The sequence below is a fragment of the Marmota monax genome, unplaced genomic scaffold (genome assembly GCF_021218885.2).
Source record: "Marmota monax isolate L192 unplaced genomic scaffold, Marmota_monax_Labrador192_F-V1.1 WCK01_AAM20220418_F8-fsc00320, whole genome shotgun sequence".
Classification (NCBI taxonomy): domain Eukaryota; kingdom Metazoa; phylum Chordata; class Mammalia; order Rodentia; family Sciuridae; genus Marmota; species Marmota monax.
In genome coordinates, this window is record NW_026694783.1 from 921,772 (window position 1) to 983,366 (window position 61,595).

The 61,595-nt window shown below is 41.8% G+C and overlaps 1 protein-coding gene across 4 annotated transcripts; it reads right to left on the bottom strand.

Moving 5' to 3' along the window:
- Window positions 1-6,142: 6,142 nt before the first annotated feature.
- On the bottom strand, window positions 6,143-58,522 carry Chd1l (chromodomain helicase DNA binding protein 1 like). 4 transcript variants are annotated; one of them, XM_046425805.2, is made up of 24 exons: window positions 58,375-58,480; window positions 56,253-56,421; window positions 55,336-55,448; window positions 52,181-52,287; window positions 51,563-51,677; window positions 50,726-50,757; window positions 42,955-43,036; window positions 40,501-40,663; window positions 37,734-37,889; window positions 37,077-37,169; window positions 35,708-35,804; window positions 33,722-33,795; window positions 32,368-32,478; window positions 28,970-29,084; window positions 28,027-28,180; window positions 24,500-24,680; window positions 18,118-18,266; window positions 17,209-17,372; window positions 16,057-16,262; window positions 14,895-14,993; window positions 12,008-12,078; window positions 9,646-9,760; window positions 8,893-9,001; window positions 6,143-8,032 (listed from the first exon to the last, which is right to left on the bottom strand). In XM_046425805.2, the coding sequence occupies exons 3-24, from the start codon at window positions 55,357-55,359 to the stop codon at window positions 7,954-7,956; spliced, it is 2,496 nt and encodes an 831-aa protein (XP_046281761.1). In that variant the 5' UTR covers window positions 55,360-55,448; window positions 56,253-56,421; window positions 58,375-58,480; the 3' UTR covers window positions 6,143-7,953. The 4 variants fall into 4 exon arrangements, 3 of the variants coding, with proteins under 3 accessions (XP_046281761.1, XP_046281760.1, XP_046281759.1); XM_046425804.2 differs by lacking the exon at window positions 56,253-56,421 and having other exon boundaries at window positions 24,515-24,680; window positions 58,375-58,521; XM_046425803.2 differs by lacking the exon at window positions 56,253-56,421 and having other exon boundaries at window positions 58,375-58,521.
- Window positions 58,523-61,595: the final 3,073 nt, after the last annotated feature.

The following is a 61,595-nucleotide window of genomic DNA, read 5'->3' on the forward strand; positions in this document are numbered from 1 at the left end:
AGTGAGGGTCAAGCTATTCTTGAGCAATTGCATGAGGAAAAATCTGAAGGATCATGTAGTGAAGTGGCAGAGAGTATTAAAAGTAACAGTAGTGAGAAGGCAAAAGAGCCTGAAGATAAAAATAGGAGAAGGCTCTACCCAGACTTGACCGAATTAAAAACGCCTGAGAACACAAACGACTCAGAGAGTTCTGAGGACCTTGATATATTGTTACAACAACTACATAAGATAAAAATGAAAAAGAAGAAAAAGGAGACACAGGGCACACAGGCCTACTGTAAGAAGGGGAAGGGAGTTAACATCGGTCAACAAAACTCTGAGGAGGAGGAGGTAGAATATCTAGAAGAAGATATGGTGCCGATTGCCCCACCTCCGTATGTGGGGGGGAGCCAAGGTTCCGGGAGATCTTTTCATGCACAAGTTTGGAGGACAGTTAATACAGATATGGGACTTGCATACCCTGTATTTCAGGACAATAACAGGGGAAGATATCATGAGCCTTTAGACTTTAAGATAATTAAAACCTTGGCAGAATCTGTCCGCACTTATGGCATAGATGCCGCTTTCACTCTCACTCAGGTGGAGGGACTTACTAGATTTTGCATGACTCCCTCAGATTGGGCTAGTCTAGTCCGCGCTTGTGTTTCCCCAGGGAAATATTAGGAGTCCAAAGTTGGCTGTTTAATGTTTCTGGCAGTACCCAAGACTCGGAGCGAGGTAGGAGGCTTAAAATTTCTGCAAATAATTCACAATTGTCTAATGCTACATTACCCTCCGCAGCAGTCTGTCTCCAATCTCTGTTCCTGTTTCTTTTGGCTAATGTTACATTACAGGGGATGCTTAATTGTTCTAATATTACCTGTTATTTGTCTGAGTGTTGGAATGGCTCCTGGACTATGGCAATGGTTATGAAATTTCCAACCTTTGTCCCGATCCCGGTTACTGCAGATCCAGAGTCTTTTCCTATTGTTGAACTGATTAGAGCCCGTAGAGATTTTGGAATTACGGCAGCTATAGTGACAGCTGTGGCGGTGTCTGCTGCTGCAGCAGTTACAGCTGGAGTAGCCATGGCCAGCCAGGTACAAACTGCTGCCACTATTAATCAGGTTATTCAACAAACATCCACCATACTTGAATCTCAAAGTAGAATTAATCAACACATTTTATCTGGGATTCTGGCTGCTAATCAAAGGATAGATCTGCTTCAAGCTCAAGTTGAGGAATTGTCTGACCTAGTACATTTGGGTTGTGTTGATCAACGTGCACATTTATGTATAAACTCTGTCAGATTTTATGATTCCAGAAATGCCTCCCACATCATCGGGGAGTATCCATCCGGAACCTGGTCCATGGAAGCAGAAAACATGATCCAGTCTCAACTAACCCAGATAGCTGTCTTGAACAGTACCCGTGTCGATCCCGTGACTTTGGGTCAATTCACCGATTGGATATCTTCTGCTTTTTCCTTCTTCAAAGAGTGGGTGGGAGTGGGCATTTTTGGTGCAATGTGTTGCTTCAGTGTTGTACTTTGTTTGTGGCTTCTCTGTCGCCTTAAAACTCGCCATGCACAAGAAAAGGCTATGATCATACAAGCTCTTGCAGCTTTAGAAAATGGCAACTCGCCTCAAGTCTGGCTTGCGCATCTTAAGCAGTAAACCTTTGTCATGGTCGTTACACCCCAAGTTATTATAACATTGCACTGGGATCGACATGACTTTCCTTGTTATTCTCTTAGTGTTGGAAAGCCCTTGCACTCTGCCGGTCTTACTGCCATTGCACGCAGATGGGTTTCCACACTAGTGCTTTTCTATCGCCTTGAAGTTCGTGCCTTTCTTTCAGGGTGCTGTCAACTTGTTTGTCATTATAAACAGCCACAGTTCAGCCTCAGCTATCCCCCTTCGTCCACCATCGTCACGATACAGGATGCGAGGCAAGGCACTGCACTTGAGTGATCCTTGATGTGGACCTCAAGGAGAGCATGTCCTATTGCATGCGGGTTCGACGCGTCCACGCCCCGCCCCACGAAAAAAGGCGTCGGCTGATATGGCCTCAGATCTGGGGAAGGGCCCTCCTTAGGACTGAGCCATACTATGCAGCCACTTCTGCACAGTGGGATAGGACCTCTACTCTCGCCTGTATTGTTTTAAGAAAACAGAAAAGGGGGAACTGTGGTGAGCCGCTTCTGCCGTTTCTGCAGATTATGGTCGCCATTACAAGATGACGCTGGCTCCGCTGTGGTCTGTGACAAACAACTCCTTATCTGGGAAAGTTGGCACATGATTTTTCACCACCCTGTGAGAAAGCTCCACGCGGCAGCTTTGCATTGGGGCTTGGGATGCTTTATTAAGCCTGGGAGGGGCATCCAAGAGAGTGAAGAAGAAATATCAAGGGCCTGAATAAACTGTTGAAAGAAGATTCTCGAGTTGCGTCTTCCTTGCGGGCAAGGGGTCGCGACAAATTGGGAAGGGGTATATATTCCCCAAAGATAAACATAAAATAACCCTTTTTACTCTAAACTTTTTAAATTTGGATTCATCAGGGCTTAGTGCTGCGGAAAGGCATGTGTCCAAAAAATGTACATAAGCCCAAGGTACTTTGGAAGGATATTCTAACAGGACAATGGAAAGGTCCTGACCCAGTGATTGTCTGGAGTTGGGGGTCTGTTTGTGTGTTTCCACAGGGAGAACAGCAGCCGATTTGGATTCCAGAAAGATTAACTAAAGCGATTTCTACAGACCAAAAAGATGATGATTTGGCTCAAATCCATAACAGCTGATATCCAAAACTCCAGTTTGGCTATCCTTACATCTGTGACAGAACCAGGATGCTTTTTTCAATATCTATTTTATTATTGCCCTTTCCCACATCATGAAGTTCTATTTTGTTTTTTGAGCTCATACAGACCTAGGTTAATGTTTTGCTGATCAGTTCTATTTTTTGACTATAGAGTTTTTAAACATTGCAATGGAGATTTCACCTGTAAAAAGTTATAAGGCCTTTACTATTATGTTATGTGTTGTGTGCACACTTGTGTTTTATGTTGTATGTTTGTATGTACGTATGTCCATATATCATATATGAGTGCTCATGAAAAAATGGATCCAAATATTTTTTTTATTCACGTGATTTAAATGGTTTAATTTAAATTGGGTAAACAACTGTTGAGGATTGTTTTAATATGTGAACAAAAAAGGAGGTTAACAGATCTGTTTGTTTACTTTCACCTTTCCTTTTCATTATATTTAATAATTCTCTTCAAGGTAATGTAAATTGTTAAGAAAATTGTTTTCTTTTAGTGCCTTCTGGAATGTTACATAATTTTTTCTTTATCCATTATTGCCAGAATTCCTATCTTCATCCCAGTGCCGGTGAAGACAAAAATAAAACCAAAATCTACAGCTTCTGCAATAGCCATCACTGAACTGCTTGCACCTGCATGCATTGTGAACTATCTGTTGGTGCAGCGACTTGTGGTAGTGTTGGGGTATTTTTGCTGATGGTGTCATCGGTGGTAAGAGCCATTAATGGTACAATTTTTTTTTTGCTGATGGTGTCATCGGTGGTACAATTTTTCCAAAAGGAGCCGTCAATTGGCTTGGTGTATCTTCCTCCCTTCTGCTTGTCATGGTCGTTCAGCTAAAATTTGGAGGCCAACAGAGGTGAGGCAAAGAACCGCACCCCCCCGCTGGTACAAAGACCTATCCACAGGTGTGGCTATATACTGGACAGGTAGTCAGTGACAGGTAAGATCCAATTGCAATGGTACCAACCTAAGACAGGAGGCTGACGCCTTGAGGTCAGCTCATCCGGTAATGGGTAAGGACCATATGTACTATTGGACAACCTAAGGCAGGCATGGTCTCTAACCACATGCTTGTTGTTTAAACAGAGAGGGGGAGATGTTGAGAGCCACAGCCGAAGGGGCCCAAGCAAACTCCAGCTGCCAGCAAACTTCCAGCTGCCAGCTGATTGGCTCACAGCAGCCCCAGCAAACTTCTAGCTGCCAACTGATTGGCTCCTCTGCGGTGATGCTCATTGGGCTGTTTCCCCACCCTTTCAGACCACGGAGCTGCTCATTGGGGGACTTTTTTTGGCTCTGCCCACGCAACCCAGCCAATCAGCCTCAAGAGTAGGAGGAGTGGGGGAAGTTGAGAGGCTTGAGGGAAGCCGGTGGTGGCAGTTGGGCTCTGAAGGTTTTTCCTGAGGAGCTGTGTGGTTTGGGTGTGTGTGTTCTAAAAATAAAGTTAGTTTCTTTTGACAAGTGGCTCCTGAATTGTGCCCAGCCAGACTGCAGCACTGGATGATCCTGGTTGGCAGTCACCCCCAACCCCCACCTCCCAAGACTTAGTAGCCTTCTTAGTAAGCAGACTCCACCTGAAAATGTGTCTTGGGTGTTGGTTTGACAAGGCTGGCTTTGATTCTAGCCGGGAACCATTGTGTAGTTTCTGTAGCTTTTCAGCTGTGATCAGTAAATTAGGGCATGGTATAGAGAGTGGATAGCACCACTGCCCCTATGGGCCATGCAAGAGTGGAAACACACTAGCAATTCAGGCAAGTGTGATGTGGACAACAGTGGATGTGGGGTCTTCACTGTGGGGCTATTCTTATAATGGGAATGGTGGCTCCTATTAGGTGACAAGTTTCCTCAGGCATTGTTGAAGCTAGCTCTGCAACAAGCAGGGGACCTTGACATTAAAGGCACCAGTAGTAGTGAGGGGCCTGAGGCCCAGATGCTGCATGGGAAGAGGCAGCAGAAGGAACCTGGGCACCTCCTCTGTGGCATTCACACCCAATTTTGACAGAACTTGGTCAGATAGGATGCAGGGGTGGCTGGCAGTGGGAATTGCATAGGTGGGGTGACAACAGCAACTGTGGTGTTCTTCTCTACTGCTACATGGTAGTGCCTGCCTGGGAACGGGACCCTGGCCAGAGCTAAGCAGTTCCCCTAGCCATGAAGCTTGGGCACAGGGTAACAGGAATAGCCAGAGTTACTGGCTCAGCACCTTCTGTGGGCAGGACTGCAGTAACAGGAGAAGGGGCAGTGTGAGCCACGTGTGAACCTGCCTTTAGCACCAACACAACTCTGTAGTCTTAGACAGCAAGTCCCTGATCTGATTCCGGGCGGGATTCCTGACCCCTACAACAGTTCAAATCCAGACAGCCGCTCATTTCTGCTACAGCATCATGGTTGACTACTGGGAGATATCTAATATCCTTTCCCACAGCAAGCCTACTTCAGGGTGCTTATTTAAGTGGCTATATGCCTGTGAGGACTATGAAATTTCCAGTCTGGGATAGCCAGCATCCCTACTGAGAGTTTTCTGAGGCTATATCCATGTGTATCTTGGCCCAATTAACCAGGAGACAGCCTGGGGATTCTAGGATGGTTAATTCTGGGCGTCAACGTGACTGAATTGAAGGATGCCTGGAGAAGTGGTAAAACATACTTCTGGGTGTGTCTGTGAGGGTGTTCAGAGAGAGGACTGGCATATGGATTGGCAGAGTGAGTGAGGAAGACCCACCCTGACTGTGGACAGCACCATCCAACAGGCTGGGGCCCTGGATGGAACATAAAGTAGAAGAGGGAAACTTGTTTTCCAAGGTTCCTTTTCTTCTGCTGCTTCCCTTCGACAATTTACTGCAGGTTTTCCTGTCTTTGGACTCAAACTTACATCAACAACCCTCAAGGAGTTGGGCTGGGGGCTGCACCATCAGTACCTCTCGTTCTGAGGCTCCCAGCTCTTTGCACTGAGCTGCTGACGACTTCCATGCTCTCCACAGCTTCCAGATGGCCACTGTGGAACTTTTTAGCCCTTGTGTCACATAAGCCAATCTAATGAGCCTCCTTTTACCAACAGATGTTCTAGGGGTTCTGTTTTCCTGGAGAACCCTAACGTAGGGTCTATCCTTAGTAAAATCCCCATGGTGGGAGCATGGTATATAGTGTAAGGTGACAAGCACCCCCGCCCCTTCCCCCCAAGCCAACAAAAAAACAACTGTGCCCATGGAAAGATCACCTATACGCTCTGGGTACTGAGTTCCCTGTTTCTCTACTTCTCTCACATGTTCAGAAACTACCCAAGTAGTGTTAGTGGATAAACTGTCAAGTGAAACAAGCCAGGTATAGAATACGAATATCAAATGGTTTTCACTCATTTGTTGAAGCTAAAAATTCTGATTACATAGAAGTAGATAGAATGACAGAGGTTGCTTGAGGCTAGGAAGGGTAGAAAAATGGGGGCTTTGGAGAGGGTGATAATGGGTACCAAAATACCATGGGTGGAGAGGGGAGTAGTTCCAATGTTCTATGGCATAGTGAAAACAGTCTATAACAATTATACGTAACAAAATAACTAGAGGAAACTCTGAAGGATCCCAGCACACAGAAATAATATTTGAGGAGACGGAAAGGCTAATTAATTACTTCAACTTGACTATCATACATCATGACCAATTATATGAGATACATGTGTCAAATTAGAATACTGTATTCCTAGTAAGTACAAATAATATTGTCAACTAAAAAAATAACCTATGTGTTAAGTATTGGTGGAAAGAAAAGTGGATAGGAGGCAGTTAAATGCAATGAAAAAATTGGGGAGAAAAGAATAAGGAATCATGAATTTGGAGTCTAACTCATCTTTGGCACAGATGCTAAGCTGCGGAAGGATGAAGGTATAGGTAGGGAGTTGAACAGAATCATGAAGTACTGGAAGTACTACCTTTCTTAGATCATGACCCTGGCTCTGTGAGGTTTTCCTGCATCAAAGGCCCCTGTCTGAGACCTCTGACAAGGACTCTGCAGCATTCAGGGTGTTGACAGCCTCAACGAGGCAGAAATTAGGCTGGCTGAGGACAGCTGCCCAAGACAAAGACTTCACATACAAAAGTGGGAAAAGTCAGACTTAGGTTTATCCCTATGACTCCTTCCCCAGTGGTTTTCGGGCCCCGACCTTCTCCAACACCACTAGTCATTTTATGCCTGCTTTGTGCCATTTTCACAATTCTCTCATGTGTTGAAGCTGAAATGGATTTAATGGGTAGGGGAAAGGAGATTCACTGTTTTTTCTGAGGTTGCATTTGACAGGCCTCTAGGCCAAAGTGTTCTTTTCAGACTGAGATACTAAGCAGTGCAAAAAGAAGGGCAGGAGAAGCTTCACTTGTCTGGATCAAGACTCTCTTCTCAGCTCTATTCCTGAGGCTGTCTCTTGAGGGCATGAATTACCTGAAGGTGTTTCCTTCTCCCAGACACCCTGTTCTATTTCCTTTGTATCTCCTTAATCCAGACAGTCTTTCCTTCTGTAAAGAAAACATCTGGTGAAGGAGAAAGAAACCTAGATATAGAGGAAAAGAATAAAATGGCAAAGAGACCAGAATATTTATCATTATGCAAACAGTTACACAAACTGAGATCAAATAACTTTCCCAAATAAGTTGTGCATCCTCTATTACAGGTACCATATCAGAGTAACACATCTAGGAGAACAAATTTAGAATTAGAAAAAGCACTATCCCAAAGCTCCCCAAATCCCCCCCCCCCTTTTTTTTGGTATTGACATTGAACCGAGGGATGCTTAACCACATCCTCAGTCCTTTTTGAGATAGTGTTTTGCTAGTTGCTGAGGCTGGCCTTGAACTTGCAATCCTCCTACATTAGCCTCCTGAGTCACTGGAATTATAGGTGTGCACTATGATGCCTGGCCCAATTCTTTTCTAAGATACTCATGACAGTCAGTCTGGACCAATATCTTTTTTTTTTTTAATATTTATTTTTTAGTTGTAGTTGGATACAATATCTTTAATTTATTTATTTATTTTTACGTGGTGCTGAGGATGGAACCCAGGGCCTTGACCGTGCTAGGCGAGCCTCTACCACTGAGCCACAACTCCAGCCCCTGGGCCAATATCTTGATAGCTGGCTGCTAACTACTGGATCTGGTGCAGGGCCTACTGTTAAGGCACCTGCTGTGCTGAGGAGGAAAGTGGGGACTGTGAATGAAGAACAGCAGTCTTGCTTCTAGGGAAGTAATATCTGATAAGGGTGGTCAAGGAAGATGTATTTCATCACTTTATATTCAACTTGTCAGAACTACTAGTTTAATAATTAGTGAAATAACCATTCTAAAAGTAATATGTCCTAATTTCTTTTCTCTATATCATAAGTACTTCCAATATTGTTGGCACTAATTATTGCTACTATTAATCTATTGTAGTAAAACTCTTATGCTACTGCTTAAATTGTGCAAGCACATAAAACCTTCTCTATTTAAAGTTTTTGTAAGGAGTTGTGACTGAAGGATTCAGTAAGAATCTAAGTACAAAGATGGATTTTCTGTATAATTATAGCCATTGGGGGGTCAGCTTGGCAGCTTCTGATTTTGGATAGAGTAAAATAGTTCAAAGAATGCTAATGGAGATCTTGAGAAATAAATATTAGTTATTGACTTAACAGAATGAATTTCATATAGCCTCTTCAGACTATATCAAAAAGTTCCCAAAATAAACAGTTCACTTATTTGTTAACTGTTTAGAGAACAGAATAAGTTCTTAGAATCAGGCCTTGGTCCACAGACCTGAAAGATTTCTAGAAAAGTAGTAAGAAAAAATTTAGTATGTAATCAAAAGACAATAATTGCTCAATTGATTCTCCCCTTCATATATTTTTAAATCTATCTCTTGGCATCCAAAAGTGTTCATATGTCTATCTCATGGGTGTGTGCTCTGGATATATACATAAGTCAGAAACTGCTTCTGAGTGTCTGTCCCACTGAGGAGGGCAGAATGAAGAACATGGCAGGAGAGGACTTGGCTGTGGATTAAATAGCAATACCAGAAAACAACATATTTCCCTCCTGAATCGGGGAACATATTATCAGGACCACAAAAGGATACATGTAAGTTGGGATGCCTCTTGCAGCCAGATGTTTCCGAATAAGTCGCTCAGTACCATACCAGTTAAAATCCCTGGTGGCATGACCGATGCGTGGAAGATGAACACTTGCTATTAATAAAAAAAAAAAGATCATGATGTCTTTACTCATCAAAAATGGGTTGATGGGTATACGATATACAGAGAAGAAAATAACCATTGACTGTCCACCCAAAATACACAAATACAGTGTGAAAAATATGCTGGCGAGGGGATTATAATAGGGAAAAATTAAGTTGTTCTGCTGAACATAAAGATCCACAGGCTCTTGAAAATAAGCAGGCATAATGGAAGTAGAATATGATTAATGGTGAAATCAAAGATTCCCCAATAATCCATGAAATTCAACAAACACCAAGACACACTAGGTTTAGAAACAAAATTAAATTTCTTTGGCAGAGAGTCACGGCATACTGTGAGTCTCTAAGGGGAAGTATAATAAACGGCTTTTCCCAATTGCGTATGACCAAATTTCTTCATCTCTAATCTTCTGCTTCCCCACTGTAAAATCATGATAAAAACGAGATAACAAATACAAAACCAACCTGGAAAGGAAAACGGGTCACACACAGACAAGATGAAGTGGTCATCACTCTGTGCTCTACCTTTGCCATGCAAACCGAGTGTGGTCTGGACATTCCTCATCTCCCCCTCAAAACAACACCACATGTCTGGAAAAAGAAGGTCCTCTCCTGATCTCAGATGGAAGAGCTTACCTTTCTTTTTCTTTGCTGCTAAAAATATCTTCTTGAGGCCCTCTTCTAGGGCAGCCATCTTAATGCCAGACAGGACATTGGAGCGATCACGGTGCTGAGCCACTACCAAGGCTAACTAGAAAGAACAACCATTAGATGGATGACATGAGACAGTTCCACTGTCAACTCAGTGACCTGCCCATGGAGGGGACATAGCCTTTTATGGACCACTTAGGCTTTGGCTCCATCCCCCCCAGCCCTTTTTTTGGTTACAGAGATTGAACCCAGGGGTGCTTAACCACTAAGCTGCATCCCCAGTCTTTTTTTTTATTTTTCATTTTGAGACAGGGTCTTGTTAAGTTGTTTAGGGCCTCACTAAATTGCTGAGGTTAGCTTTGAACTTGTGATCCTCCTGCCTCGGCCTCCTGAGCTGCTGGGATTACAGGCGTGCGTCACTGCACCAGGTGGCTCCATCTCTTTTGTATGCTCTGCTTGCACAGCAATGTGTGATTATGTACCCAGCATAACTTGTTTTTGTGGTAACGGGAATTTCTTCCTCTTTTCATGATATGTTAAAAACTAGAATCTAAAACTTATACTTTCTAAATGTTCTCATAGGTAAAGAAAAATTAGATAGGATTTTAGAGGTTCCCACGATCCAGTCCTCTGACACTAGAGTTAGGCTGCCTGCTTGTCCCGGGAACTATTTCTGTCTAGACAATCTCTATGAAAACAGATGCCAAAGATCTCCCACCTCCTCCTTGCTGGGAGCAATTAGCCAAGTAGGTATGACAATTTCCTTGCCAGCGTACCCCATGTTGCAGTGACATTGAATGTAGGTGACCTTGCTCAAGGACCAAGGTGGATTAGGGCGTTCCCGGTTTAGGTTCCAGGTTTAAGGTTTAAGATTATTCCTGCTGGGAATAGGGCGTATCCTGCTGCCTGAGTTCCCCTTGAGTTCTCACGGGATTCAGACAGTATTCTTTGGGAGATAGAAGCCCAGTGGAGGTGGATTTGGGCAGAGAACGTGGATTTCCCCAGAACGTGATTGTAGACGGCTGGTGTGAGTTCGGGAATAAAGAGTTGTTGTTTGAATCTACAAGCTGTGTGGTGGCTCGTGATTTTGTGCCCAGCCAGACTGCGGCACTCCTAATGGGGGGAAGCTGGAGAGTTCAGGGAGCTTCTGGAGCCAATGTCAGTCACGACAGTCACGTCCCAGACACAACGTTCCACACTGTGAACAGTTTCCTGAGTAACTATATTCTGAAATTCTCATGCATGGACATTATGTTGTCCACCCTCTGCCTTTTTTTCTTATTTTAGAAATTCCTGAATGAACCAATAAACTGGAAACCACTTTGTTGCTAGTCACACACACCACCAATATGAAGAGAATGAACCTCTTTCAGCCTGGTTTCTAAATTTCTTAAGTGTAAGTTTTGGTTCAGAATTTGGATGTGGACTCAGGTCTTGGAGAAAACTGTCGGTGTGGTAAGTAAATTCACTACAGGTATTCCAAATGACAGACAAGCAAGCAAGAGATACTTAAGGTGCAAAAGGAGGATTCTGATGTTAAGCAGAGAAGTGCTGTACTGGTTCCTTTCCTCTGCCTGTGGCTGGCCAGGAAACACAATCTTTTACAGAAACTTTCATATAATAAATGATGAAACCCCCCCAGTTTTGAGACATATTTTCTTACTATTCAGTAAACGTTCACTGAGTATTTCCTAGGAGCCAATACTATGTGGAATACTAAGGATAAAAAAGTCCCTACACACAAAGGGGCCTGGAGTCTAGGCCAGGGGATGATAAGGAAGCAGGACAGCGCTCAGGGACTGTGATACTCAGAAGGCTGGGGGATGGCGAAGTGGAGTGTGGGGGCCAACCTGCTTGTTATGGGATGGACCCTGCTCCCCCAAATTCATGTTTTGAATTTGGGGTACTCCCAGTACCCCAGAATGTAACTACACTTGGACAAAAGCCTTAAAAAGATTTATACTGACAGTAGAATGAATTGCAGATAATTTTCCTATGTTCATATATGAACACATAACCAGTCTAACTCCACACCATGGACAACCACAAGAATGGGCAGTTACAGGGCTGGGGATGTGGCTCAAGCGGTAGTGCGCTCGCCTGGCATGCGTGTGGCCCAGGTTCGATCCTCAGCACCACATACAAACAAAGATGTTGTGTCCGCCGAAAAACTAAAAAATAAATATTAAAATTCTCTCTCTCTTCAAAAAAAAAAAAAAAAGAGTGGGCAATTACACTCCATGTATGTATGACATGTCAAATACATTCTGTCATGTAAAATAAAAACAATTATTGGGAGCCAAATGTTAGTTCTGATTAAGAGATGTATTTTTGTTTTTAAACTTACCAGATCTTGCCCTGTGTTTCTTGACTCTTTATCATCAATAGGAAATAAAAGGACACCTCCCAAACTCAAGTCTGAGATTAAAAAAAGAAAAAAGAACAAGAGAAAGAACACTGAGCCTCACATGGGCCACTGAAGGAGAATTACTCCGAACCCTACTGTGCCTGCTCTTCCAAATCCAGTTAGGTCTAGGACTTCACCTCTGCCAGTCTTTCATAGCCTTTTCTCACTCCCCTGTTCTCCTGACCTCAGTCACCGCCTGAGCCAGGTTCTCATCTGCTTCCCTCCTGAATTTTTCATGTTCTGCTAACTCAGTATTCCCCAAACGTCACCAGCCAAGTGCCCTACAGGCAACGGGGAGGGAAAGCGAGTGCTAGAGGCATCCCTGGGTAGGGAGCTGGGGAGGACTTCTATGAGCCTGAAATGCCTTTGGAAGTCTTAGTGTTTGTCTCACATCATTCAAATTCTGCATTCTGCTACGTCTAGTCCTATTGCATGTTTTCCTACCCCATACAAATCAAATCAAACTGACATTCTAGGCAGATGTGCTCATTTAATTCTGGGCTCTACATAATCCAGTTTAAACTTTTTGTTTAAACTAAAAAGGTAGATATCTTGCACACCCCAATCTTTTAATTCTAAAATACTGGCTCTGCTACATCATTTTCTTTTTAATTTTTTTTTTCTAGGTGACAATGGACCTTTATTTATTTATATGCAGTGCTGAGAATCGAACCCAGTGCCTCACATATGCTAGGCAAGTGCTCCACCACTGAGCCCCAGCCCCAGCCCTGCTATGCCATTCTTCTGATCAGGTTTCCTGTATGTCTAGCCGTGATCCACTGGATGTGGTCCTACTTAAAACGTATCCCCTAGACAAGCCATGTATGGTCTTCTATGATGTGGCCAACCCTCCCTTTACAACTGAACTCTGCTGTTCCTTGGCCTAAGCCTGGCCCATGCGTGTGGACTGTGCAATGACTTGGGAACAGTAAATATTATAGGGATACCAAAAAGAATGTGACTGTTAGGCATCTCTTGCCATTCTATCCACCTATTCAAATTCAACCCATCTTCCCAGACCCCAGATAACTCTTGCCATTCCAGGAAGCCTTGGTCCAGTTCCACCTACTCTGATCTAGGCTATTTAAATCCTTCTTCATGGGGCTGGAGCTGTAGCTCAGTGGTAGAGCTTGCCTAGCATGCATGAGGCACTGGGTTCAATCCACAGCACCACATAAAAATAAAAAAATAAAGTAAAGGCATTCTGTCCATCTACAACTACAAAAAAAAAAAAAAAAGATTAAAAAAATATAAATCCTTCTTTAGAAAAGAGTGTACACCTTCCAACTCCATTTTCTTACTGACCACTTTTACCTTAAATCTATACAACCAGGTGACACTCCTCACATTCCTCAAAGTGCTCCAAGGTCATGTGGCTGATCATGGGTTGAATCCAGTGGCCTTTTCCCAATTCTTTTTTTTTTTTTTTATTGGTTGTTCAAAACATTACAAAGCTCTTGACATATCATATTTCATACATTAGATTCAAGTGGGTTATGAACTCCCATTTTTACCCTGTATACTAATTCAGAGTCTGACACTGTAAACCACTTTGCCTTCTTAATATTCTCTCTTCCCTTACAAAGGTTGAGCAGCATCCCTAATCCAGAAATCCCAAATCCTCCCAAATCCCAAATTTTTAACAGTGATATGATGCCACAAGTGGAAAAATTCCACATTAGACCTCATGTAATGCACAGTGCACTAAAAATAATGTATGAAACTACCTTCAGGCTATATCCATTAGATTTATGTGAAATATAAGTGAATTTTGTGTTTAGACCTGATCCCATTCCCAAGGTATCTCATTAAGGTATACAAAATATCCAGTTTTTAAAAAAATCTGAAATACTTCAGTTTAAATAAGCAAAACCTTTACTTCAAAACCTTTACTTCTCAAGGTTCTCTTATTTTTCTGAAAATTCTTACTGTCTCCTCTTAGCTCCAAAAGTTTTCCATGTACTGTTCTCTGGCCTCTCATTTCTCCAACACGATTTCTAACAGGGACCTCAGTCTGTACCTCTGGCTCTGACCTCTCCCGGGTTCTCTGCATCTTTTTGCTTTTGTTTTGAATCCTGCCAAGTCAAGATCTAGATCTGGGTTGGCTGTTTCAACACACACACCAAACCCTTCTTTCAGCAATGTGTTTTACACCCTTATGTTTCTCTCTACTTTAGAGAACTGGGCAAAAGAATTAGGAAGAACCAGTCTCTAAGATATCTGGAGGGCCCTTCTTTGTTGGACAAGGTCCCGTGACTGCTCAACCGCAGAAAATAACCTCAGTGATCATCTTACTCTTCCTGACATGTTGCAACCTTGACACGTAAAAGGAGGTGGTCTTTTCCCTTCTGTGTGACAAAGGACAATACGTCTTAGTCTTCTAAGTTCTCCTAGTCCCAAACAGCCTTATTTCTGTCTCCAGGGAGTGTTGTACCCAGGCTCTGCTGACCTCATAATCCACCTAGCACCAAACCTGACCCACCACCTACCAGTTTTAATAGTGTGTTGCATTTCTCTCCTATAGCTCTCTGACATTTTTATGGGATATTCCCTTATGAAGATGGCATGAGTTGGATGAAATAATCTTTATTCTAATACTTGAAGATGCAGCAATTGACATTTTTCAAAATACCTACACATTCATTATCTTCACTGTAGTCCCACGGGGTAGGTGTGACAAAGTATATACCTTACAGATGAGAAAACAGGCAGAGAGATGATAGAATTCCGATCCCAATGGGCTCTCGTAAGTCTTCTCGAGGGCTAGCTAACCCCAATACCGTCCTGAGTGTCTTTTCCTGTCTTATTCCATTGTTCTGTTTCTTACCTTTCATCTTTCCTGCCAGCTCATATATTTTTTTTGGCTCAGCTGATCGTGCTTCCAGAGCCGTGAATAAGCCACCTCTGCCCCAGCGGCCAGAGTCATCTGACGGAAGAAAGAAAATTTTCATCTGTAAGAGGCAAAGTCAAGCCCACAATTTAGAAAAACAAAATCACACAAGATAGGCTTGTAGAAGAATGATTTTTTCAAAGGGAAGGAAGGAACGATATATCAGATCTCCTAAGAGAATCATAGTTGGATTCCCAAATATGTTCAGGTTTCTGAAAGATACGCCTGGTCATCATAACAGAAAGGCAGCTCATAACACCACATGTGTTATGAAGAAGCAGAAATCTCTGGTGTGTCTATGACTCTGGAGGGTGGAGAGTGGACGGACACAGCAGTGACAAGCACTGTTGATACCACAGCATACAACTCCCATTTTACAAGCAAGGAAGAGAAAAAGTTAAATGACTCATTCAAGCTCACATTAATGTAGCTGGTCGGCACCTGGTATTTATACTCATTCATAACACAACTGCTTATTTACCTGTATCACACGTCAGACATCATTCCAGGTACTGGGGTAATACAGTGAACACACATGCACACACACAGTCCTCTTCCATTAAGCTTATGTTCTAATGCAATGAGACAGTCAAAGACGTACGTTAATACATCAGGAGGGGATAAAGGTAAGTGGTGTAGAAAGAGGACAGAGTGACAGAGGCAACATACAGACTGTTTTATAAGCAGACATTTGAACAATGCTTGATGGGATTATTTGGGAAAATAGGGTTCCTGGCAGAGGATACAGAACATGCAAAGGTTGTCAGGGGAACACACAGGGAGTTTCTCAGAGAATACAGTTTTCTTCTAAAATGCAGCTTTGTTTCACCCTCTTAAAAAACTTGTGCAGAGGATGAGACAGATATTGTCCCATTAACATACATTAGGAGGCTGACACTCAGGGAGAGTGGGTAACTCAACCAGGTAAACCAAAGAGCCAAGAGTCAAATCCACGCCCGCTGATTCTACAAGCCATGCTTTCTTGGCCACATGACACTGCACTGGGACCAGCCCTTAAGCCATGACTGTGCCTCATCCTCTCCCTTTCTTGGCACCATGAAGATGAGGCACGCTCCCTGTCCCACACCACTTCTCGTACCTACACAATGCACAATGAAGGCGTCCTCGGCCTGGGCCTGAGGGTGTGTGACGTCACCGCTGACATACTTGATGGAGGCTGGGTCTGGGTCTTCGCAGCCCAGCTCGGCAGCACCCCTGTCTTCCTCATCCTCGAGGTCTTCAGGCTCACTCTCCTCAGAGGGCAGGCAGAAGGACTGGTAGTTGTTGGACTTCCACCAAGCCATCCTTCAATAGGCCAGAGAGAAGAGAAAAGTAAGCTCTCTTTTGAGCACATTTTGCACTGCTATTCCCAAACAATAACTGCCAAGTAAAATGCAATTACAAACTCACCGATTGAAGTTTTCTGCTCAATTGTAAATAAACAAGTTTTAGTGATTAGCCCAACTATCTCTTGATTACACTTCAATAATGAGCAGCCACCAAATGTCCCTGTTTTTAAGAACATGACTAAAAGGGACTGTTCAAATAAACAATTCCTTGTCAACCATAATAAAATCTTTAAAATTTCTTGTTTCTCTGCTTTAGGTACTCAAGGCTTCTCACTAAAGTAGACTCAAGGTTAAAGCTGAATCTTTGAAAAAGTGTTCTGTGGAGTCAGGTGTGGTGGTGCACACCTGTGATCCCAGCTACTCCGGAAGCTGAGGCAAGAGGATCCCAAGTTAGAGGCCAGCTGGACAACTTAGTGAGAGCTGGCTCAAAATAAAAAATAAAAAGAACTGGGGAAGTAGATCGTGGTAGAGTGTCCCAGGTTCAATCCCTAATCCAAAAAAAAAAAAAAAAAGTATTCTCTTACCAACAGGAACTACCAGGTTGATACTTTTTTGAATTTTTAAGTGATGTTCAATTGTGGAATCCTTTGCCAACTGTGACCCTCAGCTTGGTTAGTAACACAGACATACTTTTTTTCCATCAAATATATACTAAGGGCTTGGGGATATGGCTCAAGCAGTAGCGCGCTCGCCTGGCATGCACGAGGCGCTGGGCTCGATCCTCAGCACCACATAAAATAAAGATGTTGTGTCCACCGAAAACTAAAAAATAAATATTAAAAAATCTCTCTCTCTTAAAAAAAAATATTAAATTTCCCATATGAATATCCTTCCCTTCTCCACAATCTAGTAGAGGAGACGAGACCTACGTCACTGGAAATCACAGTACTTTATGGACATACTTTTTCTTATGTTCAGCTTCTTCCTTTGCCCTCTTCTTTTCCTCTATTAATCTCTTTCTCTTGGCTGCTGCTTCTTGTCTTCTTTTCTGTCTTTCCTCCAGTTCTTCTGGGCTCAGAATCTGCTTCCTTTTGGTGGACCCCTCCACTAGGCCTGGGATAAGAACCTGTAGGAAAGACAAGACCACAGCCAAGAAGATCAGAGACTTCCTATTCCTCTCAAGTCTCCTCCATCCTAAAGTACACTCCACAGAGGTAACTCGCGTAGGATTTCACAGAGCACAGCATCCCTGTGTGGTGGGCAATGGCCGCCAGGTAATCCAATTTAACATTCATATTTTGCATCGCACTGGCACGGCGCGCAAAGCACTAGCATGGCTGGTAGTCATTTTGATTCATCTCGTTAGTAATAAGGTGCTTACTTTTTTCTTTGATTGAAAGCATACACCGTAGGATGGCATTTAAAGTTTAAATAATTTTAACACGAATCTTTCTACAAATGTACAATTCCTTTTAATATAGTATTTTAGCATGATTATCTTAATGATAGCTAAGATTTAGAAAACACATTCTAAGCACAAAATACTGTGAACATTACATGTATCGTTTATGATTGCCATCATCTCTTAATGAAACAGGGTCATGATTATCAACAGCAGGATATGGTATTTTGATGTAACATGGTGATCCCTTTAGGGTGGCTTAGAAGAGGGACAGGCCTACTTTTACCTGTATTAAATTGTACAATATACTCAGCTTATTAATGTTTTTTATACTAGATTTTTACATAGCTTTTTATATAGGGTTCAGTTAATTTGTTATATTTTAACAGACACTTATTTCTTAACAAATCATCCTAAGATATAATTTTTTGGAAGACTTTATGATTTCACACAAATTAACAGCTCTTACACTGCCTTTATTTCGGAGTAACCGGCCTTCTTGACTTGTTTTCTCCAAAAGGGTTTTCTGAAGATTCACCAGTTGTTCAAATGATTTTCTGTCTTCCTTACTGGGCTCTTTAGAATAATCTTTACCTTCGAATAAGTACATATGGCTTTCTAAGAACATAAAACACAAAGTAAGAAATGTTAAGACATTGAAAAACAGGTTAATGCTATTCAAAGCAATAACTAGGTGAATAAGAGAACAGCCCTTACTCTAAAGGGCAAAGACCAGCTTGTGATGAAGGCATTTCATTTCCTGTTGCACTGACACTGATAAGTTTGGGTTCTATACATGTTCACTTTTCAAAGGACAGAGCCTTGGCTTAAAACGCTTTTGGGTCTACCCAAGATGATATGGGAATCTCTGCTGGATCCCTCTACCCTGCTGAGTCTCAAATCACTCATTCATTCCACAACTATTCCCAGTGTAAATCTCACTGACTTTTAAGAACCGCTAATAAAATCTCTACTTTTTAATTCCAAACACACTTTTAATACTTTTTTCCCTTTTTCTATAATATTAAAAGGAACAAGTGGCAATTCTATGAGAAAATGAAAAAAAATCACAAAAAATAATCCCTTGGATTTATAATATTCTTTACAGATCTCACAAAGCATCTTCATGTTTTTTACAACCATCGTGTTATAGCTAACCCCACTTACGAAAGGGGAAACTGAGACTCACACAGGGATTAAATGGTCTTTCTGCTACAAAATGAACATGGCAGGTTTTTCTAATTCTAAGATCAATATGTTCTTTTCAGTAGATTAGTGTGTATGGAAAAGCAGAAAAAAGCTTGCAAATAATCATGGCAAAAACAACAAGAACAATAGTATAATCTTTTTTCTTTCTTTAATTTTTGCAGTGCTGGGGATCAAACCCAGGGACTCACAAATGCTAGGCAAGAACTCTAACACTAAGCGGCACCCCCAGCCGATAGAATACTCTAAAGTAGCACTTCATGCTATCAGAGCAATTTCACATCTAGTATCACATTTGATTTTTGCAGCTGTGTAAAAGAGTAAAGCAGACATTAATAGCACCATTTTACAGATGAAGACACTAAGGCCCAATGAGGCTAGGTGGTCTGCCAAGATCATGAATCAAGTGATAACCAGCCAAGACCAGTAAACACAGATAGGTGGGATAATAATTCAAAAGTGAAATGTATGTAATAGCACATGTTACCAAATAATTTTCACAGCATTATGAAATCAGCTATGTTTTCCCCAGAGAGTATGAAAGCAAAACATTTTCATTCTCAAGAGATCAACTGCTTCACACTTATACCCAAATCTAACCAGCCATAATTCTAATTGGCATTTGCTAATTAAATCAGCAGGGGGCTCTCAAAGAGGCACTCTATCAACAAGTGGAAAAACATAAAGAGCTGAGAAGTTTCAATTATGATCAACATGTAGTATCATACTGCATGAAATTCTCAGCTTACCATATAACTGTGCTTTTTAAAAAACTTGGCATTAAAGATAAAGCAACCTTACTTTATACTTAATTGTGAATGGGCTGCTCTAACTACTCCTCTTTCATATTCATTTGTTATTTTTAACCATGCTTTATGTCTTCACTCTGTTTCGAAGAGGCAGCTGGAGCCCACAGGTCTAGACCCTCATCTGGGTCCTGCCAGAGGAACCATCTACCACAAAGAGAATCAAGACAGTCATCGAAGACAACATTCCAAATTTTAATCCAAGTAGAGAATCCAACAGTTAAACTGTCTGCAAAAATGTAATTTTTTTGTAGGTAGACTGAGATATATAATTATCTTTCTGAAAACACTGCAATTTTATTTTGTTGTAGTAAATAAAGTCAATCTAGATGAGTATAGAAAAGGGTGGAAACTTGGTACTAAGGTAATCAAATACAACTTAAAAATATGACCACACACATCTATTTTTTCTCTCACCCGAAACAGCTAAAGGACAATACACAGATTTCTAAAAAGATATATGAGGCAATGGTAGATGAAACAGTGCACGAATTCTTTGGAAGATAAAAAGTGGATAAGAAGAGAACAACAGATTCAGAAGAGCTGTGGAACCAAAACACTGGTTATCTAGCTGGGGCTGACTGCAGGAACAGAAACCCTTTCAGTCCTCCAAAAACTCAGACGCACAAGCAGAGGCACCACAGTATGGAGGAACTGAGAGGACCCGCACACCAAACACCAGGAGCACCACGAGCCCTCAGCTCCCTGTCTTTCCAATTTAAACCAACAATTTCACTGTAATGGTATAGGACTCGTCTTAGGATATAATGAGTTGTCCAGCGAAATCTTCAAATCTGGCTGTCTGAAAAGCTCCCCCAGCGCAAAAGCTGGCTTGCCAACCAGTGCTGTTGGCATGAGGCCCAAAGGCCACCCACCTGTTCACAACAGAGCTGCCTGTCAGCTTTGGGGCATTTCACCAGCACCCTGATCAGACAGGACACCAGATGTTTCAGGTAAACTGCTAACAAGAACAAGAGACTCCAAAACAAAATTTTTAAAAAGAAGAGGAAGAAGGAAAAGCAAATGGAGGAAAAAGAGATAATACAGTGGGCAGGGTAACACTTTTTGAAAAGATATAATAAATATCCTCCCTGAGATATATTTTAAAAAGCTATAATAAATGTCCTGGGGGAGAATATTATATCCTTGAAATGGGAATAGGATACGATTAAAACAACAAGCTGAGAACAAGAAAGAGTTCTTGAAGAATATAAATGTGATACTATCATAACAAATTTTTAAGATAAAACACAAGAAAAGTCCAAGAACTGTGTTCTGTAAAATAATGCCAGTTGCCTAGATTTTGAATTCTCCATATATTCCATAAAAACCACACCAGTCAACAAGGATAATCAAACCACCCCTAATCTAAGCCTACCGCAAAATTAGGAGTCGGGAACTACTATCAACTTCCACTTGAAGGTAAACAGAGAATGAACATCCCAAACCAGCTGAGCTCTGAAGCCCTCACTGGTCTGGGGAGGCAGACAGAGACTGCACAGGAGCAGGACAGTGGGGCTCTAGCAGTGCCAGACAGATGAAGTTCATCCTCCAGAATGAGGTCACCCCAGGAAGGGAGAGCAATGAGGACGTCTGAGATTGGTAGTTCAGAGCAGGGGCTGCTTAGGAATTCAAAGGAAGGGCTGGAAGGAGACGCAGTCAGACATCTGGGGGCGCTCTGCTCTCGGGTGAGAAAGAGGTAATGCAGACAGCCTTCGACGGTCTATGGCAGGGAGAAAGAGAGAAGCAATGGGAGAAAATTCAGAAGGACAAAACCAAAAGCCTCGCCCAGCCCCTTCCCTTCCAGTAAAGGAAGCACCCTACTGAAGCCACTGTGCTTCTCTGTATTGATGGGAGAAAGAACTCTTTTTCTTGGGCAGGGTGGGGTGGGGTGGGGAGGGAGGTACTGGGGATTGAACTCAGGGGCATGAACCACTGAGCCACATCCCCAGCCCTATTTTGTATTTAATAGAGACAGGTTCTCACTGAGTGCCTCGCTTTGCTGAGGCTGGCTTTGAACTCATGATCCTCAGCTTCTGGAGTCACCGGGATTACAGGTGTGCACCACTGTGCCAGGCTAGAAGGAACTCTTAAGAAGCTCAGTAAGGGTGAAAGATCTATATAATGAAAATTACAGAACCCTAAAGAAAGAAATCAAAAAAGACTTTAGAAGATAGAAAGATCTACCTTGCTCTTGGATAGGCAGAATTAATATTATCAAAATGACCATACTTCCAAAAGCGCTATACAGATTTAATACAATTCCAATCAAAATCCCAATGACATTCCTCATTCCTCATAGAAACAGAAAAAACAATCATGAAATTCATCTGGAAAAATAAGAGACCCAGAATAGCTAAAGCAATCCTTAGCAGGTAGAGTGAAGCAGGGGGCATCACTATACCAGACCTTAAACTATACTACAGAGCAATAGTAACAAAAACAGCATGGTATTGGCACCAAAACAGACTGGTAGACCAATGGTACAGAATAGAGGGCACAGAGACTAACCCACAAAACTACAATTATCTTATAGTAGACAAAGGTACCAAAAACATGCACTAGAGAAAAGATAGCATCTTCAACAAATGGTGCTGGGAGAACTGGAAATCCATATGCAACAAAATGAAATTAAACCCCTATCTCTCACCATGCACAAAACTCAACTCAAAATGGATCAAGGACCTGGGAATAAAACCAGAAACTCTGCGTTTAATACAAGAAAAAGTAGACCCTAATCTCCATCATGTGGGATTAGGCTCCAACTTCCTTAATAAGACTCTTTTGGTGCCAGAATTAAAATCAAGAATCAATAAATGGGATCGACTCAAACTAAAAAGTTTCTTCTCAGCAAAAGAAACAAATCTGTGAGGTGAATAGAGAGCCTACATCTTGGGAGCAAATCTTTACCCCTCACACATCAGATAGAGCACTAATCTCTAGGGTATATAAAGAACCTCAAAAGCTAAACACCAAAAAAACAAATAACCCAATCAATAAATGGGCCAAGGACCTGAACAGACACTTCCCAGAAGATAATATACAATCAGTCAACAAATACATGAAAAAAATGTTCATCATTACTAGCAATTAGAGAAATGCAAATCAAAACCACTCTAAGTGTTGGCGAGGATGTGGGAGAAAAAGGCACACTCATACACTGCTGATAGGACTGCAAATTGGTGCAGCCAATATGGAAAGCAGTATGGACATTACTTGGAAAATTGGGAATGGAACCACCATCTGACCCAGCTGTCCCTCTCCTCAATCTATACCCAAAGGACTTAAAAACAATATACTACAGGACACAGCTGCATCAATGTTTATAGCAGCACAAGTCACAATAGCTAAACTGTGGAACCAACTTAGATGCCCTTCAATAGATGAATGGATTAAAAACTGTGGTGTATATGTGTGTGTGTATGTATACACACACACACACACACACACACACACACACACACAAATGGAATATTACTCAGCAATAAAAGAAAATAAAATCATGGCATTTGCAGGTAAATGGATGGAGTTAGAAAAGATAATGCTAAGTTAGCCAATCCCCAAAAACCAAATGCCGAATGTTTTCTTTGATATAAGGAGGCTGATTCATAGTGGGATAGAGAGTGGGAGATGGGAGGAACAACAAGCTCTAGATAGGGCAGAGGGGTTGGAGGGGAAGGGAGGAGGCATGAGGTTATTAATGATGGTGGAATGTGATAATTATTATCCAAAGTACAGGTATGAATACACGAACTGGGTGTGAATATACTGTGTATACAATCAGAGATATGAAAAATTGTGTTCTATATGTATAATAAGAATTATAATGCATTCTGCTGTCATATATGAATAAAAAATTTTTAAAAAGATCAGTAAAAACCCTCTCACACCAGCCCATATTGACTCCCTGTTGCTGATACAGGAGAACAGACATTTTAAAAATAATCATGAGAAAAAGAAAAAACAAAACAAAACCCCTTTCAAGTCTGAAATTCAAATATTTCAGAACAGAAAATGGACAAAAAGATAAATATTGGGGCTAAGGCTATAGTTCAGTGGCAGAGTGCTTGCTCAGCATGTGAGGCACTGGGCTCGATCCTTAACCACCACATTAAAAAAATAAAATAAGGGCATGCTATCTATCTACAACTAAAAAAAAAAAAAAAAAAAAAAGATATTGACCAAATTTGGGAAAAAAGAAAAAGGAAGACAAAATGATCTCCTACACCTCATGGGTCTTTTTTTTTTTTTTAATATTTATTTTTTTAGTTGAAGTTGGATACAATGCCTTTATTTTTACTTCTGTTTTTATGTTATTTGTGCTGAGGATCGAACCCAGGCCCTTGCACGTGCGAGGTGAGTGCTCTACCGCTGAGCCACTACCCCAGCCCCCCACCTCATGGGTCTTAAAAGACCTAAAGCACATGACATAGTCAGTATTGTTGATGAACACAATAAATGTCCATAAATATTAGTTGCAATTTAAAAAACATTCTACTATTGAGAAGAGGAATCACTGTGCAAAGCACCATCATAAAGATAGCAGGTTTCACCAAATAAACTCCAGAGAAGATGTCTGCGTCAAGGGAGAAAAGGTTCAAATTTAATCCTTGAGACTGACAGGACCATAGACATTAATATCATCACTTGGATTCAAAGTCCAGCTTCAAGGGAACAATGATTACTCTGGCAGTTCTTGGACCAGGAAGCCTTAAGAATGTCATCAGATGACTACAGGGCTGGGTAGGAAGGAGAGGTCCCCGGAGCAGGACACAGGACTTCCCGTGGGGACGCATCTCATTCACACCCCAGCTTGAGGTGACGGAGTCATTGGCTCACCTAACCCCAACTCACTTCCTTCCTCCTGCTCTCTGATCCCTCCTCCAGCTGCAGGCAGGGCATCAGAGGCCCACTGGCCATTTTCTGTCTCTCCCAGGATGGACTCCAGGTCTACCTCCTCCAGGGTGCTCCCCTCAGAAGACAGCAGTTTATCCAAGCCAAATTTCAGTATGTCACTCAACTTGGATGAAGAAAACGAGAGATCCAGTTAGTTCAAGAAAACACAGCTGAGGATGTGTGACTTGCTAAGTGTCTAACTGACACCAGGTGTTTCTTTCCCCGATGGACTTTCTTCTCTTCCATCACAGATGACACCTGCCAGGCTGTTCTGGAGTTGGATGAGGAATAAGCAGAGAGGTGATAAATGATGATCAGAGATGTTGACTTTGACAATTATTTACAATACCAAAAAAATATTTTGGCCTCCAATTTTTTTGAGGAGTGGGGGCAGATAAAATGATTCCCAGCATCTTCTATAGCACTCTCACCAGCATTTTTTACAGGTACTTCCAGCAGTCCGAGAGAAGTCAGAGACCCTGTTGGCTACCTTCTTACCTCTCCCACTGCCAAACTCTTATAAAGAGAAGGTGCCACTGAATACCTCATCTCACCATGAGCTGCCACCTGTCCTTGCCAAGCCGCTTTGCTACTACAGTGCTTTATGGGACCCACTTTGGCAAAACCATAACCACCCTGATCACCAGACCCAAAAGCCCTTTCTCAATTTCAATCTCCCTGGACAGTCCTGTGGCACTCCCCATCCTGTCCTCTTGCTCCCCCTAGGGGACAGACTCAGCCTACTTCCTAGGGCTACAAGAACCAGAATCTTAGATAGTGTTACCTGGCTTCACTTGCTACTTGCAACTCTCCACCTCCCTAAGTACTATCTCTTAGGAATTCTGAACCAATTGGGAGCCACATCATGGGACTTCATTTTCATTTTGCCCTTTTAGATTTGGTTAGTTATCTCTAGATTGCCTATTCTGTAACTTGGAAACTTTAGCTTGAAAATACCTGAGATGAAAACTATGACAGAAACTAAGCAAAACCATACCTGATATATTTATATTTAACCTTGGTGTACATATATATATAATCAAGCCAAATGGCTTTAGCATTTAGTACCCAAAACAGAAGAAAGCCAAGTATTTATGATGAGGTTCAGTCCATACTGGGACCCTTCCCCCTTCCACTCCTTGGACTAAGTCTCCTGGCTTCCCTCGCTACTGCTCACTCACAACGTGTCTTTAAGGAACTGCCCATTTTTTAAATGGAAACCACTTTATTACAGTAACTAAGAGCATGTAGTTGGAAGTTAAAGAGTGCTCGGATTAGAGTCATGAACCTGATGTTTGGAAAATCTCTTAAGATGGAGGTAAAGACGTCTATCTCATTTTTTTGTTATTCTTCTTCTGAAACAACTGGAAAAAGTGCACGTCACACATGCTTAGCACACAGTAAGCATTCAATAAGTGTTCACCGCATCTTTATCTGTTCTGTTTCTGTTGTGTTCTCCTTGTAAGACAAGGAACCTGCTTTCCTTTTTCAGGACTTCACTGCTCCTATATTGCTTAGATTTATCAAACCAGAACCACGTCTTTTACTATTAGATTCTTTTAATAACTTAAAAAATGTCCTGCTGTATTTTGAGACAAGGCAGTGAATTATCACCCTTGTTCTTGGCAACCATAAATAACTCACAGTTTGGTGGGAAGGAAAGAATCAAGACAGAACCAGAATGTGATTTCTTGCCATGGCTTGGGCAGGAAGTCCCACCGAGGTCCTCTCCAACAGCCAATAGTTTGTACTGGCCCAAGGATCTGGTCCCATGGCAGAGTTTGTGCCTGTGCATTTCACAATGATGCGCTAGCAGCCAATGTCACAGGGAAACCCCTGACTGAATGCCTGGAGCTCCCTCCACTGGGGAAGCGTCGAGCATCTGAGAATTCGTCTCCTCTAACTCCTGATGCCTGTGCCTTCACAACAGCCCATGATGAGCTCCTCTCCCCAGGTCCCGTGAAGAAGTGTATTTAGACCCCTACAGTGTACACGTGCCTCTCCCTCAAGCTTTCACCTTCCATTTGAAATTGCCTCTTCAATAGTGTGAAAATAAAATGCACAGCCTGCCCGGCCACCATGACAGATGAGCATGCGGAAGACTCAAAACAGAAAAGGCCAAAGACTCCACAGTTACTCTCTAAGATAAACAAAAATCAAGCAAACAAACAAAACCTAGGGTTCTAGTACCCCCAAATCTGTGACCCTTTCCTGCAGGTCAATGACTCCCTAACAAAAACAGCACCACCCCTGTCTGCAATGCTGATGTGTAAAGATACAGATGTGAGAAAACTGCCATTTTTTAACTCATGCTTGGGCTAGTTGTGAATCTGACAATTCTGCTTGTAATACTGCGTAATTTTTTTCCTTTCATATACCTCTTGAATTTTTTGTTTGATAAGCTGATCCTTTTAAAAGCCTGGTTTTTCTTGCAAACTTTTCTAATTCCTTTCTCTTCTGAGTTTCCCTCTAACAATAATTTATATTGATTTTTACTACAAACTCTGTTGACTAGAGCCTACATTATTTTCATCTTTCTAATTTCTATCCCTATCTTCCTACTTTCTACTCTCATCTTTCAGGCTTAAAGGCTTAAAGCCATCTTTGAACTTGCTCTCTCTCACTGCCTGCCTCAAAACAAGAGCCAACTCCTGTCATTTCTCTGCAGTTTCCTACAGCAGACCTTCCCACAGCTACTACCTTTTGTCAGACATTTATTACTCTCTTCACGCCTGAATCATGCTAGATACTAGGGGTTGATCTCTCTGCATCTAATCCCTCAAAAGGACCTGGGGTATATTATAATATAGGTTCAATTTTATCTCAAAGGCTGCTGCTAAGCCTCCTACCAAAAGAGAGCTCTCTAGGATATTCTAAGCCAGCATTTGACTCCCATCTAATTTTTCCTTCTTCAAGCAAATTAACTCTAGTGCTTTATCCTATGGCATAATTTTGAATTCCTAATCTTGTTCACTCATCTCTTGAGTATGGAATGAGTACTGTAAGTCACTACTCAAAGGGTCTGGGATTAAGGAGGAGGTATGGAACTAATCATCACTGATTAAAAAAAAAAAAAAGGGAAGAAAAAAAAGAACTTAAACAAATTCTCTCTGAGGTAACTCGTGGCACACTCATCTTTAGAAGCCATGAAGAGATTAGATCCATGATGTTCAGTTACATGCTCAAAGTCATACATCCAATAAGGGATAAGATGTGAATTTCAATCCAAGTTAGATGGTTCAAAGCTCATTCTCTTTATTCTATTTTCTCTGCCTTTAAATGCCACCCTCATTTTTAGCTTGTATGGCACCTTGCATGTAGTTAGGTACTGAGAGGGTAAGAATTAGGCCAATGAAAAAAATGTGTAATTTGCAACAATGGGTGGTTAATGCTGGTCCTTTTTATTTGCATTCTCATCCACAGAGAGTACTGGTTATAAATCATGAGACTCTAAAAAGAACACATTTTACCTGGAGGTCAGTATCAGCCAAAGGTTTCTGGGCTCCCAGAGTAAAATGGCCTCTTTCTATGATCGTGTTGGTGAGCTGCAGTTTGGAGGCTGCTTTCCTATAAACTATTTCTTCCACAGTGTCTCGGCCAATCAGCCGGATCACTTTGACAGCCCTGTACGGGAGTCAAATGAGAACAGTGTTATGAGTCTGCAAAGCTGGGGGAAAAAAGCATGCCAGGAAAATATACCTAAAAGGAAGCAGAACCAAATGCCACATTCAGGGAACAATGAAAAGGACACTGCTCATTGGGACTTGAGCATTTGTTAGAGAAATCTGGCCTCAACTTCTTCCTGAACTTTTCCCCAAAAGAGTAAGAGGAAGGAAGATGAAGTGACCACTATTGGGCCTACATGTGTAGCCAGGATAACGCCTGGCAGGCATGTTACCTCAAGTCAAAGGGTAGCTGAACACAACTTTGTTTCCTCTTTGTGGTACTGGGAACCCAACCCAGGGGAGCTTTACCATGAAGTTATATCCCTAGCCTTAAAAAAAAAGTTTTGAGACAGGGTTTAGGTAAGTTGCAAGGTTGGCTTTAAACTTGATCTTCCTGCTTGAGTGTCCCATGCTGATAATGATTACAGGCATGTGCACCCACTGGCTTTAACTTCATTTTTAAACTGAATTAGGATCTAACGTGAGAAACATGAACTAAATAAATTCTAAGTTTCTTCTAATCATTTTGGAATTTAACTGTTCTTTTCAACAAAGTGAGTCTGAACTGATCATGTGACCACTGATCCCCCAGCATGACTCTACAAGCCAGCAGCACAACGGGGTTCAAACCCAGTGGTCTCTCAACTCCAACGTGGCACTGTTGTCAGGACTACACTGTCCACCTTCCTCCCCAATCCACAGCTGCAAGCCAACAGAGCAGAAAGGTGCCAATGTCTAACTCACTCACTTGTTCTGGCCAATTCGGTGAGCTCTGGCAGCTGCCTGCAAGTCATTTTGAGGATTAAAATCACTGTCAAAAAAAATAACAGTATCTGCTGCTGTTAAGTTCATGCCAACTCCACCTGAAAACGATACAAAAAAGGAGTATGATCAGCAACACACAAATAAGGAACTAGAAAACACACAAGGCAGGACTGGGTCATACTGAAAATCTGTAATCAGTCCAACTGACTGGTTTCATCCTTCAAACTGACATTTCTGCCCCAAAATTCAGGTTTTGACCACCCTACAGTGGTCAAAAGTGCTACCTCACCTTTCATTGCGTGAACTGGGAAAATTTAATTATCAACTATAACAGAATGAGAGGTAAGCAGAAGAAAAGGATGCTTAAGTTAATTGCGTGAAGCCATTTAATATTTGTTTGAAAACCTTGATTGGATTTTGCTTCAAACAGTCTGTGAATAAGGACACAAGTTCTTTCAGAAAACAGCTCCAAAAATAAGAGGTCTGGGGGCTGCAGTTGTAGCTCAGTGACAGAACACAAGTGATAGAACACGTGAGGCACTGGGTTCCTTCCTCATCACCACATACAAATAAACGAAATAAAGGTATCATCTGTTATGGTTTAGATGTGGTGTCCTCCAAAAGCTCACATGTGACACAATGCAAGAAGGTTTGGAGGAGAAATGACTGGGATATGGCTTTAACCTAATGAGTGAATGAATCCCTAATGGGATTAACTGAGTGGTAACTAGGGCAGGTGGGTGTGGCTGGAGGAAGGGGTTCATCGGGCACATGGCTAAGGGGTATATATTTTGTATCAGGACAGTGGAGTCTCTCTCTCTGCTTTCTGATCACGATGTGAGCTGCTGCCCTCAGTCACACTCTCCTGCCATGATGCTGTCTCCCCTGGAGCTCCAAGGAATGGAGTCGGCCTTCTATGGACGAAGACCTCTGAAACCATGAGCCCTCCAATAAACTTTCCTCCTCCACAGCTGGTTCTGGTCACAGAGGTGAAAAAGCTGACTAAAACAGTGCCCATCTACAACTAAAAATATATCTTAAAAAACGAGAGGTCTGCAGTGGGCAGTAAGAAACGCACATGACCACACTTGCAGCTTCAACAAGGTAGGAGGACCTGACGCTAGCTATGAGAAGAGCAGATGATACCTGCCTCTGACTGGAGAAAACCTAAGAGTGTCTTCCTGTACTGGTTTCTGCACTGATCAAAGAAGATGTCGTAAAATCAGTTCAAGACAAGAACACTCAATGCAACAACTCTCTCTGGTCTTTCTCCAATGGTGCAGGAAAAGGCCAAAAGAGCACTTTGGGTTCAGGAATTTAGAGTACTAAGAAGCAAACCACAGGCTTCCTCTTTGATTAATGTGGAAACTGTACAGAACACACTCTAGCCAGGGTCGTTGGAGCTCATTGCTAAAACAAGCCTAAAAGGGCTTGTTCCAAGAACTGAATGAAGGGTTCCTTTCCACAAGGACTACTAACTCCCGGCTGGATGTAAGACAAGCCAGGCAGGAACATTCTCATTGAAGTCTTCCTATAAAATCAAAGTTGGAATAAAGAAATACTAATGACTGAATACGGAGAAAGGCTAAGTTATACCCAATAATAAGAGCTACACTTCTACTTTATTACTGCCAAGCACTGCTCATGGCACTTTACATGCATTGACTCTTTTAACCCTCACAACAACCCTGTGTCCTTGCTAGCACTATTCTCATTTTGCAGATGCTGAAATGGAAACAGCTAGATGAAGGGATTTATTTGAAGTTGCACCACTAGAAGATGAAACAGTCAGGATTCCATCCCATATTCCAGAATCTGAGGTCATTACTCCTGGGACAGAGACAGGGTCTCACAGTGTTGCCCAGGCCGCCCTTGAACTCCTGGGCTCAAGCCATCCTCCTGCCTCAGCCTCCTGAGTAGCTGGGACTGTAGGCATGCACTACTGTGCCGGGCTCCAGAACCTTTTTATCCACTGTATGCTAACTATCGAGGCAGTCATCTCATTTGAAAATCTGTTTGTGTTCCATAAGAATTATCTTTCTCTTGAGTTCATAGTGGCTAGGGCAGCCCTTGTTCACCAAAGATGATATTTTAAGCTGCATTTAGTCATTTGGGACATATTCCTAAGCTATCGCTGCCATCTGCCGGCAATATGTGGTAACAACCTCGTGGAAAGCTGGAAGGAAACATTAAATGAAAATGCGGCACATCTATAGCTACAACATGATGGCACGTATGACAGTCAGTGTGTAGAAAAGGCTAATGTCCAGGACTGCTTCAGCTCCTAGATAATCTACTCTGAGGCCTCCAAGGAGATTAATTTTAGATGTTTCAAACATTTGCTCTCTAAATATGAAAAATAAAATCTTAAACGCATAAATGGAATTCCTCTCCCAACACTGACCATGCCTTTGACCAGATCCTTTGAGCTTCCCCTAAGACTAATCATGAGACAATGGGACTGAATGACAGGGTGTGGTATATGACCTGGGAAGAGACTGGACCAAAGGAATCTGATTGTATCTTATTATTGGCTTTAAGAGAGAGGTAAGACACACACTGGAGAAATGATCTCCAGATACTCAAGGATCATATCTAACACTTCTTTTACAGATCCATATAGTACAAAGCACTTACTAAGTGCTTTCTATATAAGGGTGACCTTTCGTTCCATAAAGACATTAATCTCTCTTTCATCAAGGACACAATTCCTGTTTGTGTTCCTATATCTATTCCATCAGGATTACCATCAAAAAAATAAGATCATAGATTATGAATTCAAAATTAATTTAGGGCTTTTTGATTCAGAATGTAAGAAAAACTCCATTTCCCCAAACTGATTTCAAATTATTTAATACTATGTGAAAGCAACTGGCAAAACACCACAAGTGTCATTTATTTATGATTAAGTCATATGGACAACACCATTATAATTATAAATAGCTGTCAGTTTCACTCTAGTCACATTTTAAACAACAAATCTTTATTAAACTTTATAACACTCTTCCAGAGGTACTCCTGGAGGAAGGGAAACTAGAAAAGAGATTATCTTATTTTCCAAATTCATGGCTGGGAAGAAGAATGAATGAATGTGAATAAAACTTTCCCCAAAATTAAAAACAAAACAAAACAGGACGGTCCCGGTCAGTGGTCTAAGTGGATTAGAATTACTTTCCAACAGGCCCAGGTTTCAGCCTCACTTCTCACGATCACAGCTTCACAGGTTGAACAGAAAAGAGCTCTACATGAGAAGTCCAGTACTAGGCCACGTAAGTGCCTAGATTCAATACTCCTTGGTAAGAACCTCGCCTTTCAGAGAATTAGGGGAAAACGTACCAGTGGTGGGATGACTGTCTGCTTCCTCAACACCCCTGGGCTTACCTGCCCTGGTGCTCAGGAGAAAAACAAAGATGGGCTGCTGTCCAAAGTTCTTGATGGCCAGGTGTCTCTCTTCGCCTCTCACAGAACCGTCCACACGCTCATAGCTGTAGCCTTTACGTAGAGAAGACAACAACCACACACAGGTCCTTACTCTTTGCAAGGACTCTTAGGAAATAAAATAATCGAGTCATTCCTAAGCCAATGCCTATTTGTCCTTTCCACACCCAAGCCTGCCCTACTTTCAATAAAGCCCAAGGGAAAGATCTCAATTGTTTTATAACTTGATCTTGTTTCTTATTTTATGTGGAACTGAGGATTCAAACCAGTGCCTCTCACATGCCAGGTAAGGGCTCTACCACTGAGCCACAACCCCAGTCTGAAAGATCTAAATTTAGGGGAACAATTCATCACTTCACCAAAAAAAAAAAAAAAAAAAAAAAAAAAACACCATAACACACTAGCCTGGGTTTTAAAAACACAGGCAGCCAAAGTCTTTGGCATTTGCAGAGTTAATATTTGGTTTTGATTCTTCCCAGGCCACCCTAAATATCCACACGCTGGCAGTTGCTGCCTGCTGAGACACAATCCTGACTTAGGCAAGCAGTAAGACAAGCACTTGGGAGCCTGCCTGATGACCCAGCACCTGCTTTTCAGTGAAGCTCTAGGGCTCTCCACTTGTCACCACGCATCAGGTCAGGAAGGGGAATTACAATCTCAAGTCATGTTTTGGCACTCGAGATTCCTCAGTGTGCCAGTAGCTGAAGTGTCCAGTTACTGCAGTACTTGGGGGGCATCAAGTGGATCTGAGAGACCACTCTCAACTAAACTTTAAAACAGTTATTTCTGAGGCTGATACTCTCCCACAGGCTCAAAAATCAACCCCTGTTCAAGCTTTGTCCCATTATCCCACATCAATTTTATTATAAATTAAGCAGAGTTCTCAAGTAACTGCCTACATTCCCTATTGTCACAGAAATAATTGCTCTTACCCTCCCCTTGCTTGATTTGTGGGATCTCCATACTATCAATCTTCATTTTCTTACTAATCCTGAATAAGTACACAACTGCTGAACTGTCACGAGATGCTGCAAGTGTTTGTCGCTGAAACTCCACTCACACATTTTTGAAGCCACTCAACATTTTCACAATGTCTGCTCCATACCCATCACCTGCATCACCTGGTGAGAATGTGTTACTTCTGCCCATGCGTCTCTACCCTGCTGTCGATCCTTGCTTCACACACCACTGTCCACTCTCCTCAGCCTTTTCACCTTCTTTGTCTTTAACCTTTTCCTCGGTAACCTTCCCACACCCCTTATGATTCTCAGACGATGTAGTGGCCAAGGGGAGTCACCTTTGTAGTCCATATAGTCCTGGAGAATATCCAACATCTGGGTCATCTGAGAGAAGAGTAAGACGCGATGGCCCCTGGCAAGAAGAAGAAAAGGAGAAACTGCCAACTCTAGTAGTGTTTAAGGGGAGTGACCCTCAGGCAAAATCTGCCAAAGAGGACAACTTTACACATAAGGGAAATGCTAAAGTAGAAATATCAATGTCCTGTAACTTTCTCAGAAACTCTGAATACTTTATACAAGAGGACAAAGTGCCTCCACATGTAGCTGCATCCCTCAGAGCAGTCCCAGGGTACCTGTCAATTCACCAGGGAGTGTGGAAGCCCTGGCGTAACCAAGGAGCCTCTTTCTGGAATATCACTTTACTCAATGAAAACAGAAGTTTCATTTCAATAGAAAAATAAATATACATGTGAAGAGTAAAGGCAAAGTTCAAATATGTGTGCACCCGCTCCCCAAGATCCTGAAGAGCTACAGAAGGCTATCTACTGCTATTCCCACTTGGAGGTACAAGTCATTACCATCTAGAAAAGTCGAGAAGCATGTTAGAGAAGCAATCCCCCATGGTACACAAGAAACTTACATATAGAGAGTGAAGAAAGGAAAGGAAAATTCAAAATAATGTACAAGGAACAAAGTCAAGGTGACAGCCCTTCTTATCAGACATTGTTTTAAATTTGCCTGAACAAATAAGGACAATGCTGTTAAAACAACATTCTTTTTAAGAAAATGAACTTACCTTAAGGTTGCCAGGAGAGTAAGACCAAGAGTTAGGGAGAACATCGGCCAAATTGTTGGAAAAAGCACTGAGTTTGAAGGTGAGTACCTCGATTCTTATCTCTCTCTGCCACTTACTAACTATATGACATTGGGCATGACCTTTCGAGGTCATGAAAAACTTGGACGGAAGGTATCTATAGGTTCTTCTCCATCTCTAACACACTTATGGTAGATACGTCAAAGGCCATAAAATACAGTAAGACGTGTAATTTTGATTTTTAACAACTTTTTATATTTACGTTTTAGTCATAGTTGAACACAGTACCTTTATCTATTTTATTCTTTCAATTTCTTTAGATGTAGATGGACACAATAACTTTGTTTTATTTATTTATATTCTTGTACGTGGTGCTGAAGATCGAATCTCCTGCCTCACGCATGTGAGGCGAGTGCTTAGTCACTGAGCTATTTATTTATTTTTGTGTGGTGCTGAGGATTGGACCCAGGGCCTCACATGTGCTAGCTAGGCAAGCACTCGACCACTGAGCCACAACTCCAGCCCCAAGACATGCAATTATTTAATTTGCAAAAGACTGGGCAATTTTGACAAATCTGAAGTTTTAGGTTAGTTCAGGCCACACCTGGGGCAATCATCCTAAAGGCACAATTCTGAAATTCTTGAGTCTCTGGTCTTTTCCTAGACTCTCCCTTTCCTGTGGTGATGAAGATGTACATTCTGGATACCAGGCTGCTGAACACTAACCAAATCTCATCTTCTGATACCCAACTTGCATTTCTGGGAAAGAGTATTCCCCAACTACGCCTTGAGTTTAAATCAAATCCCAAAGATTAACAAGAACCAATGTTTACTCAACCTTTACTATGTGTCAGTTCAACTCAAGGAAGCAGCAGGCAATTTTAAAAGAAATGCTCAGTGTTGACTCTTCCTTGGGGATGCAACCAACATAGTTGGACTGATGAGGTGAACACACACTGATCAACAAGGTAGCAGAGTAAGGCAGGGCTTGCCAAGTCCTGGACTGGGATCCTAAATGCTGTAGGAATTCAGGAAAGAAAGGATAAAGGTGGAGGAGTGGGGTTGGATGAGATGGAATGGGGGGTGGGTGTACAGTTGCAGAGAAAGTAGGCCTTGAATTCCAGGCTTCTAAAAAAGGGAACTTGCATCAGTCTCAAGAATCAGTAAGTTCCTCATTATTCAGGTTTGAACCAGTCACTCCCTAGAGCAGAACATGTCAACCTATTCCTACCTGGAATGCAGGAATGCCAGCAGCTTATCCAGCAGGTGAAGTTTCCCACTAGCCTCAATCAGGTGGTGTCCAACTTCAAAAGGCTCTGGCTCCACACCTGGAAAGCAGAGAGCCCAATCCTAATGGTGTGCCCTGAGTCAGGGCAAAGTTCTTGAGTAGAAAACCCAATAGGTAGCCCACAGCAAGAGAGCCCAAGCTCTTTCTAATGCAGTAGGCCCTTCAGTCTCACCTATTCGAGGCATTTTGTAATTATTTGCTTAATACCACCTGCAGAGCCTGGCACATCCAAAAGTCCAATAAATATTTATCTAAGAAACAAACTCACTCTTTAGGAAACTGAGGGAAAGGAAGATGCCAGAGATCAAGAAGATCCACAAAGGAAATTCTAAGGCTCTCACTCTAGATAAGGAATCAAGAAATAGGCTTAGGTGTGTATAAAAGTGATTCTCAAGGTACAGGCGGCAGTCAGAATATTCTGGAAGATGTACTTCAAAATCTATGTTCCCATTGCCCCTCCTCCCTTAAAAAAAGTTCTAATGTGCACTTGATTAAAGTTCTGTTAAGCTTTTAAACAGCTCATAATGCCACTTGGCAAAGACTCCTTAAAACAAGCACAGCAGACTTCCAGGGCCAGAGAATCACCCATCCGAGTGCATCCAAACCCCCAATGGGAATGAAAACGAAACACTACACATAAATTTGTGGCAACAAGAGCAGTGCTTAGAGGGACATGTACGGAAGTCACTAGGATGAAAGGAGAGAGCAAAGGGCACAGAGCAGGAGCACACAGGCAGGAAGAAAGGCAGGAAAAACTGCTACCCCAGAAGCTGAGTGAAGAGCTTCCCAAGGAGGAAGCCATCTGCTGTGTCAAGGAATCTGAGAGGTTAACGAATCATGAACTGACAATGCCTGGGCATCACAGAGAACACGGGGAACTGGGCGTAGTGACCGAGAGGGCTCAAGACGAAAGGAAATCCAATCCTGAAGAAGGGTCAGATGAATCCCCATTATGACCCATTCTGTAAACTGCCAGTTTTCCTCTCCACAACTGTCAATATCATGAAAGAAAGAAAAGCTCCCTGCCCTCCAAAAAAGCTTAGAAACATTTCTAGATTGTAGAAAAGTAGAGTCAAGGCAAATGCAATGGATCCTGCATTAAGAGAGAAAAAGGAAAGCAGCTTAAGGGATATTATGGGACATGTGAAGAAATCTTCAGTATGATTTACACTAGATATCATTAATATAGAGAAAATGAGAAAGAGCAGAGTAGACACAGTAAATGCAGCAGTTCTGTTGAAGAGTCCGGCTACGATTCTGGTTACAGAACTACTAATGAAAAATAATGGGGGGAAACAGGACACTGGCTCACCATCAAACAAATACGGGTGATCCACGCACTTTCGAAGCTGGGATAAGATATTCTGAAGTTTAACTTTCCTTGCCATCTCATTTTCAAATGCATCTGAAATTTTGAAGATAGAGAGGAAAAGGGACTAACAAATCAAAACACAAACAAAACACAAACATAACCTTACTCATTTCATAGTATTTCCCTCAAATTTATACTAACCTCCCAAATGGCAATCAACTGCACTGAGAATTAAAATCATATCCATATGGGATTTTCTTACTCATCACTTTGTTTTGAGAAGGAAGTCTACAAGGTGAACTCAGCAGTGCTTTGTTAAAACAATTGTAAACTTCTAAACTTTCTTCTTTAACTGCTATTGTGGTTTTAAGAGGGGAGAAAAAAGCAAATAGAGGATAAAAATCATGAACAGACACTTGAAAGTGTTTGCTATATTGCAGGCATAAGAAAAACCACGCAAGAGGAAAAAGGGAAATTCCATCATGCAACAACCAAGTCTGAGCTACACTTAACACTGCTATTGTTCCACGTCATTCAGAATACAAAATTCTACCTTATATTCTTGCTACACAAAGTGAGTGTAATCATAAAATATTTCCCTGCACAAAAATCACATCCCCTTTTAGTTTCTTAATGGACCAAGTGCCCTCTGAATACCTAGGTCTTTCATCAAAATAGCCTTGTAGTATTTTTTCTGCAGTGCTGACATGCCGTGGTATATCACGACTTCTGTCTTCTTGGGAAGTTCTGTAGCTACCTCTGCTTTCACTCTCCTCAGCAGAAACGGCTGCAAGAGGTTGTGCAGTTCACTTGCTGTGGAAGGAAAAACATACAAGAGTGTGGTACAAAAATACAGCAGAGGCGCCGAACTACTAGGGCACATGGAGCAACTCACTTTCCTCATTTTCATGCTAATTCTGCGTTCTAGGTCAGTACAGTAACTTTTCACAGTACAGATGCTCCTGGACTTACAAAGGGATTACATTCGTATAAACCCATCACAATCTGAAAATATCTTACACGTAAAAAATGCCTTGAACAGACCTAACATACCAAACACCACAGCTCAGCCCACCCTACCTCAAATGTGCTCAGCACTTACATTAGTCCACTCGGCAAAATAATCTAACCCGAAGCCTCTTCTATGAAAAACTGTGAATACTTCATGTAATGTGCTGAATGCCTGTGACTAAACAACTGACAACACAGAGCACTGTGTGGTATCAGTTACTTACCCTCAGGGTCGCCTGAGTCACTGGGGAGTTGTGCCTCACTGCTGCCACCCAGCCTCACAGGACAGTACCTCACAACCTATCCCAAGCCTGGGAAAAGACTGAAACTCATGCCTTCTTATGGCTGAAGAGCATCCCATCCTGTATCTACACCACATTGTCTTTTTATCTGCTAATGCACATCTAGGTGAGCTCCACACTCTGGGTACTGTGAAGAGTGCTGCAATGAACACAGGAGCACAGACATCTCTTGACGTGTCGATCCCCTTCTTCGACTATATACCCAGTATAGGACTGCTGAATCGTACAGCAGTTCTATTTAGTTTTCTGAGGAAACGCCATCCTGGTTTTCACGATGGCCGTACCATCTCCATTCCCAGCCTGGTGTCTCAGAGTTCCCCTTCCACCACAGCCTTGCCAGCGCGTGGTGTCTGTAATAACCATTCTAACGGGGGGAGGGGGTTTCCCAATTTGTTCCTGATTTGCATTTCCCTGATGATTATATTGAACATTCTAATATAACTAACAATAATGCATTTTATATCTTAAACCAGTTAGAAGACAGAATTCTGAATATACTCACCATAAAGAAATGATAAAAGTTTTGCTATATGATATGCTAATGACCTAAGTGATCACTACGCAAAACATCAACAGGTATAAATATGTACCTCAAAAATAGGTACAAATAGTTACACCAATAAAAATTTAAAATTCAAAGTACAGTTTCTATTGAATGTTGCTGCTTTTGTAAAGTGGTAAAGTCAAAAAATTATAAGCTGAACCAACATAATTAGAGGACCAATCATTTCTCCCTTTACTGGGTTCTTCCTATTCCTTCTGGACTTGTTACTGGCTTTTAGTCCCCAAACTACACCACTCAAAGAACTGGATTCTTCTTAGGAATAATCTCATTTTCAAGACACTGTTTTCCAGGGTATTCTTCATTTCATCTCACTGATCAGCATAAAGCCTAGAAATGCAGCGTGAGAAATACTGTCTCCATGTTTATGACAGTTAAGTGAGGCTCAGAGAAATCAGGCCACTTATCCAAGGACACACAGGTGAATGTGAAAATGGCGAGCATTAAAAGTGGATTTTTTAAAACATCTAATCCCTTGTTCCTTTACAGGCATCTTAGACTTCAAAAGCTACACTAAGTTGGAAGTATACATCATGTAGGAAAACCAGAAACTGAAAACAAAAATACAATCAACCTGTTAAATGTGAAATTCAGATAAACAATTCATAGCTCTTCAATACCAGTGTGTCCCTTGTCATTTGTATTAGATGTCCCATACCTGACAACTCTAAACATGGGAGTAATCAATCAGAGCAGGTTCGCAGGTCATCTTTACCCTGTGGTTTGGGAATTTTTGCTCTAAGAACCCTCTGCAATTCATATTTAACCAGCACACACATAATCACTGGGTGGCCCCCTGCCATCTGTTTTGGACAATCATCCTAGGGTATTCAGATATTATGGGAATGTTCCACAAGGCAGAGAGGCAAAGGTATCTAAGAGAAAGCTACGGTTATACGAATGAAGGCTTCCCTTTTCCCTTCCACGTCCCAATCATCTCAAACTTCTGGTTAAAAGGAAACAGCAGTGTTGCAGAATTCTTAACAGTAGTCTGGGAATATAGCATGCACTTACGTTTCTGCACTGGCAAGTGGCATGGAAAGTTAACAAAGTCTATAATTTTTATAAATTACAAGTTGAAGCCGCATGGTAACATGAACTTGAGGCATGAGGATGGTAAGCTGAAGGCCAGCCTATGAAACTGAGCAAGACCCTGTCTCCAATTTTTTACAAAAGGACTGGGAATGTATCCCTGTGGTAGAGCACCCCTGGGTTCAATCTCCATACCACAAAGAGAAAAAAAATTGAAAGAAAATTAGAAGTTGGTTTTAAAAAAACACACATATCAGTGGGTACTTTCTATTTTTTCCAAAAATGAACCAATAAGCCCCAGGGCAGAATCATGTAACAAACAAGTAAGAGCCATGGATAGCAGACAAGTGGACACCACAAGAGGGACCATCATCTGCCTTATATCTGTGGTGGTTTTTCTCCCTGGAAGGCAGTCTCCGGTTATTGATTCTCTTCCTTTTCAATCTACAACTCTTATGCATTAGGGAAGTTTCTGTGTCAAGGTCTCTTGGGGATAATTTGCTGAATGGGAATTAACCTGATTTGGACTCTTTTTCAATATCCCGGTAACGTTCAACAAAATCCTCCATCTGTTCCTTGGAAAACAGGTCAGGTTCCACAAAACTGAGGAGAGAGTAGAGCTCTTGGAGGCTGTTCTGGATAGGAGTTCCAGTCAACAGGAGACTGAAGACCACCGAGAACTAGAATATGTAAATAAACACAATTAAAAATCTCTACCACTGGGAAGCAAAACCAAGTGACCCATCACAACATTTATTTGAACACAGAGGGACATGATCTAACACAATGAACCAAGGTAAATGGAATCAGAAGGCTCAGGTTCAAGTTGTACACTCTATTTAATGTGAGAAATAATACCTCTCCAGTTTCAACCATAAGGAGGGGATAATAATCTGTAAGAAGACACTCTTGTAAGCATGTAAGTGACATCGTGTTGTAAACTCTTGAGTATTACATGAGTATTCACTAGGGTTACTAAATGCAATCTATATGAGGAGTCAAACTATGTTATGACCTAAATGGGGGAATTAACGGGAGTATCTCAGTAAACACATTCATTCAGAGTTTGAGAAGCCAGAGTTATTTATAGCATCAGGCCTCTATGCTACAAGCAAGCAGCAAGATTTACACTGACACAATGTCTGTTCATAAACTTTGCAATATATCAGAGTCAAGATATCAAAGATTTCTAGATGTTTCTGGATAGTAAGCCATGGACAGTCCAACATAAAAAGGGATTCTGTAAATTTTGAGAAACAGGGCTGGGAATGTGGGTCACCAGCAGAACGCTTGCCTAGCATGCATGAAGCCCTGGGTCAATCCCCAGCATTTCCAACAGAAAAAGGAAAAACACTGAGAAACAGGTAGGAACACAGAGGATAAGAGACTAACGAAGGAAGAAAAACAGTAACAACAGATATCAGGCCAAGCAAGGTCAACCTCTGAGCTGACATTAACAAGAAGTTACACCAGCAGAATTAAGTAATGTGGAAAAGTCACATCCTATGCATGTATATTATTTTAAATATAGAGTACAAACTCTTGGGAAGGACACGTAATCAAGGGTCCCTAAAAAGAAGGCAAAGAGGACAGCAGAGATAGAGGATGCCCTACCAGGCAGGGGATAACAATATTTGAAACTAATAAAAATGATGATATCTTCAGTAAAAACTCTAAACACTGCAACTTTTAGGCCAATAAATATTAAATACATAATCCAGGTCTAAGATTTTCCTCTAAATGACCTCAAATTTAAGTGATTTATTATAGGATGAGGACCAAATTTTGATTATCTCAGAAATTAACAAGTGTGGTCTCATGAATGAGCAAACTTTCAGGTCAACAAGGAGAAGGTACTTCACATTTCATTGGCTTCTCAGAAACAAGGGCAGCTCCAGGCCACAATGATCTTTCTCATCTACTGTGCCAAATGATACAAGAGATCAAGAGAAGGGAATGCAATCAAGTGTATCATACTAAAAATACAACAGACGAGAGACTGAAGGCAATATGCTGTAAGAAATTGGTCTCTTCATGACTCCATGTGAACGGTAAGTTTCTAACTAGGTAAATTGGGGGAGGCATAAGGTATATCCAATGCATCTGCAACTGCAGACAGGAGTATAAGATCTTTATTTGTAAAAAAAAGAGAAAAATTAAAAGCACTCAAAAGAGAGTTGAAACATCTCCAAAAATACAATGCATTTTATTGGGGTAGGGTCTGACACATTTGATAACTAGATTTTAGTAAATGTTATCTTCTATATAATAGAGAAAGGAATAGTAATTAGCCATATTAAATACTACTTTTGTCACTGCCCTCCAAAACAGGTTTATTTAGCTCTGCAGAAGTCTGACTATAAAAGTTTTAATTTATGACATGGACATCATTATCCGAAGTACATGTATGAAGACACGAATGGTGTGACTCTACTTTGTGTACAACCAGAGATATGAACAATTGTGCTCTATATGGGTAATGTGAATTGTAATGCATTCTGCTGTCATATATTACAAATTAGAACAAATAATAATAATCATAAAGTTTCCATTTAGTTGGCTCTGTATAGACTAGACTAAGTGGTTTCAAAGGGGAGTTAGAGGGGAGAAGAAACGGTGGACAGATGGGTATAGGATTTCTGAGCCAGGAAACCCGCTCTGCATGATACTATCGGGTGGAAACATGCCATCGCCTGTTGTTCAAACTCACAGGACACGCAACAGCGAGTGAATCCAGCATTACGGACTCTGGTGACACTGAGGTGCCAACGTAGGTTCATTAGTTTTAACATCTCTCTTCAGGGAGAGGCTGAGAATGGGGGAAGCTAGGCTTGTAAAGGGGCAGGGGATATATGGGAACTCTCTGTACCTTCTATTCAATTTTGTTGTAAACCTAACTTGCTCTAAAAAATAAAGTCTATTAAAAAAGGAAGGGGGGTGTGTAAAAACTAAGACTATCCTTTGAGTTTACCTCCGAGAGTGTCTTATGCAGCAGAGAGCTTTGGCTTTTCAATCTGTGGGCTTCATCCACAACAAGAACACTCCAGGAGAAGCTGTGAGAGAAAATCCAAACTTTCAGTTTCGTGTAGCTCAAACATATTTCACAACCACATCTCACTATACAATTATGATGTGTTAGAAAGACAGCATACCTGGCATCGTGACCTTCCTATCATGAAAGGTTACCATGTGCTTTGTTTGTTTCCCCCAGATGAGAAAGATCTATGCAGAAAGTAAGGAGCCGGAGACAGAAATGAAAGGATACGTTTATCATATTGTACTATGTACCAGACATTGCGCTTGTGGCTTTATGTGCAATTTAATCCAAAGAATAAGACAAGTAACCATAATTGTGCCAACAAGGACACTAAAACTCTGATAGGCTAGGTAACTAGGTCAAGATCATAAGGGCAGAGCAGATACTCAAACCCATAAGAAAAATCAAGAGACAGTGATGTCACGGCAGCTAAAGGAGTAGGACTTTAAAATGGGAGAGTGGTGAACAGGATCACGGAGATGTCCAGGATGATGCAGCCACTGGACTTGTTAAAGTGGAGGTCACTGGGGGCTGCTGCCACAGCATGTTTATAGTATAGTATGTCACGAGAGCAATTTCTCAAGAAGTTTCAGTCCTAGAATCATATTTTTAACAGATGCTACTGGTGGAAAGCTGTTAAAAAAATCCAAAATATGGAAAAAGATTGGATGATATTCTAGATGCATTAACTTAAAATAGCAAAAAAATGAAAATAAACTATCTAATAATAAGTGATAAAATGATAAATAGTAACTGCAAAATACAATAATGAAAAAGGTATAAATATTAAATATCCTTTTAAAAATGTGAAAATCATGCAAAAGATAATAAAGTGGGCGTTATAAGACTTTTAAGTTTTTAATTTTATTGGTAAACATTATGGAATCCCACTGCATTATTTTTGCACTTGTAAAACTAAGTGTGTCAAACAAAAAAGTGAGTAAGGAAGGACAATACTTGAAAAATTAAAACAAACGTCCGTGTAAAGGCTGGCCTACAAAAAGGAAGCCTTCTTTCCAATACCACGACAGACACTACAGACATATAGGAAGATAATCAGAAATGATGTTAAAAACTTATACTCCAATAAAATAGAAAACCTCAAAGACATCGACAAATTTCTAGAGTCATATGATTTGCCTAAATTGAATCAGGATGAAATACACAATTTAAACAGATCAATTTCAAATGATGATGGGCTGGAGATGTGGCTCAAGTGGTATTGCGCTCGCCTGGCTTGCATGCGGCCCGGGTTCGAGCCTCAGCACCACATACAAACAAAGATGTTGTGTCCGCTGAGAACTAAAAAATAAATATTAAAATTCTCTCTCTCTCTCTCTCTCTCTCTCTCTCTCTCGCTTTAAAAAAAAAAAAAAAATTCAAATGACGAAATAGAAGATACTATCAGAAGTCTACCAACCAAGAAAAGCCAAGGACTGGATGGATACACAGCTGAGTTCTACAAGACCTTTAAGAAGAACTAATACTAATACTCTTAATTTATTTCAGGAAATAGAAAAAGAGGGAGCACTTCCAAACTCATTTTATGATGCCAATATCACCCTGATTCCAAAACCAGGCAAAGACATATCAAAAAAAGAAAACTTCAGACCAGTATCTCTAATGAACAAGATACAAAAATTCTCATAAAATTCTGGCAAATGGAATACAAAAACATCAAAAAGATTGTGCACCATGATCAAGTGGGATTCATCCCAGGGATGCAAGGTTGGTTCAACATAACAGAAATCAATAAATATAAGTCATCACATCAATAGACTTAAAGATAAGAATCATATGATCATCTCAACAGATGCAGAAAAAGCATATGACAAAATACAGCACTCCTTCATGTTCAAAACACTAGAAAAACTAAAGATAACAGGAACATATCTCAAAATCATAAAGGCTCTCTACGCTAAGCCCCAGGCCAACATCATTCTAAATGAAGAAAAATTGAAGGCATTCCCTCTAAAAACTGGAACAAGACAGGGATGCCCTCTTTTACCACTTCTATTTAACACAGTACATGAAACACTGGCCAGAGCAATTAGACGAAAGAAACGAAAGGGATACATATAGGAAAAGAACTCAAATTGGCATTATTATTTTTTTTTTTTTTTAAAGAGAGAGGGAGAGAGAGAGAGAAAGAATTTTAATATTTTATTTTTTAGTTATCGGCGGACACAACATCTTTGTATGTGGTGCTGAGGATCGAACCCGGGCCGCACACATGCCAGGCAAGCGCGCTACCGCTTGAGCCACATCCCAGCCCCAAATTGGCATTATTTGATGATGATACGATTCTACACCTAGAAGACCCTAAAAGTTCCACCAGAAAACTTCTAGAACTAGTAAATAAATGAATGTAGCAGGATATAAAATCATCACCCATAAGTCAAAAGCATTTCTGTATATCAGTGACAAAGCCTCTGGAAAGAAATGAGAAAAACTATCTCATTCACAATAACCTCAAAACAACAACAACAAAAATAAAACAAAAACAAAACAAAACAAAAACCCCAGAACACACACAAAAAAACTTGGGAATCTACTTAAGGAAAGAGGTAAAAAATCTGTATAAAGAAAATTATAGAACCCTAAAGAAAGAAATCAAAGAAGGCCTTAGAAGATGGAAAGATCTACCTCGCTCTAGGATAGGCAGAATTAATATTTTATCAAAATGACCATACTACCAAAAGCAGTATACAGATTTAATGCAATTCCAATCAAAATCCCAATGGCATTCCTCATAGAAACAGAAAAAACAATCATGAAATTCATCTGCTAAGATAAGAGACCCAGAATAGCTAAAGCAATCCTTAGCAGGAAGAGTGAAGCAGGGGGCATCACTATACCAGACCTTAAACTATACTACAGAGCAATAGTAACAAAAACAGCATGGTATTGGCACCAAAACAGACTGGTAGACCAGAATAGAGGGCACAGAGACTAACCCACAAAATTGCAATTATCTGATATTAGACAAAGGTGCCAAAAACACACACTGGAGAAAAGATAAACTCTTCAACAAATGGTGCTGGTAAAACTGAAAATCCACGTGCAAAATGAAATAAACCCCTATCTCTCACCGTGCTCAAAACTCGAGTCAAAATGGATCAAGGACCTGGGAATAAAACCAGAGACCCTGCATCTAATAGAAGAAAAAGTAGGCCCTAATCTCCATCATGTGGGATTAGGCCCCAACTTCCTTAATAAGACTCCTTTGGTGCCAGAATTAAAATCAAGAATCAATAAATGGGAGAGATTCAAACTAAAAAGTTTCTTCTCAGCAAAAGAAACAATTTGTGAGAGTGTACATCTTGGGAGCAAATCTTTATCCCTCACATATCAGACAGAGCACTAATCTTTAGGGTATATAAATAACTCAAAAAGCTAAACACTAAAATAAATAAATAAATAACCAACCAACCCAATCAATAAATGGGCCAAGGACCTGAACAGACACTTCTCAGAAGATGATATACAATCAGTCAACAAATATATGAAAAAAATGTTCATCATCGCTAGCAATTAGAGACATAAAACCCAAAAGTACACTAAGATTTCATCTCACTCCAATCAGAATGGCAGCTATTATGGATACAAACAACAATAAGTGTTGGCGAGGTTGTGGGAGAAAAGGTACACTGCTGGTGGGACTGCTATTGGTGTAGCCAATATGGAAAGCAGTATGGAGATTCCTTGGAAAGCTGGGAATGGAACTACCATCCGACCCAGCTATCCCACGCCTCGGTCTATACTCAAAGGACTTAAAAACAGCATACTACAGGAACACAGCCACATCAATGTTTATAGCAGCACAATTCACAATAGCTAAACTGTGGAGCCAACCTAGATGCCCTTCAGTAGATGAATGGATTAAAACATGTGGCAAACATACACAATGAAATATTACTCAGCAATAAAAGAGAATAAAATCATGGCATTTGCAGATAAATGGATGGAGTTGGAGAATAATGCTAAGTGAAGTTAGCCAATCCCAAAAATCCAAATGCTGAATGTTTTCTTTGATATAAGGAGGCTGATTCTTAGTGGGGTAGGGAGGGAGAGCACTGGAGAAATAGACGAACTCTAGATAGGGCAGAGGGGTGGGAGGGGAAGGGAGGGGGCATGGGGTTAGAAATGATGATAGAATGTGATGGACACTATTATCCAAAGTACAGGTATGAAGACACGAATGGTGTGAATATACTGTGTAAACAACCAGAGATATGAAAAAAACGTGCTCTATATATGTTATATGAATTGCAATGCATTCTGCTGTCATATATAAATAAAAAAACTAATATAAAGAAAGATAATTAACCCATAATGGATGTGTTGGTCAGCTTTCTGCTACTGTGACAAGTAGCTGAGATGAGTTTATAAAGAGAAAAGTTTTACTCTGGCTCACAATTTTGGAGGGTCAGTCCACCCTCAGCTGGCCCCCTTGCTGATAAGCACATCATGGCAGAAGGGCATGGCAGAGCAGGCCAGCTCTCTCAAGGCTGGGACACAGAGAGCAAAGAGGAGGAAGAGGCTGGATGCCTGCTACCCATTCCAAGGACACACCCTCAATGAATGACCAGAAGACATCCCATGAGGGCTCACCTTTCAAAGGTTCCACACACTCGCACCAGTTTCATGCTGGGGACCAAGACTTTAACATATGAGCCTTTGGGAGATATACAGGATCCGAACTCTAGCAGTAACTCTCAATAAGTACTAGCTGTTAATAATATCATCTTCTTCCTCACTTTTACTCAACTCTTTTTTAAGCATCTCTCATTTTCCCCTCTTATTTAAATCATTTAATAAATATGTTTGCACAGTTCTTGTGTCCCACAAGCAGTGTAAGAGGAATTTTGGATGGAAGGAATTAAATGTGGGAGATCCGATCACAGAGGCTCACAGTATAGGCGGTGGACGGGTTAATAAATACACCGGCACTCTACCTACTGGTGAGCACATGCCACCCTTTTGCCTTTGTTTCTGTTTGTCTACATCTGCTACAAGACTACACACCCCTGAAAGTCAAGGTCAATGTCTTAATCTTCTCTATCCCTATGGCCTCACCTGGACCATGATTCAATAAATATTTGCAAAACAACAACAACAACAACAACAAAGGAAGCCTTCCTCCTCAGGCTACAGAGAAAATTGAGAGGAAGACAGCCAGAGACAGACACTCAGCTAATGAGAGTGGAGTAGGAGAAGACTGAACTGGGGATCCAAAGAGAGGGCAGGAAGTCCAAGGAGAGCACTGGGCAGAATAAGCAGGGGATGTATTTAGGATTACAAGGAGACAGGGTCCCCATGAGGTTGGACGGTGGTTATGACATAGGTGGTGAGCGTCCATAGTATAGTGCCACTCAAAACAGACTAGGTCTGATTCCTTTGGAAGGACTAGACACAGATATGTATATACACAAACATCTAAAAATGCTTATTCAATGCAAAAGGCTAAGTGAAGTGGATTTTGGTTCAATGAGTGAAAGTGGATTGAATCACTCATCAAAGGAAATTAAAGACTGTTTCCCGGAAACGAAAGTAGAGGGAATTCCAACACAAGAATGGAGAGTCCAACAAGGGAACTCCTGATCTTCTCGATCCAAGATTTTACAAGCCTACTGCCTGTTGTCCAAAAGATTTCAATATTTCATGGTGATAACACACAACTTAAAAACGGCCTTCATAAACCTCTTGAGTGCAGATTTTATCACATTGCCTATTTTCAGAATGTAAAATATAGCAATGGAGAAATGTAACATTAACAAACATACTAAAAGAAACAACTATGCTGTTGGGATTCTTGCTATGAGTCAATATTATAAATGTCCCTTTATTACTAAGGCTCTTAAATCCACCCAGAAATGCATTCAGAACAGATTGAAATATAAAAATGTGTTTCTGCTGAATAAGGTGACATTTCAGTGCTTCTACATACTTAGAGACGCACTCTTAAAAACACGGTCCAGTGCCTAGGGCTGTGGCTCCTCAGTAGAGCACTCGCCTAGCATGTGCGAGGTCCTGGGTTTGATCCTCAACACTACATAAAACTAAATAAATAAAATAAAGGTGTTGTGTCCAACTACAACTAAAAAAATAAACATTAAAAAAAAAAGAGGCCCAAAGCACCAAGTGCTGGGTTTGAATGTCTACTCTGCCTTACTTGGATTCTTAATCTCTTAATTTCCTTGTTTGTAAAATGAATAATAATCCCTGCCTACTAGGATTTTCATGAAACCAAAATGGGACAATTTACATAAAGTACCCAAGAACATTTATGTCCCAATCTTATTACCTTCTGAGACCTGCCAGATAGTACCGTGTTTCATGGATATCTTTGTACTCCTCATCCCTCTACTGTACAGACCATGGGGTAGCTCTATGATTTACTTTCCTGGTTATTACCAGTAACTCCCTTTCCATGGAGAGACTTCAAAACAAGACAAGTTGGATATTAAGAAGACAAGAAGAGCTGGGGTAAGGACTGAGTGGTAGAGCAGTTGGGAGGCCCTCAGCTCAATGCCCAGAACCATAAAATGAAATGACATGAAATAACGTGACACGACATAAAAATAATAAAGTAAAAAGAAAGAAAAAGAGGGAACACATCATATGCTCATTTAAATGTAAATTAAGTAAAACAAAATACTGGATGGAATCATAAAATCTTGGGCCCAGTCTTCAAAGTAAGAGTAAAATAGAAACTCATTTACAACAATCTGGATGAGGAAAAAATATTTACAATATTGATCAGGCCCTTTGAGAACAAAACCTTCTGAGTATGAAAGATGCACACAGGGCACGATGGGGCACACCTACAATGACAACTACTTGGGAAGCTGGAGGATTGCAAATTTGAGTCCCGTCCCAACGACTTAGTGAGACTATCTCAAAATAAACAATGAAAAGGGCTGGGCATGCAGCTCAGTGGTAAATGCCCCTGAGTTCAATCCCCAGTACCAAGACATAGTTAAATGGACAAATTACAAGTACACTTCAAACTTCTTTTCCAAATAGTCAGTTCTATAGCACTGACTGCTACCTGGTAATTGCCAGGAAAAGGCTCCTATACTACAGTGAGATCTCAAGCAGCAGTCCTGACAGGTGTCTGTGCAGTCACAATGTAAAGAATCCAGTGTCCAGGCTGGATGCAGTGGCCACCTGTGATCCTGGAGACTCTGGGAGCTGAGGCAGGAGGATCACAAATTCAAGGCCTTCCTTGGCAACTTAGAAAGACCCTGTCTCAAAATTTAAAAAATTAATAAATAAAAAGGACTGGAGATGTCGCTCAGTGGTAGAGTACTCCTGGGTTCAATCCCCAGTACCAAAATAAAACCAAAAAACAACAATAAAAATCTACTAGTAATAAAAATCTCTAGTAATCTGCTAAACACCAACCATGTAGATTTAATCTCAGTTGTCACAATAGTCATCCAAAGTAAGAAAGGTAACTACCCCCAGTTTACAGATGAGGACACTGAAGTTGATGGAAATTAAGAAACCAACCCAATAACACATAGCTAATGAGTAGAGGTTAGATCACAGAATTCCCACCATGCCTGCCTATACATCAACAGGGCCCAAAGAAGACAGACCAGACATATCAGGAAAGAGGCCAAGTATCAAAAAGTATAAGACAAGACAAGACTTCCACACATTCAGCACAGTTTCTGACAGGGTACAGTATACTCACGATTTTAGAAACGGTGCATCTTTCAAGCAAATCTGAAAAATCAAGGAAGACACATTAAAAAGACTGGTATTGCTGGGCATGGTGGCCCACACCTGAATCCCAGCAGCTTCTGGAGACTCAGGCAGGAAGGCGGCAGGCTCAAAGCCAGCCTCAGCAACTTACTGAGATTCTGTCTTCAAAAATAAAAAAGGCTGAGGATTGATTCAGTGGTTAAGTACCCTTAGGTTCAATCCTTGGTAACAAAAGAAAAAAAAGTTAGAATTAAAAAAATAAAGACTGGTATTGATAAATTCTGATTATTAATAATCTAGTTTCTTATTTCTTGTTAACTCTCTTAAACCAGAGGATCTAAGCCTTTAACTTGTTTACTAAGTTAAAAACTAAGCACAATTTCTAAGTAGCACTATCACACAAACAGATAGAAGTTATGGTGAAGTAGAAGGTCTTACAGTTGCCCAGTCTTACTTAGATAAGGATTTAAAACAAGACTGAAACTAGGCATCCTGCATTCCTATCCCCCGGTTATCAGACATGATGCCTCTGTACATGAAACCCTCTGCCCTGCTGCCTGCCTCCTCCTGTTCATCCACAAAGAGGCAGCTAAAGTGCCACTTTCTGGGAAGCTTTCCCCTTAATCCACAAGTAGAGAGGGAAATATGTCTAGCTACCTTGAAGCACAGTGATTCTGCACTTCGTTTGGTCACAGTCCCTCTTTGACAATGTGATGAAGGTGGATGTCCTCCTAGAAAAATGTGTGCCCTCAAAAAAAAAAAGTCAATATAATTCAGTGGGTTCTACAACTTCTAAGGACCCAGGTTAGGAGAAATGAATGAATACCTCATAGGTGGTCAGCAGCACATGAAAACGTGACTTCTGTTTTAGGTCTTGCTGAAGATGGGCTCTTTCCTCCTTGTCCCCTGCATATGTTACACAAGAAAGACCTGGAGCAAATCTAAATCCAAGAAAAGAAGCAGATGACCCAAATGCCACAGCCATGAGATGGTGTGTGCATGTCATGGATGGACTGCAGTGTGCAGACACCATTCATTCGGTGCTGGTCACAGAACTGTACCTAGAATAATGGTTAAACCCCAGGGTAAGGTCTGTGTTAAGCAGGGAGAAGGATCAGGTCTAAGAGGGTCTCATGCTAACTAAAAATGCAATGATGTTTCTCACTTTAGTTACTTCCTATGTTACTATGAGAAGGACAGTTTCTCCTTTACATCAGCAAAATTTACTGAGATAAGTACTAGCCTTTAAATTGTAGAAGGGTAACAGTAACACCCACTGGATCCTCCCCTATCAGATATTGTGTCTTGCCTACACTGTTTCAGTTCAATCTTTCTGGAATAAAATCATTGAATATGACAAGATTTTGCTTCATGATCTTTTATCCATCATCTAGAAAAATATCTTAACATAAACAATACAAGAAAAGCTACATCTACTCTGTACCTTTCCATTTCTTCTTTCCAGTTGTTCAAAACAGACAGAGGACTGAGAATCAGAAATGGTCCTTCATCATTTAACCTTCCCATCAAGTAAATGAGGAGAGCAATCGTCTGAAACAAAGCAGGCAGTTTTGATCACCTTTCCAGGAGACACAACCATAAAGTTCCTACAACCATAGGCAGAGAACACAAACTGTTATACATGACTTGCTTTATAAAGAAATTCCATACAATCTTCCACATATTAGGAAACCAGTACGTTCTTAGAACGACATCAGGTAAGCTCAGTGACTTTGCTAAGGAAATTGATGGTGTTCAATTACTTTAGGAGTTAACGAGCAATGAGGCTCAATATTTATGTAACTGAACCAAAGGGAAAAACGTCAGGAAAGAACAGAAATCAATGAAAGCAATACACCTGTTGGAAAACAGCAGGAGTACTTTGAAAATATTAAGCCAGAAGTGCTAAGACCTGACAGCAAACAGTACATGCACTTCACGGCCTTGGCCCTTGGCTCGGCTGCTCTGATGAGAGTGCTTTCCTTCCTCCCCAACTTTCTCCCTCCTTCTATAACCATTTAGAGGGTGCCTTCTACTGGCTCAAGTTATATGTGAACAAAACAGATACAACCTTTGGTCTTTCATAATGGGTGCACTATAATCATACTGTATAGGGGATCCATATGCCATAGTTGTACATGCATACATCTACATCACACATTCAAATGCAGAAAACAGACAATAAATCATTCTCACAAGAAGTATGAGTATGAAATGAAACTTTGCAAGGCCAAATGTGCATACTTCGGGACATGTTTGAGTACACTTATGTCTCTAAAGTTGCTCTCAACAAACAAAAACACGTGAAGAGCTTGCATCCCCAAATACTGTGCTATTTCTGAGGAAAAAATATGCCCTAAGGATCAAATTCAAAATCCTGAGAAAACTATAGGCTCAAAGGTGTTCACATCAAAATTAATTTAAGTAACCCAAAAAAGGGGGAATTCATGATTCCTCATCAATAGGACGTTTAAGCAAATTATAAATTCTCGATGGCATACTATGCAGCCAGTTGAATGATTGTGAATATAATAAAATGCAAAACTACTGTGCCGATGTTACATTAATGAAGAGAAACCATATGGGCTAGATGTGCACTGTAACTTCAATGATGTAAAACACATACCTTGCTGCTTATGGCTGTGGTTAGAGTGCTGTGATGACAGAGTGGCAGTTCAATTTTTTTTTTTTTTTTTGGCACAATCATATTAATCTTAAAAAGGAAATGATTTTCTCATTTAACTATCCCAGCCCAAAGTGTGCCCAGAGCATCCCTCTAATAAGTGGCTTAACTGGATTAAAACCATTCTGTTGAGTGCTCCCTGAGGATGCAATTTAGAGAAAGTTTGTCTTTTATTACCACAAATCAGAAGTGTCTACCAAATAAATTTAGAGTCACTAGTGAATTTTATCAAACATCTAAAATGGAAATGAGAACAATTTTACATAAACTCTTGCTGAAAATTGGAGAGGAACACTTCTCAATATATTCTATGAGGCCAGCTTTGCCCAAATACTAAAACCAGACAAAATTAGTATAAAAAAGAATATCACAAAACAATATCCTTCATAATGTAGATGCAAAATTTCTAAACATACTTTTACCAAAACAGACTTGGAGTTGGTATTTTTTTAGAGAATTTAAAGTAGAGGTGGAAAGGCAAAGGACAAGTGGAATTTGCTGGCTCTCTGTGAAGTCAGTAGGACAATTTCAATGACTGAGACAAAGGAGATTATAGGGAGGATACCTCCAGGAAACTGATTTTTAGTTTCATAGTTCTCGTACAGGATTATACCAGGAACAGATTTGTTTGCCCAAGAGAGAGAAGTGATGAATCTCAGGGGACCTTATATAAATGGTCGCATTGTTTCTGAATAATGCCAAGATTGATGAGGTACATCTGGCCTAAGCAAAGGAGGCTTCAACATATGGTCAGACTAGCCTATGTGCACCGCCGCTCCAGCTTAAAGTTTATATATATATATATATATATACATGGTGAGCGTCGGAGGGGACAGTTGAACTTCTAAAAGGATGATGAGACCTTGCTCATTCTCTCCAGTGACCACTGGTGAAACTTTCCTGGGATTGAAAAGTTCTTAATCTTCCTGATTTCTGATCAAGCTGCCTCTGACATATATCATGATTGTACCAGGATATCTTTTGTATCCTTCAGATAAGTAATCCTTATGTGATTAACCCAAGACGTGTTGTGACTGAATTTTCCATTAATCCAAGGCCATGTGACAACCCAGGGCAGTATTGCTTATTATCCTGGCAGAAGCATCAATTTCAACACTCCACCATTGATCACTAGATCAATGCCCGAGGGGGCCACATCTGATTCTCCCCTTTTAAGGTCAGAGAGTCTAAGTTTTATTTTGGAAAACATAGGGTACTTCCTCCATATTTCTCTATCACTGTAGAAAAATGGGCAGCAGCCCAACCCCAACCCACCCCCGCTGAGAAAGAGAGAGTAATATTAGAAGCAATACAGTTAACTTCATATAGTGTTACTAAGGAGCACAGTCAATTTGGTCCTTGGGCAAGTATACATGCTTCACACAGAGAAAAGCCCTAAACCTGGGCCCATTAACTGCACTTGTAACTCAAGTAACTTTTCTCACAGACACGTCAATGCTCATATAAAGGTAATGACATAATTAATAACTACACCCACAACTAGAAAAATCAATCCCAAGGTTGTGAACTCTTAAAAGTTAAGCATTTCACATTCTAGTATATACATACATACACACACACATACACCCTCACACACACATACATGTAACAGCACTTAAAGATGGTATTAAGCCAGGTGTGGTGGCACACGCCTATAATCCCATTGGCTCCGGAGGCTAAGGCAGGAGGATCATGAGTTCAAAGCCAACCTCAGCAATTTAGTGAGGCACTAAGCAACTAAGTGAGACACCGTCTTCAAATAAAATACAAAAAAGGGCTGGATGTATGGTTAAGTTTTTAAGTGCACCTGAGTTCAATCTGGGGTACCAAAAAAAAAAAAAAAAAAAAAAGATGGTAATGAGTTGTGAGGAGGTGTTTCAGTGTAGGTAAACAGTGCTTCTTCCACAGTAACATACCTGGCAGGTCTTACCAAGGCCCATCTCATCTCCCAGGATGCAGCCATTTTGACAGTGGAATCGCTGGGCTAGCCAGTTGACTCCCTCCAGTTGATAAGGGCGTAAATGAATTCCTAGAAATAAAAAATATAGCAAAACCAGAGAGCAGACATTTCAGCACATATGTGGGCTAAGCTCTAAGGCTTTGAATGAAGAACATGGCTTACATTCCCTTAATGTCAAACTTTATTGGCTATATCTTTTATTGGGACGTTCTATGTATACAAACATTAGCTGATTTCCAAATTTCTTTTTGGGCAGACTTGGGTTACCATTCAAAGCCCTGAAATAGCCTGTCACTGTTATATAATCTTCTTGATCGATGAGAAACTCAGCCTGGGATTTGTTCTGTAATACCCAGTCTCAAGCCACTGTCCTTTCCTGGAAATAAGTATTCCTGGAAGTGATGCGACAAACAACACATGGACTGTTCATATGCTTGCTTAATGGCACTCATCTAAATCTGCCATTCCTGCTACACTGTCCCTTAAAGAAAAGGGAGACAGTAAAACACCATGATCCTGAATGCTCCCTTTCTGTTTACAAAAACCTAGCAAAATTAAGGGACCAATGAGATCAAGCCTAGGCTGGAAAGTCCAGATACATATCATCTTGAAGGACACTGGCTTTCTCTATGCACACTGGGCACTAGGGCAAGTTAGTGTTATCTGTAAAAAGCTACTTTCTTGCATGTATGCTGGTCATACACACAAACTAATGCTGATGTCACTGCTTCCTCAGTCTAACATGTAAGACTCCTCCCTGAATGGGGCTGGGCAGAGAACTGAGGGCTCTGTGGAAAGGATACATGTCACTTGTTTGGCCAGAGCCACCAGGCAAAACACCAGGAGCAAGAGAGGTACTGCTTGGAGAAGCACCTTCAGGGACACAGGTGCTATCTGTTCAGTCTGTTGCCACGGAATTCTTCCTGGAGCCATCATTGATCTGTTAGAAGCTTTCCAGGATACATCATGTCTCCCATGGTGTCTCCAGCACCTTCTTTGGCCTCCCCACAACCTAGTACAACTGGGCTGTGGACTGCCCCTGCTAAAGGACAAAATGAAAACAGGACTACACTGTGCGCCAACAGAGAAGCAGGGTTAAGAATGGAGATGCTGCTACATAAAGGGTGTTTAAAACTGAACAAGGATGGCAAGACACTATAAATATTTATATTATATATATTTATATCTATAAAATATTCAAAAGTAAAAGGTTGATGGGATGGGGTTGTAGCTCAGTGGAAGAGCACTTGTGTCACACATATGAGGTCCTGGGTTCGATCCTCATAAAATAATAAGTAAAAATAAAGATATATATTTTAAAAAGTAAAAGGTTGAAGTGGTGGATAAAGAGTGACCCTCAAAGAGTTCATGCACAGACCTCAGAATCAGTGAATGTTACCTTACTTGGCAAAAAGGAGTCCACAGCCATGACTAAGGTTGAGGGCCTGGAGATGGGGAGACCATAGTGAGTTATCCTGGATTACCCAATCTAATCACTCACACCTTTAGAAAATGGACCCTTTACCAGATGTGATTAGGAGGAGGTGACTATAATGAGGCAGTCCAGGTACCCTCGCCCAAAAGACCTTGCCATGGTTAACCCTCTCCTCTCGTGAGATCAGGATGCCTTGCAGTTTGAAGCTTCCTCTTGTTCTAAATGATCTGTTGGCTCTCCAGAGTCAGGCCTCTGTTCTAAAACTCCAGTCAGTGTCTGGGCTATGATATTCCACAGAAGCTTTGCAAGATATTATCATTGGGGAAACTGAGGACGGTTCCATGGGATCTCTTTTTTTTAAACTGCATGTGAGTCTATAATTAGTATATAATAACGTGTTTAATTAAAATGATATGAAACTATACAAAGATAACAGTATTTAATACTTAGAAGATGACTGCAAAAGTAAAAAAAAAAATCATCCCCAAAGAAGTTACACAGAAAAGTATTTAACATAGGGAATCAGGTCACCATAAAATTTTTTGTTGGAAGGGCGGGAAAAGCAGACCCGGTTTAGCGTCCTGGTACAGCTGCTGGATAACTACCACAGAACTGGCTCCTTCAGGTGGCATCTCCCTCCAGGACCCGGAATCCAGGAACCAACCCAAAGCAAACGCTATTTCCCCAAATGTTTTACAAGGCACACACACTACTGCTGGGATCAACTCACAAACAGGTTCCCCAATACCCATGATGCTCACAAACAGGGCGGCGGGTCGCCCCGCTCCGCGGCGACCCTTGGGTCGCGGGTCCCCCTCCTCCCTGCGCCGCCTGGCAGTTCACACCCCGACTGCTCTTCCCGAGGCGCCCCTGCAGGTCTCTCCGGGTCACGGCGGCGGACCAGCCGCGCCCCACGCTCGGAGGGAAGCGGCACGGCGCCTCGTCCCCCGAGAGCCCCGCAACCGCGGGTCGGACCCCAGAGGCGGGGGCGGGCCGAGCGCTCTCCGCCGAGAAGCGCCGCTCTCCGGGCGGGAACCTCGGGCGCGGCCCCCGCTCCAGCAGCGCTCCCGTGAGACGACTGACGGCGACTCCGCCTCCCACGGGCGCCGCGACCGTCCGGGGCTCCCGTGAGGAACGGGGAAGGGGAGGCCGGCGAGGGTCGCTGCGGTCGCACCCGAGGGCAGGACGGGACCCCGACTGACCGCGCAGGACGGCGCGAGCGTGCGTGGCCCGAAGGCCGCGGGGAGCAGCACCACCCAGCGGCCAGCCACCGGCTGCGCGCGCAGGCTCCGTCAGGAGAGTCCGACCGCAGCGCCACCCGCACAGCCGGACCGCCGGGACCCGGGCTTGGCGCCCCACCGGGCACGTTTCCTCGCCCACCGCCCGGCTACCCGGAAGTGCCTCGCGCCGAGCTCCGCCCACCACGCGAGCGCCCACCCCCTACCGGCGGAGGGGAAGCCCCGGCGCCCGCGGGAAAGCCTCCTTCGAGACCCGGCTCGCGAAAAGCTGGGGTGCACGAGGTGGCGCGTCTGGGCGGCCCTTCTCCTGCAGCCCACTTACCTGTCAGGCCGCACTGCCCTAAGTCCTGCTCCTGCACCCGCGTCCTCACCGCCTCCGGCCGGCCCTTAGCCTGCAGGGCTACTAAGAAGCCCGGCACGCTGCCCTCCATCTGGCGGCGAGAGGCTCCGCCCCGCGCGCTTGCGTGCGCAGCCTTTCCTGTGAGCCGCGGAGGACCCTGGGAGCGCCGCTCAGGGTTGTGGGAGCGCCGCGCAGCCGCCAGGGGGCGCCCGCTGGGGGCGTCTGTGGCGAGCTGCTGGGAGTCCGCCACCAGGTCAGTCCTGGAATTCTTGGCTGGAGCCCTGGGTGGCGACTCTGCTCTCAGGAGTCAGCTCGATTCTGTTGACTCTAGCGGTAAATTGGGCGGGACTCTGAAGCCCCCTGAGCTGTTCCCGGTTAGCTGCAGGCCAAGCGAAAGCCTCCAAATGTGGCTGCCGCCAGGGGCACTTCAAGGGCGCTTAGCTTCAGGGTGACCAGCCTCGGAGTGAGTGATCCCATGATGTAGTTTACCACTAGTACTATATTACCATAACCACAAAGTCACTGCACCTACCCCATACCCCCTAGGTGCGGCCCTAGGAGCCCACACACATTTTCTTATTTAACACAACAACCTTATAAATAGGTTTTATTTATTGTAACTGGAATTTGAATCAGCAAAACAGGGAACAGAAGCTATTGTTTTCCTAAGTAACTTTACCAGAGTATTATTTCCACATAAGTTAATCCTGGTGCTTCCGATGGCCTTTGATAAATAAAAACATGTAAACTACAAAAGAGTTACATTTGGTTGGTTTTTCGCAGAGACGCCAACAAAGCATGGTCTTATGAAGCTGATTTTGTGTCTTGAGTCTTCATGAATACTGCTTGAGCCACCTACTCCATGTGCCAACCACTTATGTCACTAGAGACAGAGGCCACTAATCTCATGGAGCTATACTTTAAAAAGAAAAAAAAGGCAGTAAATAAAAACCAGATAGCCATCAATGCTAAGAGAGCGGTAAATGCTAAGATCCATGCTAAGACAGTAAAACAGTGTCACATCTTAGGGCTACATTGATTTTGTCCAGCACCTTTCCTGTTACCCAAGTCCTGGGCCAGAGGCCTAACTCTGGGGTCCTAACAAATCAGAACTGACCACTTTCCCCAAAAACCAAATGGAAAAAATAATGGGGAAAAGGAACTTTCATCAATGTACCTATACTGGAAAGACAAGTGATGTCAATGTCTCCGTCCTGTCTCTCAGGTACTGATGAGAGCTTTAGCTTACATAGAGGAAGAACTGGTACAGGAACCAAGACAGACGTGTAGTAAGCAGTCCTGGTAAACTGTCATGTGGTTTATCATTCTCTTGAGTTCTGATCACACCGAGTCTTATTGGTGTTGAGGACATTGCCAGCTGTTCACGGGCAATGTCCACTTGCTTCATAGGATATTTATCTATTAGATCTGTGATCCTGGAATGGGGGGCCTTCACTTCCCATGGGACTCTATTGCTGCTGCTGAGGGAAGGCAGTCTCTTCACCATTGATCGGCCTGTAAGACTCACTGTTTGTGGAAAATGTGGGGTAAAAACTGAAGACTTCTAGGCACCACTCCAAGGCCCAGAAGTAGAAGCAAGCTGGCTGTGGAAAATATCTTAATTTTTCACACCTTCCTGTCTTCAGCCTTAAAGAAAGCATATTATCAGCTTTAGATGAATACTACTTACATGATTAATATGCTTATACTTACATAAATTAGTACATCAATTATGGAAATGCTGTGGGGATCCTCAAAAAAAAAAAAAAAAAAAACTTGAAATAGAACTACCATATGACCCAGAATCGTGCAGGAATCTGACCCATGCTGAGAGCCATAGCTGAGTCGGAATGACCATGGCATTTTTGCCAGAATGGAGTGGTGAGGCCAACAAGCCATTGAGATGATGATGGTTATGTTAAGCTGTGTATTCAATTGTATATTAGACCCCTGCTGTCCGCCTAGGCCTGCTACTTTGGAGTTCTCCTGGGGATTCCTGGAGAGTTCCCATTGGTTGGGGAAGGTCCGGAGGAGGGATTTCCGGTTGGTGTGGTGTGTGCCTGGAGGAGCCGCGTGGGCGGCGATCAGGAGAGGTTCCCGGGGAGTGTGTGTGGAGTGTGCTGGTGGAGTTCGGAAATAAAGTTTGTTCCTGCTTGAGTGGCTCGTGATTTGTGCCCAGCCAGATTGCGGCAGACCCAAAGTTTAATAAGGGAGTAAAACAGACAAATACAAAATGAAGAAGAGATGCCAAACTTTATCATGCTTTTAGTTACACATTAGGCATCGGCAAACCCAACTGAAGAAACAGGTATTTTTAGCAAAGACAGCCTCTCTAAGTCCCTGTTTTATTTTCCTATTTGCGGGTTTTTTCAAAACCTTACCATAGATTGGTATCCTTTGGTGGCTTCTCTGAAAGACTCTCTGGCTATTAAACTGCTTCTCAGTGTTTTTTTGCATCCTATTCTTTGTTTAACTTGTTTCCTCCCCTCCAGATTTTAATGCACTACATTTATCTGCTAAAGCAATGTTATCAACCACCTTCCACTTAAACAAAAGGATGCTTATTGTTTTTTAACTTAAAGTATATTTCAGAGATAGGGCCCTAGCTCTAAGCTAAGTAGACTGCTGATATATTGAGTCTGGCATCTAAAATATAGCTGAGAAATGTAGCCAAGAGACTCCAGATCTGCAAGTCAGGTAACACATTTAAAAGTTTTACTCTGAATACTGTAGAGACAGGCAGGGGAGAAGCAGAGAGTTCAATTTGGAGGCTATTGCAATAGTCTGGGCAAAAGATGATAATTGGGGGGCCAGCATGGTTGTAGTGGAGTGATGAATAGATATATTGTACAGGTAATGCCTAGAAGATTCACGGGTTGAGCATTGGCAGGAAATGGGAGAATATAAGATGATTTCAACAATTTGGCATTGATAGAATGGAGTCACCATGTCGAAGGGGGAAGGCAGCAAAGAGTTTGGGGACATCAATATTCATTTTTGTGCTGGCAAGTATGCAGAAATAGGGGGACTCTTCATACATTGCTGGTAGGAATGTAAATTAGTACAGCAATTAAGACAAACACTCTGGGGCTCATCAAACGCGTGCGCGCGCACACACACACACACACACACAGAAACTAGAAATACAACTCTCATATGATCCAGCAGTTCCATTATAGAGTGTATATCCAGAGGAAATACAA

Excerpts from the sequence above, each read along its gene's own strand:
- Chd1l (XM_046425803.2), bottom strand. The coding sequence starts at position 58,483 with ATGGAGGGCAGCGTGCCGGGCTTCTTAGTAGCCCTGCAGGCTAAGGGC. Across the intron at positions 24,681-28,026 it reads TGGCTGATACTGACCTCCAG|TTGAGTGACATACTGAAATT; the intron begins GTAAAATGTGTT and ends TCTTCATCCAAG. Across the intron at positions 9,002-9,645 it reads AGCAGCAAAGAAAAAGAAAG|CAAGTGTTCATCTTCCACGC; the intron begins GTAAGCTCTTCC and ends TTTTATTAATAG.